At 46.4% G+C, this 71,888-nt stretch overlaps 3 protein-coding genes across 7 annotated transcripts; 1 reads left to right on the top strand and 2 right to left on the bottom strand.

The window, feature by feature from the left end:
* Nucleotides 1-15,491: 15,491 nt before the first annotated feature.
* LOC136489855 (uncharacterized) lies at nt 15,492-15,833 on the bottom strand. Its single transcript, XM_066486378.1, has one exon. The coding sequence runs from the start codon at nt 15,831-15,833 to the stop codon at nt 15,492-15,494; it is 342 nt and encodes a 113-aa protein (XP_066342475.1).
* A 1,216-nt stretch (nt 15,834-17,049) lies between these two features.
* On the top strand, nt 17,050-53,583 carry LOC136485898 (agamous-like MADS-box protein AGL65). Of its 2 annotated transcripts, none has more exons than XM_066482708.1 (11): nt 17,050-17,539; nt 17,909-17,968; nt 18,060-18,078; nt 18,182-18,246; nt 18,348-18,363; nt 18,463-18,524; nt 18,736-18,832; nt 19,088-19,138; nt 19,228-19,358; nt 50,885-51,323; nt 53,202-53,583. In XM_066482708.1, the coding sequence occupies exons 1-11, from the start codon at nt 17,355-17,357 to the stop codon at nt 53,292-53,294; spliced, it is 1,218 nt and encodes a 405-aa protein (XP_066338805.1). In that variant the 5' UTR covers nt 17,050-17,354; the 3' UTR covers nt 53,295-53,583. The 2 variants fall into 2 exon arrangements, with proteins under 2 accessions (XP_066338805.1, XP_066338806.1); XM_066482709.1 differs by having other exon boundaries at nt 17,051-17,539; nt 53,212-53,583.
* A 3,266-nt stretch (nt 53,584-56,849) lies between these two features.
* LOC136485897 (probable polygalacturonase) lies at nt 56,850-60,697 on the bottom strand. 4 transcript variants are annotated; one of them, XM_066482707.1, is made up of 6 exons: nt 60,343-60,697; nt 59,584-59,898; nt 58,640-58,760; nt 58,366-58,540; nt 58,201-58,271; nt 56,850-57,873 (listed from the first exon to the last, which is right to left on the bottom strand). In XM_066482707.1, exons 2-6 carry the CDS (start codon nt 59,830-59,832, stop codon nt 57,203-57,205), a joined length of 1,287 nt encoding a protein of 428 aa, XP_066338804.1. In that variant the 5' UTR covers nt 59,833-59,898; nt 60,343-60,697; the 3' UTR covers nt 56,850-57,202. The 4 variants fall into 4 exon arrangements, with proteins under 4 accessions (XP_066338804.1, XP_066338802.1, XP_066338803.1 ...); XM_066482705.1 differs by having other exon boundaries at nt 60,347-60,697; XM_066482706.1 differs by lacking the exon at nt 60,343-60,697 and adding an exon at nt 60,020-60,313.
* Nucleotides 60,698-71,888: the final 11,191 nt, after the last annotated feature.

Genomic DNA, 71,888 nt, shown 5'->3' with positions numbered 1-71,888 from the left:
TATCACCTGGTAAGAGTTTAGAGAGAATTTCATGTCCTACCACATACCCAAAGGATTGATAGAACTCAAGCAGAAGGAATTCAGAGCTCTAAAGCAGGGATCTATGTCCGTAGCTGAGTATCGTGACAAGTTTGCTTAGTTGTCACGTTACGCTCCGAATGAGGTGGCTGATGATGCTAATAAGCAACGCCGCTTTCTCAAGGGTCTGTATGATGGTCTGCAACTCCAACTTATGTCCAATATATACCCCAATTTTTAGACGTTGATGAATCACGCCATTGTTATTGACAATAAGCGCAAAGAGATGGAGGCCAAGAAGAGGAGGCTCCAGGGATATTCCTCTAGAAGTAATACCCGTCCACGCACCAATCCTCAGCAAGGTTTCCAACAGAGGTACCAGGGACCACCCAATCAGTGGAATCATGGTCAGTACCCTCAACGCAACCCAAACCAGTAGTAGAATGGCAATCAACGTCCCCAGTAGGAGAGTGGTCAACAGACACCACGACAGGGGACACCCAACAACACTCCCATGAAGACCAGCGCACCTAGCACCCCCAACGTATGCTATCGTTATGGAGAAGTTGGGCATTATGCTAACCATTGCCCTAGGAAGCAAACTCAGCAAACACCCTAGCGTCAGCATAGTAATCAGAAGGGAACGCCGCAGAAGCCAGCACCCAACACGGGAAAGGTGAACCATGTGTCTACAGAGACAGCGCTTGCGGAACCAGAAGTCATGCTCGGTATGTTCAATGTCAATTCCACTCCTGCCACTATTCTTTTTTATTCTGGAGCTTCGCATTCATTTATATCACAAGCATTTGTTAGAAACCATAGCATACCCTTATGTGCCATGCCAAACCCCATATTAGTAAACTCACCAGGAGGTAGTATGCAAGCTTCGTACCGTTGTCTTCCGACTAGTCTATCCTTAAGGGGGGTAGAGTTTAAAGTGAGTCCCATTGTGTTGAGAACATCTGACATTGATGTGATTTTAGGAATATGTACCAGCCAAGCCAGCTCTTTTTTTCTCCGTTCCCTTATCCTTAGCGCTAAAGTAAAAAGAAAATGCAAGAGAGTTTGTATTTGCAAATGAAAATGAATATGGATCTAAAAAAAATTATATAATCAATCAATAAATAATAATTTGAATAATATAAAAAATATCCTTCGCCCCTTATGGTATTCGTTTATAATCTTGTTGAGGCAGTCATTCAGTGTCAAGAGAAGGTAGTTGTTGTGACCGCACCTAATGGGGATAGAATCGGTGTTGATGTTGTAGTACAAGCACAGCCAATAGCCATAGTGAACCCGCTTGATGATCGCATCAACAAGGAGGACCTAGTAGTGGACGAGTTTCCATATGTGTTCCCCAATGACTTGTCAGGTATGCCACCTGACCGTGACATTGAGTTTATTATTGAATTATTACCTGGAACTGCACCTATAGCTAAGCGTCCATATAGAATGGGGGTTAAGGAACTAGAGGAACTTAAGAAACAAATAAAGGAGTTACAGGACAAAGGTTTCATTCGTCCTAGTTCATCACCTTGGGGAGCACCAGTCATATTTGTTGATAAGAAGGATGGTACCCAGAGAATGTGTGTTGATTATCGGTCACTAAATGAGGTTACTATCAAGAACAAGTACCCGCTACCAAGAATTGATGACTTGTTTGATGAATTGAGAGGTGCTTGTGTTTTCTCTAAGATTGATCTTCGTTCTGGCTATCATCAATTGAAGATTCGTGCAACTGACATACCCAAGACAGCTTTTACTATGAGATATGGTTTGTACGAGTACACCGTTATGTCCTTTGGTTTGACCAATGCACCTGCCTACTTTATGTACTTGATGAATAAGGTGTTCATGGAGTTTCTGGATAAGTTTGTGGTGGTATTTATCGATGATATATTGGTATTCTCCAAAATGGAAGAAGAGCACGCTGAACATCTAAGGTTGGTCTTGCAAAAGCTCAGAGAACACAAGTTGTATGCTAAGCGAAGCAAGTGTGAATTCTGGTTGAAGTTTCTTTCCTAGGCCATGTTGTCTCTAATGGTGGAATATCAGTAGATCCAAGCAAGGTGAGAGATGTGTTGAATTAGAAACCACCAACCGATGTGGGAGAGATTCATAGTTTCTTGAGATTGGCTGGATACTATAGAAGGTTCATAGAAGGTTTCTCTAAACTTGCTAAGCCTATGACAGCTTTGTTGGAGAAAAATGCTAAGTTTGTGTGGTCTGAGGAGTGCCAGGCTAACTTTGAAGAATTGAAGAAGAGATTGACTACAACCCCAGTATTGGTTTTGCCAGATTTGAGCAAGAGCTTTTCTATCTATTATGATGCATCTCGTCAAGGACTCGGATGTGTTCTTATGCAAGAAGGTAGAGTAGTGGCCTATGCATCTCGACAGTTGAGAAAGCATGAGATAAATTATCCAACTCATGATTTGGAGTTAGCAGTAGTGGTTCAAGCTCTGAAAATATGGAGGCACTATCTTATCGGACATAAGAGTGACATATATACTGATCACAAGAGTCTGAAGTACATTTTCACTCAAACGGATCTGGATATGAGACAGCATTGATGGTTAGAGTTGACTAAAGATTATGATCTAGAGGTACACTATCATCCTTGAAAGATGAATGTTGTTGTCGATGCTCTTAGCAGGAAGAGTTATGCCAATGAGGTGTAAGTGGCACCTATGTCAAGTGAGTTGTGTGTTGAATTTGAGAGACTAAACTTGGGCTTTGTCACTAATGCGGTGGAGTTGGTGTTGGAGCCTAAATTGGAACAAGAAATACATAAGGGCCAGTTACAAGATGCAAAGTTGAAATAAATAGCGGAAAACATAGTGATTGGTAAGGCACTAGGATTCCGTATGAATGATAATAGAACTCTATGGTTTGGGAAAAGGCTATGTGTGCCTGAGAATAAGGTTATACGAGATGCGATTCTTCATGAGGCACATGAGTCTGCTTACTCTATTCATCCTGGGAGTACCAAGATGTATTTGGATCTGAAAGAGAAGTATTGGTGGTACGGACAAAAGAGAGATGTGGCTAAGTATATTGCTTTATGTGATACATGTCAGAGAGTCAAAGCTGAACATCAAAGACCTACAGGATTATTAAAACCAATGAAGATACCTGAGTGGAAGTGGGAAGAAGTTGATATGGATTTTATTGTTGGGTTACCATGTACTCATAGAGGCTACGATTCAATATGGATGATAGTGGATCGGTTAACTAAAGTTGCTCATTTCTTACTAGTCAAGACTACCTATACTAGTCCCCAATTGGTTGCATTATATATGGAAAGAATAGTGTGTCTACATGAGTTCCTAAGAAAATTGTGTCTGATCGGGGTACTCAATTTATGTCTCATTTTTTGCAGCAAGTACATAGATCATTGGGAACAAAGTTGAATTTTAGTACAGCATATCATCCTTAGATAGATGGGTAAACTGAGAGGATTAATCAGATATTAGAGGGCATGTTCAGAGCTTGTGCATTGTAGTACGGTACAAGTTGGGACAAGAGTTTGCCTTATGCAGAGTTCTTGTATAACAATAGTTATCAGAAGAGTCTCAATATGGCACCTTTTGAAGCTTTATATGGACGAAAGTGTAGAACCCCATTGTTTTGGAATCAAACGGGAGAAACTCAAGTGTTCGGACCTGATGTTTTAAGAAACGCAGAAGAGCAGGTAAGGATGATTAGAGATAACTTGAGAGTGGCACAATCTCGACAGAAGAGTTACGCTAACACTCATAGAAGAGAATTGGTTTTGAAATAGGGGACTATGTTTACCTAAAGGTGTCACCTATGAGAAGTGTGAGAAGGTTTAATATGAAAGGGAAGTTAGCACCAAGATATATTGGGCCTTTCTAGATTTTAGAGAGACGTGGAGAAGTAGCTTATCAGTTTGAATTGCCTGAGAGTTTGTTAGGTGTACATGATGTGTTCCAGTTAAAGAAGTGTTTGCGTGTACCTGAGGAGAAGATACTGTCAGAAGAGCTTACAGTTAAGAAAGATCTCACTTATGAGGAGTTTCCGATAAGGATTTTTGAGACGGTAGAAAGAGTTACAAGGAGCCGAGTTATAAAGATGTGTAAGGTTCAGTGGAATCGGTATACAGAAGATGAGGCTACTTGGGAAAGAGAAGATGATCTGAGGAAAACATACCCGCAGCTTTTTGAGCAAGCATCGTTTGAATCTCGGGGATGAGATTCATTTTAAGGGGGTAGGATTGTAACACCCCAAAATTTGCAACATTTTGAAAATAAGTGAATTGGATTTATTTACGCAATAGTGTGTGCATGCAACATAGGAAAATAATAAATTTTATCAAATTAAAATCAAATATAAGGTTTACCTACATGTTTATGCATTCATGTTGCTGCATATTATTTTTGTACTGTGTGGTTTGAAATCAGATTTCAAATTGATTTGAATTTGCATTTAAAATTTATTTGGAAATTGGTTTAGAAAATAGAAAAGGATTTCCTTTCCCTCCCTTGCTTTTGGCCCAAGCAGCTAGCTTCCACCCGGCCTCGTTTTCTTTTCCGCTGGCCCAGCTCGGCTTCATTCCTTTCTCGTAGGCCTAGTCACCCCGCTTCCCTGGTTTCCTCTGCACGGCCTAGTTCTCTCTCTCGGCCCACTTCCACAATCGGCCCAGCTTCGCTCGGCCGTAGGAAGCCGCACCGTGCATCTCCTTCCTTCCTCTCTCGGTCGCTGACGAGAGGGCCCAACATGTCAGGCGCATCTCCTTCCTTGGTTCGTGTTCAAGTCGGACACCATCACCACCGTAGCTGCTGAATCCACCTCCGCTACACCATGTCTGACGTGAACCCCATGTAAGTTCCGCCCATAAATAGTAGCCGAGCCCACACCGTCTCCCAACCCCGTCCTAGAGCCAGTGCCGCCCTCATTTTTGCTTCAACCGCCGCGCAACCCTAAGCTCTGCTGCCATCGTCGGATCGTGCAGCCGCTGCGCGCCATCGTCGGTTCCCCGCTAGTGTTTTTGGTCTCGGTGAGTTCACCTTGATTTCCTCTCTCTCCCCATGCTCTTGTTTCTCTCAGTCGTGGACCATAGGTTATGAATCGCTAGCGCCGCCCGCTCCGGCCATGGCACCAACGCGTCGGTCCTGTTCCAGCCGGCTAGCTTTCTCTCTCCCCTGCTTCCATCTTATCTGCATCATTGATTTTAGATCCAACGGTCCAGATGCAATCATACCCCTTCGCTGTGAAATTTGCAAAAAGGCCCTTATAACTATTTAGATCTCAACCCGCCATCCCTGGTTTCTTTCAAAAGGACCCCTACCTTTTCATTTAATAATACCCACAGTCCTCGGCCGGATTTAAAAATTAGGTTTTATTTATTTTAATTCAAAAATCAAGTTCCACTTATTTATAGAACTGCCACTACCTTCTATAGGCCATAAAATCTCTGTTTTAACTCTGATTTGCTCCGTTCAACTTGCGTTAGGTTCGTAATTCCATAATCTACATGTTCATACTACTGTTAAGTAAGTTTTTAACTTTAAAAATTCGAGGTTAGATTTAATCTATAATTTTACTAAAGGAAATCTTTGATTAATCCATAACTTCTTCGTTTTAGCTCCAATTTTTGTGATTTTCGCGTCTGTGTGTTCGTAGTGAGACGTAGATTCATTTTACAAATGTTTTATCTTGATTTTATGTTGATTGGTGTACTGTTCTAATCTATAGCTTTTGTTTGCTATCCATGATTGCTTCTGGATGCTTCTATGTTGCTGTGATTATCGAGTATAGACGGTGAACAATTCGTGGGAGACCAAGAGTATTACTTTGATGAGCCAGATCAGTAGGAGCATTTTGTTCAAGGCAAGTATAGCATGGTATTATCCTTGTTATCTATCAACTGTAATACATTTAATTCATGTTGCATGTGTCACCTTGATTGGGATTCCCTAGAATTGAACTTATACCTTGTCTCCTATGGGATATGCAATGGGTAGCTTTGCTAGTGCTCAATTAAACCATGATCTTGTAACTTGACTAATGGTATATGCAATAAACTTTTAAATATGACTTTTTAGCAACTTGGAAACAGGGGGATGGAGTATTTAGCTACTTTCTAAATGCTTCATATTCCTCTCCCTAAGGACTTATCTGTAAGTGATCATTCGGGACTTATAGTATAGCTGTAAGGGCTACATGGCTTTGGCTTTAGCTCAGTATGAGGACCTTTTCTAGCTTGTTAGTGGTTACCTTTATTGGTGTAAGAATGGCTTGCCGAATCAGGTGTAGGACAGCCTCTACTCTTATGTGTATAGCCGCGATGGAATTGTGCCATTCGACAGGGGGTTCCTACATCTGTTTGCCGAGTGAATCTAATGGCCCTAGCTTGTTAGACGAACCTTTGAAAGGCTTCATAATGACCCCTGCCTGCTCACCTTGGAAGTGTTTTGAGAGTAATTAGCTCGGGCATATGGGTATCACGACTCATAGTGAAAGTGTACAACCTCTGTAGAGTGTAAAACTGGTATATCAGTCATGCTCACGGTCATGAGCGGCCTTGGAACATTTATGGAATAGACGATCACTAAGAATTATTCATTTATGCTATTCATTATTCATGTTTACATTGATCATGTGTTTTACTTTAGGATTGAAACAACTTGTTGCTACTCTTATGCTAAAATTGTGACAACTAAAAGCTGAATGTTGTTAAACCTGTGTCAAGCCTTTCGAGCCTTATGAACCCCATGTTACACTTATTGAGTACGACATGTACTTACGCTTGTTTATTTTCATTATTTGGATAAAAATCTTGGATGGGTAACAGATGGCTATGGTAATGATGACTTTTCTAAGGATTACTAGACTTGTGGTCAACCAGTTGACGTCCTTGTGAAATGGAGCTTCCACGAGAGATCTTTTCTTTATACTTTCGCTACATTTATGTGAAGACTCTGTCTTATTATTCTTGATGTAATAAACACTTGTGATGATATTATTTATAATTTATCGACTTATGTGTGTGACTGATCTCTGGGCGCACATAAGATTTTGCATCCCATTTTATCCTTAAAATCGGGTGTGACACAGAATGTAGAGATGACCCAATAGCTCCAAGTTTCTCATAGAGGTTGTGACACTTGGTGAATCACCATCGAACACACAGGCATTTCGATGCTTCCATAAGGTCCAAGCCCCCAAAATGACGAGAGAGTTTACTCCTTTCTTGTGTTGTTTACCAACTCTTTTAGTGATTTTCCTCCACCAAGTGGCAAAGTTGCATTGTGTTCCCTTCTATTAGGTACCCGCTGCTGTAAATTAAGTGGAGAGAGCACACTATGGCAAAATTATCTTGCAAACACACATGTTGTAAGAATATGCTGGATAGTTTGTTTTTCTTAGTCACAGAGTATGCATTTATCTGATGAGGAAGCCCTCTCTTTGTTAGCTGATCAACTATCCCACATTTATTTTTTATGGCAAACCAAAGGAACATCTTACATTTTGCTGGTGCCCAAGATTTCCAAAGACGGCACCATGGTTCAAACTGAATTGACCCATAAAAGAATGCCTTGTATGCCGTCTTGGATGAGAAAGAACTGCTTCCAGATATGCTGATCACCGTCACTTGCGAGGGTAAAATTCAGAAGTGCATCGCAAAGTTTGTGGAACTCTATCATACCATTAAGAGAAAGACCACCGCCTATGTCCTCTACCCAAACCCGGTTGTCCAACGCCTCCTCAACCATGCGAGTTTTTAGGATCCCTTGCTCAGACTCTCAAACTAAATGGATTGCATCCGCTCATACAGTCAGTCGAACAACACCTCAAACTTTTGGCATCCGCTCATGCAATCTTACCAAACATCAGCTTTTTTGAAATACCGTTCCACTCAACCTGTATCCACTCATCCGGATATACAATGCAAGCCTTGTCCAGCAACCAATCACACCCTTGTGAAATGAGGCCTATACATCGCTCACATAAACCATGCTCACACTACCGGAGGCGGCTTCTTTGCCGAGTGCCTGAGACACTCGGCAAAGGTTGATATACACTCGGCAAAGCCTTTGCCGAGTGTTACACTCGGTAAAGGGTGCTCGGTAAACAGTTTATCGACAAAGACCTCTTTGCCGAGTGCACTTTATCGAGCACTCGGCAAAGGCTTTGCCGAGTGCCAATCCGACACTCGGCAAAGAAAAGTGGCCGTGACGGCGAGCGCCACCATGACGGCGGCTTTGCCGAGTGTCAAGGTCAAGCACTCGTCAAAGGTACCCGATTTGCCGAGCGCCATTGACTTAGACACTCGGCAAAGGCGGCCACTTTACCAAGTGTCGCCGACAAGACACTCGGCAAAGTGGAGACCTTTGCCAAGTGCCTGGACCGTGGCACTCGGTAAATCTGTGATGTTTGCCGAGTGCAATGGCCATTGCACTCAACAAAGCATGTTCCCAGGTAGTTCCCAGATGGTCACTTTGCCGAGTGTCATGGCCATTGCACTCGGCAAAGTGACTGAAAACAACTTTTTTATTTGTTTTTTACATCCCATCCAAACAAACAGAAGATATATATAACAAACATCACCAACATCACATATATATCATCAACATCACATATATATCACAAACGTCACATATATATCACAAATGTCACATGTCTCACAATATATCACAAATAAGTTCACAAGCAATCCAAGTGCTCTATCATCGTCAACCACAATTGCAAATAGAAGTATCATTAACAACCACAAGTATCATCACTGATTTGGTGAAGGATTCGCTGAAGCATGAGGATCGTTCGATGCCGCCGATTGATTCTGCACAAAGGAGAAGAGATTGCATGTGTGAGACAAGATAAATATATACCATACACGAATAAAACTTTCATACTCCACTAGGTTTGACCGTAAGCATGAACATACAAACTAAAACATTTATACTCACAGGAGTAGAATAGTGAGGAGGTGGAGGTGGAGCGAATAGCGAAGGTGGCGGGGCTACACCCGTAGCGGCGCCAAGACTTTGCATGTACTGAAGAATCTCTGCCATCCTCTGTTGCTCGGTCTCCCTCTAAACCTCCACCCTCTCCATCTTCGTCTGCATCTGCTCCCGTATCCTCCTCTCTTGTTCCAGCTGGGACTACAATATATTCACCCCAATGTTACAATAATGCAAAGGAAAGGTATGAAAAAACCAATGAACGATGAAAAAACCAAGAATAACCTCGAGTGCCTCCACCCGGTGGTGTGAAGTGTCCTGCCGAGGTCGTATGGCCGAGCTCCTGCTGGTGCTGCTTGCTCAAATCTGGGAGAGACTAGGTGTAGCGGCCGAGTCGATTGCGTCGCCGCCAATCCAGTACCGCCCATGCTTCTTGCCTCCTCCCACCCTCATGATGACTTCTCCATCAAGGTCCTTGGTGCTTGGATCGTACTCTGACCCAAGGACCTCCCTTGCCATCGATGTGTACTCACTGAGGCGGTTATGGATGGTCGCATTGCTGTACACCTTGGGCCCATCCTCTGGGTTGTAGTCGATGTCTGACGTCGCCTTGCCCTTGTGGGCCATAGCAAATGCCTTGAAGATGGAGCAAGGCTGGCCACCATGTGACACCGACTATGAGAAAAAATGCAAGATGATTAGAAATCATGCAAAATTGAGCGCTAGAATAAATAAATGAATTTGCGTACCCATGTTTCTACGTATCCGCTAAGGCTGTGGCTGCCTTGATGGTGTGCTACACCTGGCATCATCAAACGCCGCTCCCAGCACAAGTTGTGCGTCTCCTCCCACTCGCGTGAGCACCACCTATCCACCATCTGTTCCCAGCACTGGGGATGCACGATGCACCAATAAGGAATCATCTACAGGCCATCAAGTACATGACATATCAGAAGATGAAATTAAGCCTACTTAATCTCAAAAGGAATCAGTATTAATGTTCTGTATTTACCTGCAGGTACTGGTCCCGGGTCAGCGTCATGGATCTTGCATCCCTTTTGGTAACCTTCGTTCCAAGGATGGTCCCGTGATAAGTTACGACGGCCTAGATACGCACCTCGTAATGCATGTCCACGATGAGTCTTTTGTAGCATTTGGTAGCCACCGCATCCGCCCTAGCCTCATGTCCGTCCTGGCATCTAAAGAAATCCTGCATACAAACACGATGTATCCATTCATTATTTCAAGAATGTATTGAGCAATGTAGTGCGAGGAAGACTTACCCAGAGCTCTTGCTTCACCTGCTCCGCCTTGTTGTTGAATACCCTATGGGCCCAATCTGCAGCATCGGGGGTGGCGGCGTAGTGGTCAAACGAGTAGGCCGGCCCCGTCACTCTGGCATACTCAACCAGGCTAGGGAAGTGCTCCTTGCACAGAAGACCGAGGATGCCATTGACTTGGCGTGTGTGACCACCTCCACTCACCACAATCGTCCAGTTCCTGCCCAAGTGATTAAGAAAATTATTAATTTCTATTTTGATTTTCAACATATCATATAAAGTAGTGATAACATCTAAAGTTACTTACTTTTCCCCCTTGGGTCGAATCAGCGGGCGTCTCTCACGAGGTATCGGACACTAAGGGAGGCTCACGGGACCTCGGACGTAGACGCTCGATGAACTAGAGGAAGCGAAACCCCCTGCTGTCGCCTCTTCCTCGTTGTCCTCCTATGCGTCCTCTTGCGTGTCCTCCTACACCTCCTCGTCGTCCTCCTGTGCATCCTCCTGTGCCTCCTCAGCGTCCTCCTAGGGCACCTGCTCCTCCTCCTCACGCGATGGGGCGACAGGCGACGACTCCCTCCTACGGCTGCTCCTCCTCCTACTCTCCCCCGGTGTAGTGGTCCTTGTCCTTCGGTACAAGGACGTTAGCTTCCTCATCCCACCGCCCACCATCTTTGTTCAATCGCCTGCAATTAAAAAGAGTAAACCAATAAGCACAGATAAACAAGAAGTACTTAGAAATAGATGCAAAATAAACAAAAACATAATTACAAAATAACATAGTATTACATGTATTAGAAATAATCTTCATGATCAGGATTAGCTGGATCATAAGTCTCATCATCACTATCAATCATGTCGAAATAATCAACACTATCCGAATGAGCAATGTTGTCATTGTCATTGTCTAAATGTAATCGCTCAAGCATTTGTAAGTCCTTCACATTTTGCACCTCATCTCCAGCGTCCTCTTCAATAACCGTTTCATTGTCTACTTCCATTCCGATCATTTCGGTTAAGTCTATCTCAAACCTCCCTTCTAGTCCCTCTTCTTGAAAGAACTCTCTGTCATATGTGTTTGGGTCTAAGTTGTAATCTTCATCGTTTGGGACAGGCACTTTACCGTGTGGTGATACCCTGTGCACAATATCCCAACCCTTAAGATGCCTTATGGTTTGACACGCATATGGGAGATAATAAACTTGTGTGGCCTGTTGGGCCATAATATAGACATCGTCTCCTGGTAAGACATAATCATGTCGAATTTCGACTAGCCCAAGATTAGAATATGTCCATCTCGTTACTTTAGGATCCAAGCAATGGCATTTGAATATGACGGGATTAAAAGGTTTGGAACCATGAAACTTGAGTTCGTATATTTCTTCAATTCTTCCATAATACTCAACCTCATCAACGCTGGGCATAAAAAATCCGGAACTTGTGGTTCTTCGATTGGACCGACTCTGCTCGTAGCTTGTTGTGCGAAAGCGATATCCATTCACATCATAACTAGAAAATGACCTGAGCCTATAGGCAAAGCCATCGGAAACCTATCTCAACTCAGCACGCATAGACGCATCCCTCTGGTCCTGCAAACTCAAGCAGGATACATCGTTATATTATTCGCACGTACGATTAACTTGGAATGTCAAACTAAGTATGAGCTAAATTGGACGGTACCTTCCATTTGAACCAAGAAATGAAATCAGGCATTCCATTTCCTGCACCCTATCTAAGAAGGGTATCTACCTGCTACGGGGTAGGATCCCTTGATTGACGTCAGAATTCATGAAGAAATTCCCTGTACCAACGAGGAACAAGGGGGTTGGATGCAGAATAGTGACGGCGTATTTAACAAGTTCGTTGAGAACTTACTGCATGTATGGCGCCACTTCATCAAGGTTGGTCAACACGTATAGCATGATATGGCGCCACTCTTCATGATTCAAGGTCTTGGGGGTCGATGCACTTGTGCTTCTGAGTTGCCCTCGGAAAAGGCTAAGGTTCGATTCATTTTCGCCAGCATTGTAACGAGGGGGTGGATTATGCACGCTAGGGAGGTTGTCACCATAGTATGTTGTTGTGAAGTTCGCCACCTCCTCTAGACTGTATGCCTCTGCAATGGAAGCCTCGATTTTGCATTTATTTCTACATTTCTTTCGAAGAACCTTTAGACATCTCTCGATTGGATAGGACCAACGGCCCTACACGGGCCCCCCATTTGTGCCTCATACGGGAGGTGTAAAATCAAATGCTGCATCGGATTGAAGAAGTCGGGTGGAAAGATCTTCTCCAACTTACAGAGCAACACAGGTGCCATTCTTTCCAAGTCAGCAATCACGGTCCGAGATAACTCCTTGGCACAAAGCTAGCGAAAGAAATAGCTCAACTCTGCCAGCACTAGCCAGACATGCTCAGGGACATAGCCTCGAACCATCACCAGAAGAAGCCGCTCAATCCATATGTGGTAGTCATGACTCTTCATCCCTAAGACTCGCATAGTAGAGAAGTTCATTCCCCTCCTCAGATTAGCTGCATGCCCATCAGGGAACATTAACATCTGCATCCATTCTAGTACTTCCCTCCTTTAGGGCTTGCTCAAGACAAAATCGGCCTTAGGCCTTCTCCATGTCTTGCCGCGACTAGGAGGCTTCATATGTTGGTTTGGTCTATCGCATAATGTTGCCAGATCCACTCTAGCCTTAACGTTGTCCTTTGACTTGTCAGGAATGTTCATGATTGTTGCCCAAAGTGCCTCGGCGACATTCTTTTCAGTGTGCATTACATCAATGTTGTGTGGAAGGAGAAGGTCATCAAAATAGGGGAGCCGAGTCAAGCCCGACTTATGAGTCCACATATGTTGTTCTCCATATCCCACAAAATCACCTTCTGGATTGACCACGAGACCATCTATCTGTTCACGAACCGTGGCACCAGTCATTATCGGTGGTGCAGGGTCTGTCACTACGACACCTTTCATAAAGTTCTTGATATCTCATCTGAATGCATGGTCAAGAGGGAGGAATTGCCAATGTTTGTCGAACGATGAATACTTACCACCCTTCTGCAACCAAATGAACCTCAGACCTTCCTTGCATACTGGACATTGAAACTTCCCGTGAACACACCAGGCGCAGAATATCCCATACGCCAGGAAGTCATGCAGGGAGTAGTGGTACCAAACATGCATTTTGAAGTTTTTCTTTGTAGCTCGGTCATATGTCCATACCCCTTCCTCCCAAGCAAGGACCAATTCATCAATCATAGGCTCCATGAACACACCCATATTATTCCCCGGGTGTCCAGGAATTATCAACGACAAGAATACATTCTGTCGTTGAAAGCACACACCGGGGGGAGGTTGAGGGGGATAACGAACACGGGCCAACATGTGTATGGGGAAGCCATCATTCCATAAGGATTGAACCCATCTATTGCCAGTGCAACACATACATTACGAGCCTCTTTAGCTTCCTCATGATGAATGCCATCAAAGTGGGTCCATGCTTCACCATCGGATGCATGTACCATCCTGTCAGGATTGTATCGTTTGCCATTTTTGTGCCATGTCATCTGTTTCGTAGATTCCTCGGTCATGTATAACCATTGGATCCTCGGTATGAATGGAAGGTGCCGTAGGATTATCACGGGAATGTCAAGCTACCTCTTCTGGCCATCACCAGAATCTACCTCCAGGAACCTAGAGGATTTACACTTTAGACAGTACTTTGCTTCCATGTATTCTTTCCTAAATAGGACGCACCATTTCGGGCAAGCATGTATCTGCTCATACAGCATCTTAAGTGCACGAAGGAGTTTCTGTGACTCGTGCATGCTCTTTGGCAGAAGGTGACCCTCCGAAAGCAGGCTACCAATAACTATCAACATACCATCAAAGGCGTCTCGACTCAGGCTATACTAGGACTTTAACGCCATTATGCGTCGAATGGCATCCAATTGAGAAACCTTTGTCTGGCCATGAAGGGGTTTCTGTGCTGCGGCAAACATGTCGTAGAACGCCTTTGCGGTTGCCTCTGGCTCCTCCTCCGTACATCCTTCAATGAACTGTGCCTCGTGATAGTCATTTAACATGTCTGCTACCCTGGCATCAGTATCATAATCCTCGACGCGTGGTCTCACCACCTCCTCTCTCATACGATTGGCTTCACCATGGTAGACCCACCGGGTATAGTCTACCGTAACTCCATTCTTCCAAAGATGTTCCCCCATGACCTTCTTCGTTTGTCTTTTCCTGTTTGCACATTTGCTGCAGGGACAGCAAATTTTACTCGCTCCTTTAGTAGCCACGCCAAATGCCCATTCCAAAAAAGCATTGGTCTTGTCGATCCATTCATTGGTGACCTGACCCTAACTTGCGTAGCCCGTGTACATCTACTCACGGTCCTCCATCCTCTAACATATATAGCAACAAGTAATACAAACATCAATTGCATCTACACGATGTTCCTACTATCTAATAGGTGAGGATAGGTCCTAATCCCACATGAGGATGCGTATGTGGGGTTAGTTTCCATGCTCTACTCCTATCCGAGACAGCATTTCGGCAGCACCTCCCCGCTGTTCTCCAAATACACGTCCTGCTAGAGAGAGTGTGTATCCGGAGAACAACAGGGAGATGATGCCGAAATTCTATCTCGGATCAGAGCAGACCATGGAAACTAACCCCACCTACGCATCCGCGGAATGTCCAAAAAATGTGGACAATTCAAAACAGATACAGTTTTAGATAAGCAAATATCTGCATATTTCCAACCGTATCTCTTTCGAACAGGAGACGCCTAACTGGGTTACGTGATCTACGACCATGATACGGAAAGAGGGGTTATACCTAGGGTGGTGGTGGAGTCCGGCTAGCGGGGCCGTGGCGGGTCGGTGCAGTGGCGAGGCGACGCGGTGCAGGCAGACCCGCAGCGGCGAGGAAGGCAATCGGGGTCGCCGAGGTACTCCGGCTCCGCTCCGACGGGCTCTTCTTATAAAAAAAGAAACATAAAATTGTCAATACAAAATTTCGGTAGCACCTCCCCTACACGGTGAGGGTTTTAAAACCTGCAAGAAAACCAACGGCACGATGGCCGACATGCACATATATATGAACGGCACGATGGCCGACATGCACAAGATTATATCCAACCACATATATATAATAATGTCACAACCACTCCTACGACTACCACAACTGCTACTCTACCACTACTACTACCGCAACTACTAGTAATACTACGACGACGACGACGGTAGGGCATACCTAGTGGGTGTCGTAGGGCGGCGATGGTGAAGGGGCCAGGGCGCCGGTGGACAAGGCGATGGCTGGGGAAGCGCCGGGGACAGCGCGGGCATGGGCGGGGGTGGCGGCGGCGCGGGCGTGGCCGACGCTGGCACGGGTGGGGGCGGCGGCGGGGCTGGCGCCTCCTTCTTCTTCCTCCTTCGTCCTTCCTCCTTCTTCCTCCTCCTCCTTCTCTTCCTCCTTCTTCCTCCTCTCTTTCTCCTCCGCCTCCGGCGGCGCGGCGCGGGGGGCGGCACGGGTGGGGGTAGGGCTGGCTTCGGTTTGCAAGCATCGTACGTGACAACTTGCACGAAACCTCCTCATTTTTTTATCAAAGCCTCCACATATGATATCTTGATATCTTGACATGTTTCATGATTTTCGGACTTCGTTTGCTTTTTATAGAATTTAAAAATAACTCGACCGCAAGTTCGTGGTCATGTTTCGTGAACAAGATGTTCGAAATTGGTGGTATGTTCCTGGATATGGCCTCACATTATACTAAATAACATGAATATCATTTTCCATTAATTTTTGTCATTATTCGAATGACTAGCAGTTATAATTTGAATTATCCAAGAAAATTCAATTAAATAAAATAAATTAAAGAAATATAGAAAAAGTTCGAGAAATGTGCCACATTGGAACATGGAGTACCAGGTATTGTCTTAGGACTGTAGAAAAAGTTTGGATGTCAAAAGTGAAAAAAATATGGTTTACCGAGTGTCAAAAAATGACACTCGGCAAAGGAGCCTCTTTGCCGAGTGTCAGGAGAAGACACTCGGCAAAGAATTAACGGCGGCTGCCGGCCGTTAACGGCGGCGGCCCTTTACCGAGTGTTATTGTTTGACACTCGGCAAACCACCTTTTTGCCGAGTGCCATTTGTTTGCCGAGTGCTTTCTCTCTGGCACTCGACAAACAGCCTCTTTACCGAGTGCCCGATAAAAAACACTCGGCAAAGTCTGGGACACTCGGCAAAGAAGCCGTCTCCGGTAGTGTCACCACTGTACATATAAATCCACTTGTCTTAACCTCTGTCGAAGAGGATGACATGTGGGGTCCGGTACCTTTTTTTCATTTTGTATGTACATGCACTACCGTTTACCATCATTTTGTACATGAACTACCGATTACATATGTTGAACATTTGCCAAGTCATATGTTGACCGGTCATAACCACTATCATGTGTCAGGTATAACCATAACAAATGGTAGTTTAGCACACGGTTTTGCAAGTTGAGTGACCCTAAATACTCGGTCTTTACAGTTCAACAAGGATTCGTCAACTGGAGCGATACTTGAGGGAGACAAAGATGACGTCTTCTTCCGAGTAGTAGTACTTCTGTACGGCTCTTGGACGCACGCCGTAAAAACGAGGAGACAAGCAGGTAGTAGGAGTAGGTAATTCCGCTTTGTGAGCGAGTGAGTTGCGTCAGTTGAGTGCGCGCGCGAGGGAAGCCGAACCACCTCCCGCGCGTTTCCCTCTCTGCCCTCCTCTCCCTCCATGCACAGCCGCTCCTTCCTCCTCCTCTCCCGCGCCGGCCCGGTCGACTGCCGATTTCGCCGGCTGGTTCTTGGCGCGATCCCTCCTCATCCTCCTCCTCCTCCGTCCCTCCCCTCCCCTCTGCATTCACAAGCCGCACATATGCTAGGCTCCCAGTTGCACGGATCAATTGTTCAGCTCGCGCAATCCAATTGCCTGCTGGCGTTGGATCCATTCAGGAAGAGCTCGGCGATCCGTTGGGATTGGGACAGAGAGACTGCGGCGGCGGCTGCTGGGATCGGTGTGGTCTTGAGGAGGGGCGGCGGCGGCGGCACCTCTCACCAGTCTCGTCGTCTCCGCGATGGGGAGGGTGAAGCTCAAGATCAAGAGGCTGGAGAACAACAGCGGGAGGCAGGTGACGTACTCCAAGCGGCGGTCGGGGATCCTCAAGAAGGCCAAGGAGCTCTCCATCCTGTGTGACATCGATCTCATCCTCCTCATGTTCTCGCCCACCGGCAAACCCACCATTTGCATCGGCGAAAGAAGGTACATGCATGCATCGATCATCCATTCCTGATTTTCCTGTTTGCTCGATCACATTGACTACACATTCATGTTCGTAGTACGATTTTCAATTTTCATGCACAAGTTTTGTGAACATGGATTGACTTTTTCTTACTGAATTTCGGAATTGGTGAATGTTGTGGTGAAATCGGGATCACCATTGCAAATTATTAATGTGTCTTTTTTGTCCTTTTTGAAATGCCATTCCATTTTACGATTTTTTTTCTTATTCTATTCAAGTAATCTTTTTACCTAAGTAGCTCGTCCAATGATTTGTCAAAACAATTGAGATGGTAATTTGAATTATTAATTTGCACTAAATCTTTCCTTTACACATTGTTGTCTTTGCAGCAACATTGAGGAAGTCATAGCAAAATATGCGCAGCTAACCCCTCAAGAGAGAGCTAAAAGGTAATTCTGGTCCTATATATTGATCTTGTAAGCATACATGTTTACAAAAAACATACTAATTAACTAGTGTTCTTTTCCTACCGCTGAACAGGAAACTGGAGAGCTTAGAAGTAAGTTATCTCAACCAACAGATTTACCGACACGGTTACTCTCTTACCTTACCACTTTTCAGAATGCATGACCTCAATGATCTCCCTTTGTTGTACTCAAAAGGCCCTAAAGAAGACTTTCAAGAAGCTAGACCACGATGTAAATATTCAAGACTTCTTAGGCTCTGGGTAATCCTGCCGATTTTTTTTAATTAGATTGCTCATAGCAAACAGAAATGCCTAATTACATAGAAATCACTGACATACTACTATTTCTGAATCCATTGCAGGGGTCAGACAGTCGAGGTAGAGTATGATGAATCGACAACTAGAACAAGCAAGTCGTGTGATTTCTTCTTTCCTTCTTCATGTTTCTAATGTTGTTTGGTTTCAATAATTTGACAGGAGTTATCAGGCCATCTTGGTTCATTGCAGTGTCAAATGGCGGAGGTTCAGAAGCGTCTCAGGTGAATAGCATCAATTCACTTGAGCATGCATATCTTTTGAAATCTTTCCATTCAGTGCTGCTGTGATTTTCCTTTCATGACACATGATCCTGTTAAAGGTGGCCCTGTTATGCATCTATGGCATTGATTATAAAATTCATAATATCCTATCACAAAAATAATGGGCAAAAAATTTGAGAGAAGTGTAACAGCTAGACGATTTGTTCTTCAGTTATTGGAGCGATCCTGAGAAAGTTGAGAATATCGACCATATAAGAGCAATGGAGCAATCTCTCAAAGAATCTCTAAACCGCATCCAAATCCATAAGGTACGCATCTGTAACCTTCTGGTTGACTTCAGATGATATATATTAACACTTTATCTCTCGTTTAAGCTTTCAAGAGAAGCTGGGCCAATGGACCTTTGGTCTAAAAATATATTAACACTTTATAATCGCAATATCTAGCAACAATTCACTATATCTGAATTTTGAATATCAAGTCAGATAGTGCCGTTTTAGGTAAAAAAGAAAATCAGTAGCTCAGATTAGTTCTGACTTCTGCATCGATTTGGATTTCTCCAGGAGAACTTTGCAAAGCAACATCTGATCGGCCTACAGTGTGCTGCTGCCCAGGTAACTAACTAACCTCAGCTTCAGGTGCATGTGAGACGTTTTTCAGGCTTGGATATCTGATCAAGATGTTGCCTCCTGCCATTTTTCAGTTCCAGACCGACATGCAGTTGCCTCTAGGACCGACCGGTGAGCCGGGCCCTTCGTCGTGGTTCCAAAACGGCGGTGCCGATGGGCAACAAGCCATGATGCTACCGGACGACTCCAGCCTGCTCCATCAGAGGTGAATTCAAGCTCCAAAATGCCCATTGCTCTGATGATGAACAAACTCATCCTCTGTAAACTTGTAAACTAATTTGCTGCTCTCCCTCTATACGCGCGGCGGGGGCAGGCGCCGAAAGGGCTCCCCTGCTGCTACACTGTAGTCACGGCAGAGGCAGGCGCCGAAAGGCTCCCCTGTTGCACTGTAGCCACAGCAGGGGCAGGCATCAAAATCAGTCATGCTATTACATCTAGTCACTGTAGCAGCATGGCAGCCTGGCATGTCTGTGTATTAGGATTAGATGGGTAGAGTTGTATATATAGCTTCGCACTGCAACTCAGTGAAGAGAGAGAGTTCAGTTTTGCCATCTTCTCTGCAGAACTCCGACCAACACTGGTGCAGGTGCTATGTGTGTGCGCTCTGTTATCCCTCCCTCTTCTACCTCCAGCCGTAGTGTGTGTGCAAGAACGCCGGTGAGCGGTCGGCTCGCTCGAGCGGGAGATCTTGGGCCCAACAAGTGGTATCGGAGCCGTACAAGCGCCGTCGCTGGACTAACCGCTGACGATGACGGACGGTTCGGAGATGGTCGACAGCAGCGGCGCTGCTGTGGCTGCCCAGCCACGACAGGAAGTCGTCGTGCGCACAGTGCAGGAGGTCAGTGGCACCAGTTGGCCGACGCTGACTCGCACCAACTTTTGCGATTGGGCGGTGACCATGAAGGTCAAGCTCAGTGCCCGACGGTTCTGGAATGTCATTGACAAGGGCACCGACAACGAAGAAGACGACATGTCAGCATCGGAGGCTATCCTCGCTGCTGTGTCAGCGGAGTACAGGGAGCCATTGGGGGCGAAGAACTATGCTAAGGAGGCGTGGGAGGCCATTGCAGCGATATGCGTTGGCTCCGACCGCGCAAAGAAGGCGATGGCACAGCTGCTGAAGCAAGAGTACGCCAACCTCAAGTTCAAGGATGGTGAGTCGGTGGAGGACTTCTCCCTCCGCCTGCAGTCGCTCATCAGCAAGCTAAGGAGCCACGACATCACCATCGACGAAGAAGAGACCTCCACTCCGTGCCGGTGAAGTACATCCAGATCGCTGTCTCTATAGAGATGATGCTGGACTTGTCCACCCTTACCATTGAGGATGTGATAGGCCGTCTGCGGACGTTGAACGAGCGCATGGAGCAGACCACAGCAACGACGGACAGTGGCAAGCTGCTGCTGACAGAGGAGGAGTGGGCTGCCCGGATGAAGGAGAAGAAGTTCGGAGAAGCCTCCTCCAGCCGCGGTGGCGATGGCAATCGCCGCGGCAAGGCTTCTTCAGAGAAGAAGAAGAAGAAGGTCGACCCCAACGCTTGCCGACGCTGTGGGAAGATGGGCCATTGGAGAAAGGAGTGCCCAAATCGTAAGCAAGAGAAGAAGGTTGAGGCTCATTTAGCGCAGACTGATGAGGATGGTGAGGCCATTCTCCTGATGGCGATGTTCTGTGCACTGCATGACGTTGAGGCCAAGGAGAAGGAAAAGGTGATGGCGGTGGTACGGCACGGCAAGGCTCTGAAGACTGTCAACCTCAATGAACCACGCGTCCAAGTTCACCTCGGATGTGTGGGCGGCGAGCAGAGCAGCGGTGGTACCTAGACTCCGGCGCCAGCAACCACATGACGGGCTCCAACGCAGCCTTCTCCGAGCTCGACGGCAACGTGAATGGCACGGTGAAGTTTGGTGACGGCTCAAGGGTGGCAATCCGAGGGCGCGGCACCATCATCTTTAGGTGCCAGAACAGCGAGCACCGCGCGCTGACAAATATATATTACATCCCGCAGCTGTGTCAGACACCAACCTTGGCATGCTCACCGCGCTGAATGCGTACAACCGTGGCGGGAGCGAGGAGCAGCACCAGCAGCCCTAGGGGGAGCAGCAGCACGACGGCGACGGTGGCGGCGGGGGCAACGACGACAAGGACGGCGACGATAGCGCCGAAGAGAACAACGGCAACAACAGCTCACAGTAAGCTGGCTGGTGATGACGATGAGCAGGGAATCCGCCTGCCACCGTGATCGCATCTTTCTGGTAGCAAAGCATCCGCATCATCGGATAGGTGTTTAGCGCTAAGAATTTTGGTGACTTGTTCGCGGGAGGATTGCCCTGAGCTGTCTGGATGATTGGACGGAGGAGGAAACCAACCGTGGGATCCAATCATGGAGGAAGAAAAAAAATGGTACGCTAGCTTTTGTGCAGCAAGCAAGTGAAGCAAGCCAAGCGAATGCAGGAGCAAAGCTTCTTGCTAGTTCATTAGTTTTTGTTTCTCTCTTTGATGAATTTGTTTCAGTTGAATTTTTTTTTGGATTGTTCTTTAAAAAAAATTAAACTAAACTCTCTCCCTTTACTGCGGTGTAGTGGGAAGCTATATATATAACTCTACTCATCTAATTCTATTACACAGATATGCCAGGCTGCCATGCTGCTACAGTTACTAGATGTGACAGTAGGGCTGACTATGACGCCTACCCCTGTTGTGGCTACAGTGCGGCAGGGAGCCTTTCGGCGCCTACCTCTGCCGTGGCTACAGTGCAGCAGCAGGGGAGCCCTTTCGGCGCCTGCCCCTGCCGCGCGTACAGAGGGAGAGCAGCAGATTACTTTACAATTCTTCCCCTAATCCTGCTGCGAACCCTAGAACCTCCACCATGTCGATTATTTTCATCAGCTCCGTGAACCGAAGACGGCCGAGCGGCTTGGTGAGGACGTCCGCGAGTTACCGACCAGTTTCGACAAACTCGATGACGATCTGCCCTCCATCAACACAGTCCCTAAGGAAGTGGAACTCGACATCGATGTGCTTGCTCCGGTCGTGGAGAACCGAATTCTTCGCGAGGGCGATGGCGGGCTGGTTGTCCACCATCAGTGCTGGTGGGTGAGCTACCACACCGGTTAGATCACCCAGCAGCCGGCGTAGCCACACAGCTTGGCACGCCACTGTGACCGCCACCACGTACTCTGCCTCGCATGTGGACAGCGCCACCACCTTCCGTTTCAGCGACCGCCATGAGATTGGAGCCGACCCAAGGAAGACGAGCACGCCAGAGGTGCTTCACCGTCCGTTCATGTCCCCCGCCATGTCTGCATCGCTGAATGCAGTGAGCTGCAGCCCACTTCCACGGCCCAGTGATCCTCTCGGGGATCCTCTATGAAGCGGCTGACGTAGCCCACAGCGAACGCAATATCCGTCCTTGTGTGGACTCGGTAGCATAGACCGTCGACGATGCTTCGATAGAGTGTTGCATCTACCTTCGCCGTGGTACTAGCCTTAGTCAGCTTCAGCCGCTCCTCCATCGGAGTCACGCATGGCTTGCACTCAGCCATGCCGCTCCGCTCCAACAGCTTCGAGGTGTACACGCTCGGACCGAGTGTGAGCGCCTCCTTCCCCTGTCTCACCTCGTTGCCGAGGTAGTAGGAGAGCGCGCCGAAATTTCTCACTCGAAAATGAGCAGCCATCTCACGCTTGAAGCTATCAATGTCCTCCGCACGCCCGCCGGTGATGATCAAGTCGTCCACATACACGCCGACGACGAGCTCCTCCTTCCCTGTCACCGCGTGTAGAGCGCGTGCTCGGTTGCGCTCCGCGTGAACCCAAGCTCATCCAGCGTGGCGTCAAGCTTGGAGTTCCACGCTAGCGGGGCCTGCCATAGCCCGTAGAGCGCCTTGCGTAGTCGGAGCACCCTGTGCTCCGCTCCCTTGATGGCGAAACCCGAAGGTTGCCTAACGAAGACAGTCTCCGCCAGCTCACCGTTGAGGAAGGCCGATTTTATGTCCAGGTGATGGATGCGCTAGTCCTTCGCTGCTGCCAAAGCCAGCAGCAGTCGGATAGACTCCATGCACGCTACCGGCGCAAAGACTTCCTTGAAGTCGATGCCCTCGCGTTGGACAAAGCCTCGGACAACGAGGCGTGCCTTGTGCTTGACAATGGCGCCGTGTTCGTCCCGCTTGACCTTGTACACCCACTTTAGGCTGATCGGACGGCATCCTAGAGGTGGATCGACGAGCTCCCAAGTCTCATTTTCCTCAACCGCCTTCATCTCCGCTAGCATCGCCCGTCGCCAATTTACATCACGCTCGGCCAGCACGAACATGGGTGGTTCCTCTGCACTAATGAGAAGCAGCTCTGGGTCATTGAGTAACTGACCCGCTAGGCCTAAGGACCCTGTGCCATCGACGATGTCGTCCAACCTGTGGAACCACACCTTCTCACCGTCGTGGAAGGCTTCCACGAACTCGGTGATGTCGCTTAGAGGCGAGGCGAACTCGATCGGCGTCAATGGAGTCCCTTGTTCTGTCGGAGTGGTCGGCACAGCACCTGGAGTGCTCGGCACCCCGACTGCAGTGCTTGGCACTACTCCTGGACCGCTCGTCACCACTCCTAGAGTGGTTGGCACCACTACAGGAGTGCTCGGCACCAGTCTTGGAGTGGTTTGCACCACTGTAAGACCCCTCGGCTCTGCTATGGGAGCGTTCAGCACCCATCCTGAAGTGGTCGGCACCACTATAGAACCGCTCGGCACCACTCCTGGAGTGCTCGGCATCCCTCCCGGAGTGCTCGACACTACCCCAGGAGTGCTCGGCTCTGTTGCTGGAGTGGTCAGCACATATGCCTTGCCCAGGCAGCACCATGAACTGGAGGCGGTAAGTGTGAGTAGCTAGCACTAATCTGACTATGTCCGTCCGAGTATTAACGCACAACTACGCACCCGGGGTATTGATTCTATAGGCAATAGGAATAGCCATAAGAGATATATTGTGCCTCTATGCAAACCACATGCTCATGAATGAATGTGATGCACCAGAATCAAACAACACATATGCTGGGTGGGAATCAATGGTAAACATACCAGCCATCACAGGTTCATTCTGCAAGATCTCCTTAGCCTCAGTGAAGTTGACTTGTCTAGAGCGGCTCATGGGCACCTTTTTCTTCATAATCGTCCTCTTGACCAGACAGGAGTTGGCTGAAGGCTGGGAAGACTGTGTAGGCTGGTTCTATGGACACTCCCAAGCATAGTGGCCCTCCTTGCCACACTTGAAACAAGCACCCGGCTTATTCCCCTAGCCCTGATGAGGCAGAACCTTCTGTCCCTAAGGCTGTGGTTGCACTGCTGAGTAGGTGCATGGTACTAAGTGGGAGGTGCATGGTAGGTCTGCTGAGGCTGATGGAATGACTGCCCACCCGAAGACTGATAGGGCACCTGCCTGATAGCCTATACCTTCTGAGCCTGGGGGTGACTAGAAGATCTAGTGATCACCCGCTTGCGCTTCCACTCAGCCTGAGAGTCATGCTGAAGTCCCCCCATGGCAATAGCAGCATTCATCATAGCACCAAAAGTCTGGTAGTTCACTATGTACAACTCCTTCTGCAGACTGTAAGAGAGGTCGCGATAGAAACGGTCCCTCTTCTTCTCATTAGTATCGACGTGGGTCCTAGCATACTATACCAGATGGTTGAACTTGTTCATATAATCCATCATAGACATGCTCCCTTGCTTCAGGTCCAGGACTCCGTCAACTTCCTGTTTAGCACACCAGCAGGAATGCAGTACTCTCTGAAAGCGGCGGTAAACTCCTGCCAAGTCACACGATGATCCACCGGCTGCATGGCATTGAATGTGTCCCACCATGCACCGGTAGAACCCAACAACTGCTGCGCTACAAAGCGCACCTTCTGTTCTTCAGTCACAGTGAGCAGCTGAAACTTCTGCTCTAGAATACGAAGCCATTGCTCCGCATCCAGAGGCTCAGCAGTCGGCGTGAACATGGGTGGGTGCATCTTCAAGAAACCCTAGTAAGAACAGGGCCCCTTGGGACCATGGGCACCACCCCCATTCACGTCATTGCCTCCATGGCCCCCATGGCCAAAGCCACCAATCGCCTAGGCTAGCATCTCCAAGGCACGGGCTGACCCGACCGAGCAGCCAGCATCTCCGCCATCATCTCCGCATGGGTCATCGAATGTGGTGGTGGTGGAGGAGGAGGCAAAAGTGGGGCCTCATGGCTCTCCCCGTTGGTGTTGCTAATGCCCTCACCGTGACCGTTATCGCCCAGGTCTGCCCTAGCATTGTACTCCCACGACCCGACCTCAGGTTCATCTATAAACAGATACGAACCAACCATTAGGGACAACACTCTAGATTAGGAACAAGAGACTTAGAGAAATGATAAGGTTTTTATTAAGGCATTCTTTTAAGTTATCCTATTGATTCACTAATCCATTTATATGTGTGGGGGAAGTTTAGTTTAAGCAAGATTTTCTTTTCATGATGCATGCATCGGCCTACCCGTTCACTCAAGCTAGAATATTGCGGCATTCGCAAAAAATTTTAGCACATCGCATACTCACTTTCCGTACACTAAATGATTCTTATGCAGCGTAAGTTAGTGTATCTATAGAAACTTGATTAGATAAAACCAGTGCCGCTATCCTAGATAGACCATATTGCTAGGGCTTATACTTATTTACATAATTTTATCGCATCCTACTTTTCGTAAAACTTTTGTTGGTCAAATTTTAGGTTTTGAAAAGAGTTATGAAACTCGTAAGTCATTATTGGCTCTGGTACCACCTGTGGCAGAACTGTCCAAAATAACACACCTTCGGAGGCACTTGTCTTCCACTAAACACTAAGCACCCCAAAAGCAAGCTACATCGGACGGTTCCGTCGAGCACACCCCAACAAAGAACTCAAATAATCCACGTTTTTCCTCTAGGATCCAATAATGAGAATGATTTTACAATACTTAGTCCATTTCATATATCAAGAGTTCTCAAAAATACATTATTACAATACCAAGTTCAGAGTGCGGAATTTAAATAGCGGAATTGAAATAAACTTCTAACGATAAGATACAAGGATCCATCTGTGCCTACTAGAAGAATCCTCCACTCAATAGCTACTCCTCAAGTTGCACCTGCAACAGGGGTAAATAAACCCTGAGTACACAATGTACTCGCAAGACTTACCCGACTAGTGGGAATAACTTCCCGGCTCCAAAGGATATGATAAGCTTTATGGTTTGCTGGGTTTCCTTTTTGCGAAAAGCCTTACTAGTAGTGAATCCTTATGGATGTTCTTATTAGCAGTCATGATTAGTTCATTTATCTAGCCATTCTATGTAAGCACATGTTCTACTTTCAAGCAAGAGTTGAGCAATCAGATCCATTTCACCATCTTTCATCTTCCAGTTCTTACTATGGTGCTAGATCGTAGACAAGTCGTACCGTATTACACGGCAATTCGTGAATCAATGTAGCCTAGCTGGGTACCCCAAAACATACACCCCGCTTGTACCCTAGGCACAAGCAGGACCAACCCACCACTCTCCTATCAAGGGGTCCAGGTCCCCGTCCAAACTTGGACTTCAAGCCCCCACTCCTGAGTCCCGGACTCAGTTTAGTGCTTACACCTCCACCATCCCCACCTCTAATCAGTCGGTCTAGAAAGAGCTAGAACCCACGACAAGAGAGCAACGAGCCTTCCCAGCTCCCATAAACAAGTATGTGCTTAGGATAATAAGTCTGTGACCTGACTAGAATCCAATGCAATAGCCGGTCCTTAACCGACACGGACAGGGAAAACAGTGTAACAAGCTATGCCCTATTGGCCGTAGGACACAACCTCTTACACCCACCAATACCCGTACCATATCCCTGCCCGGTCTTCATTTCCTTTCACCATTTTATCATGAGAGTGATAATAATAATCACATATAGTGAGTAACGGCAGGTTACTCACGCTACCGATAGCCTAAGCATAGCAACTACTCGACCTATGCTAGTAGGACTCCTGGGTAGGTATATCTATGCATGTAGTTTCAATATAAATTCGATAACGTAAATGCACATCATATATATATATATCCAGTGATCATTCAAAATAAGGGTTATGCACCGGGGCTTGCCTTGGGCAGGCACGGTGTTAGCTCAGTCAGTCAGTGGCGGCTCTGGGATCTCCTCCTACACGAGGATCTCCTCCTTGTACTCCTCGATCACCTCCTCGAACTCATGGTCTTCGATGGTCACAATCTCCGCCAACTCGTTCTCTACATGCATGCGACGATGATGCAGCACTTAGTATTTTAGCAACAGCAGCTCCTAAATTAAGAATACACAAGGTAAACTACTAAGCTAGCTCTAATGACTAAGATACTAAGCTAACTATCATCTTCATCAAGTAAAGTGTTGGGTTCAACTAACAAGCACCTAGCTTTACAAATGAAGGATATATCTTTATTTCTACGAATGATTTAATATATATTTGAACAAAGAGCATTTCACTATCCATATGTTAAGTCTATTCTAAAGCTACAAAAATTACAGTGAGCACATCATAATACCATGAAGCTACCGTGAAATTTTCAAAGCAACAGCCATCACCATATTGCCACAAAAATTCCTACCATATTTAACCTAATAATATTAAGCACTCTCAAATGATTTAATAGTTCCTGGTATCAACAAATATATATATGAACTAAATACACCAATAGATAGAGAACAATTTTTTGGAACTAACAAAATTAGTTTCACAATTTTTGGATACCAACATGATTTTATATGATTTACCAAAGTTCAGCTCAGAATTAAAACGAAAAGATATTTCTATTCTCCATGAAAAAGATAAACTCAATTCGGCCCAACGCGACCCACATGGCGCAATGCGCGGTGGCCCACAGGCGAGGTGCGGCCCACGCGCGGAGGCGGCCTGCGGCGAGGAAGCCCGCGCGTGTCGACACTCTTACAAAAGCGCCCTTGGACTATGAGCAAAACAACCCGCAGTCCACGTTACTATTTCTATAGACAGCGACTTTGCAACAGAACCCTCAGATCTTTCTCCTCTTTACAACGGCAAGGTCCTCGGCCTCTGCTGCGCATGCCAGCATGGTGAACGGTGGCACTAGCGCTTGCGCTAGCCACACGGGACCCACACTGACCTATCTACGAGGTCGATGCTCACCTAGGGTTCAACGCGAGATGATGGGCGGCAGTTGCATGAGCCGGGACGCAGTAGAGGGACCTCTCCATGACGGCGGGCACCCTGCGGCAATGGCGATGGCATTCAGGTGAGCTGCAAGAATAGCAAGGCGGTAGGGGTAGCGGGTGAGCAACAACCACTCACCAGTGACCTTACCGAGAAGCCAGCTCAGCCAGAGACGACCCGAGCGAGGCCAGCCATGTGCGCGCTGTGAGGTGAATGGCAGACCGCAAAGGCATGGCCGCGTCAGCAGTGAGGAGGCAGCACTAGAGCAGCGACTAGCATGCGCATGATGAAGAGGGAGCTAAGGCTAGCTAGTGGTGCAGAGGAATTGGCGCGGGATGAAGTGGTGGAGACTGGCCATGACGCGAGCGGCGACGGGCCTTAACGGCACGGCGGCAGACAAAGCTCCAAAATTGGAGCTCAGCGTGATGTGAGTCAAGGTGGGGTGGGGTCAGCTAGAGAGGGGGCATGAAGGCAGAGACGCGAGCATGAGGAATTGATTAGAGGTGCTCGCTCTCTGGCTTCACCGTGACACGATGCGACGGTGGTGGAAAGCAAAGAGAGAAAGAGGGAAAGAGAGACGGTGCGGCTGGTGGGCTCGGCTCGTCCATGCCTTGGTGGGACGCGAGCGGCGAGCACAGGAGGCCCATGTGCCGGTGCTACGGACAACACGTGCGCGCGTCCGACCGGCGTGGCCCGCGTGCTGCAGTGCCATTAATGGTGTGGCGACGGTGGCACGCACACGTGCGCACGGCAAAGGCGACACGCATAGGGCTAGCAAAAGCATAGAGGTGCAACAGATCAGCATGGACGCGACGATGATGAGACAGCAGTGGTAGCATCGTGACGTGAGTAGTGCCGGTAGTGCGGACGCAACCTACAGCGCAGCACGTCTGCGACGGCACCCAAATGGCAGTGCGAGGTAGAGCAGCAGGGCGCAGGGCCAGTGGCTCGCTGCGGCTAGCCTCAGCCAAGCCCAGGAGGTGCGACGGCAGCGGCAGCAGCGTGGCACGGTGGTAGGACAGCCAGGCACAGGTGAGCGACGGGTGCGGTGGCTCACGGTTGGCGGCTAGCTGCTTGCCCACCATGGCCAGGCTACGGCAGTAGCAGCCGACCAGCGTGGCCACATGCGCGCGTGCATGCGTGCCCAACGCACCGACACCATGATGTTGGGGTAGGACGGCCTGGTGACTGCGCCAAACATAAGAAGACGGCCCGAGTTCATATTATGCACGGATTTTAAAGCGTTCGAGATGTCTAAACCATTGATCCAATCCCCAAACCACTTTTGCTATACCTTAGAGGGTATATTAGGCTACTAAAACAAGCCATAATACTATCCTACTCCTTAACCCAATCTCTCTCAAAAAATTGCTAAACATAGCTGTAACACCCGGTTTTAAGAACAAAACTAGATACACACCATATGTGAGCCCAAAAAGTCAAATCTCATATATAGCTACAAATAAGGGTAATATCGAAAGACAATGCTCAATATATAGCATACTTAGTATAAAGAAAATAATCTTAGATAGCAAACAGCGGAAAAATAACTCCGATCTTCGAGTGAAGACTCCAATTCCACAGGGACAACTGACTGGTTGATCACAAATCTAATGCCTCCAAACTCTAGCAATCTGGTACCCATCCGGGATTTTTTCAAAGATTTAAAAAGTAAAGTAAGTGTAAGTACATGTCATACTCAATAAATATAACATGGGGTTTATGAGGCTCAAAAGGCTGATACTGGTTTAACTACGATTAGCTTTTAATGAGTCATCTTTTAGCAATTGGGTGGAAACAAGTTTGTTCACAAGCCCACATAAACACATGATCAGGTAAATATAAATAATGAATAGCATAAACAATAATCATTAGTGAGCATCTTTATCATTAGTATCATCAGTGTTCATCATCTATTCCGTAAATGTTCCAAGGCCGCTCGTGACGTGAGCACGACTGATATACCAGTTTTATAGTCTGTAGAGGTTGTACACTTTCACTATGAGTCGTGATTTACCCTTTCACCCGAGGTGATCAGCCTCTTGACCCACTACCTAGGAAGGTCGGCAGGGTTTACTATGAAGCCTTTCAAAGGTTCATCTAACAAGTTAGGGCCATTAGATTCACTCGACAAACAGAAGTAGAGCCCCCCTTCCTGATGGCACAATGACGCGCAGCCTATACACAAGGGGACAGAGGCCACACTATAACTAATTCGGTAATCCATTCTTATGCCAATAAAGGTAACCTCTAACAAGCTACAAAAGGACCTCATACTAAGCTAAAGTCAGAGCCATATAGCCCTCATAGTTGTACTGTAAGTCCCAAATGATCACTTATAGATAAGTCCTTAGGGAGAGGAATCTAGAGTACCATAAAAATAGCCCAATGCTCTAGCCTCCTTGTTCCATGTTGCTAAAAAGCATTTTTTAGTGATTATTGCATAATCCATTAGTCAAGTTACAAGATCATGGTCATAGTTTGAGCACTAGCATCATATTACCCAATGCAATACCCCATAGGTAATAAGGCACAAGGTAACAAAGCACTAGGAAATCCTTAATGCAGTCAAGGTAGACACATGCAGTATGAATTCAATGATTAAAGGTGTATAGGACAACAAGGAAGATCCCATGCCATACTTGCCTTAAACTTTGATCCTTCTTCTAGTCCAAAACTTCAAAGATCTGCTTGATGATTCACCACGTATAGCTCACCGACTAGACATGATCATAAAGCACCACACAAGCATCCATGCAATCACACATGAAGCAAATAGTATATCTAAATTAGAATAGTACACCAGTCATAAAATCAAGATGAAAAGTTTGTAAAACGAATCTACGTCTCACGAGGAACACACAGACGCAAAAAGCACTCTAATCGGAGCTATAACGAAAAAGTTATGAATTAAACAAGATTTTCTTTAATAAAATAATAGATTAAGTCTAACCTTGAATTTTAAAATTTGAAAGCATATCTAACAGTAGTATGAACATGTAGATTATGAAATTACGAACCTAACGCAAGTTGAATGGGTCAAATCGAAGTTAAAATGGAGAAGATATGGCCTACAGAAGGTAGTGGTAATGTTGTAAATATTTTGAAATCAATTTCATATTAAAAATAATTAAAAACTAAATTAAAATAGTTCGGTCGACCAGGCGTCATTTTTAGAAAAATCTAGGGTTAAACATAGAAGAATCAGGGGCATATTTCGAATTACTTTTGAAAAGGAAGAGGATGGTGGGTCGATTTTAATGGAACAGGGGGTATCTTTAGCAAAATAGCCGCGTAGTCAGCGACGGTGATGACATGGCGTCCACATGTGCACATGTGGTGGGACAGGGTTGGTTCAAGCTGGTGGACCAGTGGTGGACCGGCTTACGTGGCCAGCTGACGCATCCGGTGGGTGGGGTCTACGACTATGTCGTGCACCGCAACAAAACAGTACGCCAAGATGTAATCCCGAGCATTGCTTGGAGATCCAACGGTTGAAAGCAAATGGAAGAAATGAGGTCGTGGAGCGGCTCTGGTAGACGGCGGCGCCATGGAAACCAGCGAGCTTCGCACTGGTGCAGCTTGGTTAGACACTCCCGGCCACCATAGATCACGGGAATGACATGTGGATGGAGCGGAGAGTACGGCGAACGCGACTAGGGCATCGGTAAGGGCTTCCAAGCATCGGAGACGGCGTTACTTGAGCAACAGTGGCTCGGTAATGACGGTGAGATCGTACATGCAGTAGAGAGCGGGAGAGCGAGGGGAAGACGGCTTCATAGGGTTCCTTACCACCATGCGCAGCTTGGTAGAGGCTCAGAGCGGCGGTGAAGCTGTGGAGGCATCCTAGAGGCGTTGAGCTCCACACTGCGAGATCCAAATGTGGTGCGGCTGGCGCTAGGCAAAGCTAGGGTTATGTGAGGTGATGTGGGCAGCACAGCACTCCTATTTAAGTTGGTCGGGGTGCTTGGGAGGCACGACAACGCAGAGGCATAGGCGGAGGCAGAGACGGACACGGCGACGGAAGTAGTCCGGCTTGGTGACGAGAGGAGGAAGAAGGTGGGACTGACGTGGGGGCCTGGCTCATCGGCGAGAGAAGAGGCGGGGTCAGGTTGTTAGTCGGACAAAGAGGGAAAGGGAGTGGGCTTGCTATCACGGTGAGAGAAGAGAAGGGAGTGGGCCGGCCAGCTTTGCGGAGGGAGGGAAGCGGGCCACGTGGGGATAAGGAAGAGCTAGGTCGGTGCCAGCACAGAAGCCCACGTGGAAAAGGCAGTGAGGGAGAGAGGGCAGGCCAGGGTAGCTGGCTTTGGGTCGAATAGGAGGGGAGAGGGAAAGCGAGTTTTTCCTTTTCTATTTTCTTTTTTTCAATTCAAATTGAAATATGACCCAAATCAAATTCAAATATTGTTTCAAATATACTTTCAATTCAAAATAGGTTAAGAACTTTTGGGTAGGTTTTCAAAAATAAACTTTGCAACTTTTAAAACTCTTTTATTTTCCAATTCTCTTTTATCTTTCTTTTCTTTTACTTCAAAACCATTTTCAAATTTATTTCCAAAAGGAATTCAAACCATTTTGAATCTTGATTCAAACCACTCAACCAAATAAATCAAATGCACCAGCATGTATGCATAACCATGTTGCTACTCCTTATGATGAATTTTAATATAACAAAAAGTTTTATTTCCTACATTTTCATGAGCACAAAAATTCATAATTAAATCATTTTAATCCTATTTTCAGAAGTTCAAATTTTAGGGTGTTACAATTCTACCCCCCTTAAGATGAATCTCGTCCCTGAGATTCGAAAGACGTTATCTAGAAGATAGGGATACTACGTCTTTGAATTCTTCTTTACTTTCTCATGTAGTTCTATCTTCTTGATAAGGATCCCACTTTACTTTGCATACCTATTAATCTTACTACAAGTAACTTGTCAAACTAATTCCAAGATTCTACAAGGTACTCCAAACAATACTCTGGTAATTCTAATCACTAGGCCACCTTTCCATTTTAGTCCATAATATCAATTCTTCTTAAAATATTCACCTTCTAACAAAGCCTAACGAATCTCTTGGTCAGAAGGAAATTCTACTACCAATCTTCAAAACATTAATGATTCCGGTCAAGTTGCTCGAACTTGGAATACAATTCTTAGTCCTTGGTGTCACCCGAACTTTCTTAGCATAACTCTCCTTTGCTAAGGTATCGGCCATGACTTTGCTCCTCGAGGTCATAGCACTTTTCCGAGTCATAATCAATTTCATTCCAACAATGATGTCATATGCTCAAAACCAACTTTGTGAAGATGTCCTGTAGATTCTTATGATCCTCCTATATGTCACTTTTACTTCCAAAAGTCAGTACTTCCAGATAACATGTTAGGTAGTTCAACTCACGCTTCCTTAGTTGACTTAATGAACAAGCCACTACTTTTATTCTTGCATAAGGACACATCCCACATCTTGATAGGGTGCATCACAGTGGATATAAAGCTCTTGTCTGGATCTGACAAAGCTAATACTTAGGTTTTACTTCAACCTCTCTTTGAACTCCTTCAAACACTTAGCTGAGGTCTCTTGATCCAAACTAACTTAAAAGCTTCTCCAGTAGCTCTATCAATATCTTGGTTAAACTTCCCTTGAACCTCAGTTTGCATAAGCATGGTTTTCTATCTTATTGATCTCCTGCAAAGGTTTCGATCCTGAAACTTGTGGGTTATGAGCCCACCACGCTTCCGCTGCTCAACTAAAACGTATGATACTTCCTCTTGCAAATTCTTCAACTTGGCTACCCCCCTTAAGAAAAATTAAACTAGGGGACACAAAAAAATAACTTGCACCTTCTTCTTGGTATGTTGACTAGTATCAAGACGTTCTGTCATCCCAATGATACTCTTGTATATGGGCAAGACAAGAAATCTGAAATTCCTCATGAGCAGAAAAACAGCAGTGTAGTAATACAGCTGTAACTCTCATTCTGTTAATCCAATGAAGTCGTAGCTTATTCCGTTGGAAAGCTTATCCAATTCTCCACAACTTCCTTTTAGAACACTTTTCCCAATTCTGCAGTTTAGGTAGTAAAAAATAGGGCACAATAGAAACTACTCCGGATTTCAGACAGCGTGATTACATCATCTTGTGATGTTCATAGATCCATAACCAAAATAGCTATCAAGGTGATTATTGTCGTCACAGAAAAATAATGAAGTCTACTATTGTCTAGAATTTTCTCATGATTTTTTATTGTCCAAAATCAGAGATATAAGCCAAAGAGTGCAGGCTGCTCTGAAAAGACAGGATAGAGAGAACAGAAAAAAACCATAACCCAACTATTTATTTTATTAATCCTTATACCTTAGGCCTATAAACTAAATGAAATTGTGGGAACACCCAACAAGATCATTGCAGTCATTACAAACATGCAAAACTATCATAATCATAATGATAATTCAACAAAGCACTAAAGGTGCACAACTCAATTATTGACTCAACTTACGATACTATCGTTTTTATTACATAAAGGGCACAAACTCCTATTCATTAACTAAGGATCTTGGGTAGTCTAGCATGACTTCTTCATTCATCACTCTCACCGAATGCTTCTTTTGGGTTGGGTATCACTAACACTTTCTGGTAGCAACTTTGTAGTGGTCCGACTCTGGCCACTTCCATGGTACAATTGTTGATTCTTCTGTGGGCAAAGTTTAACATAATGTCCTTCCTGCTGGCAATGATTACACTTTCTCTTAGCTGGATCTTTTGTGATGTCATACTCCACAAAATTGTTGCTTAGAGTATTGTCAGCTTGCGCCCTCTGAAGGTTCATCTTTGTTTGACTGGACCGCTTTCTAGCTCGCTTGATCTTTCGGGGTTGAAACTCTTTATAGGTGATCGTCCACCCATCTATGCATTCCTCATGTGGAAAGAGTGGAGTAATCTTAGCTTGAGAAACTTCTGACTCTTTAGAGTCTGAGTTCATCTGACCAGGGATTGGACTTGGATGTAATAATGTAGTAGAACTCAAATGTTGATTGCTTCCAAATTCTGGCTCTGGTGAGACCGCCTTCCTCTTCTTATCCACATTAGCTTCACAAGTCGGGTTCACTTTGACTTCCCTCTTATTAGACTTGTTTTGAAGATAGGGAAAACCATAATGCTTGCAACATTGACATTGGTCCTGACTACCAAGCGTCTTACTCGAAACATCTTCATTGGACTTCATTTTTTTCCAAGCTTCTACCACTTGTCCCTTTGGTATGTTGGTTTGATCTTGTGGCAAGCACTATTGAGAACTCCCATGTTGAGTCATTCCTTCTAATACTTGTTGTTGCATAGCTACAAGCTTCTCCTTGTCAAATGCAATCAAGGACAACGTAGCCTGGTCCTCCTGACCTTTGATGCTGGTGGTCTCCTCATTACGACACATCTATTTTGACAAAAAGAGAGGATTTAGAATGGAGACAAGGTTTTCATAACAGAACAGGGGCCGAAGTGAGCATAACTTTTAGCAAATAGCAAGGTTGGAGAGAAAGCAAGAACTAAGCAAAGATGAAAGCATGCTAAAACATCTAGTTCTATCCAGGCTTGCGTCCTACAGTTAGCATTGCTCTGATACCACTTTGTAGCACCCGGTTTTAAGAACAAAACTAGATACACACCATATGTGAGCCCAGAAGTCAAATATCGAAAGACAATGCTCAATATATAGCATACTTAGTATAAAGAAAATAACCTTAGATAGCAAATAGCGGAAAGACAACTCCGATCTTCGAGTGAAGACTCTAATTCCACAGGGACAACTGACTAGTTGATCATAAGCCTAATTCCTCCAAACTCTAGCAATCTGGTACCCATCAGGGATTTTTCCAAAGATTTAAAAAGTAAAGCAAACGTAAGTACATGTCGTACTCAACAAATATAACATGGGGTTCATGAGGCTCAAAAGGCTGACACTGGTTTAACTACGATTAGCTTTTCATGGGTCATCTTTTAGCAATTGGGTGGCAACAAGTTTATTCACAAGCCCACATAAACACATGATCAGATAAACATGAATAATGAATAGCATAAACAATAATCATTAGTGAGCATCTTTATCATCAGTATCATCAGTGTTCATCATCTATTCCATAAGTGTTCCAAGGCCGCTCGTGATCATGAGCACGGCTGATATACTAGTTTTACACTCTGTAGAGGTTGTACACTTCACTGTCAGTCATGATTTACCCTTTCGCCCGAGGTGATCAGCCTCTTGACCCACTACCTAGGAAGGTCGGTAGGGTTCACTATGAAGCCTTTCAATGGTTCATCTAACAAGTTAGGGCCATTAGATTCACTCAGCAAACAGATGTAGAGCCCCCCTTCCCGATGGCACAATGATGTGCAGCATATACACAAGGGGACAAAGGCCGCACTATACCCGATTTGGCAAGCCATTCTTATGCCAATAAAGGTAACATCTAACAAGATAGAAAAGAACCTCATACTGAGCTAAAGCCAAGGCCATATAGCCCTCACAGCTGTACTATAAGTCCCAGATGATCACTTATAGATAAGTCCTTAGGGAGAGGAATCTAGAGTACCATAAAAATAGCCCAATGCTCTAGCCTCCTTGTTCCATGTTGCTAAAAAGCATTTTTTAGTGATTATTGCATAATCCATTAGTCAAGTTACAAGATCATGGTCATAGTTTCAGCACTAGCATCATACTACCCAATGCAATACCCCATAGGTAATAAGGCACAAGGTAACAAAGCACTAGGAAATCCTTAATGCAGTCAAGGTAGACACATGCAGTATGAATTCAATGATTAAAGGTGTATAGGACAACAAGGAAGATCCCATGCTATACTTGCCTTAAACTTTGATCCTTCTTCTAGTCCAAAACTTCAAAGATCTGCTTCATGATTCACCACGTATAGCTCACCGACTAGACATGATCATAAAGCACCACACAAGCATCCATGCAATCACACATGAAGCAAATAGTGGATCTAAATTTAAAAAGTACACCAGGCATAAAATCAAGATGAAAAGATTGTAAAACGAATCTATGTCTTGCTAGGAACACACAGACGCAAAAAGCACTCTAATCAGAGCTATAACGAAAAAGTTATGAATTAAACAAGATTTCCTTTAATAAAATAATAGATTAAATCTAACCTCGAATTTTAAAAGTTGAAAACATATCTAATAGTTGTATGAACATGTAGATTATGAAATTATGAACCTAACGCAAATTGAACGGGTCAAATTAGAGTTAAAATGGAGAAGATATGGCCTACAGAAGGTAGTGGCAATTTTATAAATATTTTGATATCAATTTCATATTAAAAATAATTAAAAACTGAATTAAAACAGTTCTGTGGACCGGGCGTCATTTTTAGAAAAATCTAGGGTTAAAAATAGAAGAATCAGGGGCATATTTCGAATTACTTTTGAAAAGGAAGAGGATGGCGGGTCGATTTCAATGGAACAGGGGGTCTCTTTAGCAAAATAGCCGCGCAGTCAGCGACGTTGACGACGTGGCGTCCATGTGTGCACATGTGGCGGGATAGGGTTGGTTCAAGCTAGTGGACTAGCTTACGTGGCCAATTGACGCGTCCGATGGGCGGGGTCTACGACTGTGTCGTGCACCGCAACGAAACAGTACGCCGAGATATAATCCTGAGCGTTGCTTGGAGATCCAATGGCTGAAAAGCAAAGGGGAATAAACGGGGTCGTCGGAGCGGCTCTGGCAGACGGAGGCGCCATAGAAACTGGCAAGCTTCACACTAGTGCAGCTCGGTTAGACACTCCCGACCACCATAGATCACGGGGAGGATATGAGGATGGAGCGGAGAGTACGGTGAACGCGACTAGGGCATCGGTATGGGCTTCCAAGCACCGAAGATGGCGTTACTCGAGCGACAGTGGCTCGGTAATGACGGCGAGGTCATACACGTAGTAGAGAGTAGGAGAGCAAGGGGAAGACGACTTCAGAGGGTTCCTGACCACCATGCGTAGCTTGGTAGAGGCTCAGAGCGGTGTTGAAGCTGTGGAGATGTCCCGGCGGCGTCGTGCTCCACACAGCGAGATACAAATGCAGCGGCGGCTGGCGCTAGGCAAAGCTAGGGTTATGCGGGGCGATGTGGGTGGCACAGCGCTCCTATTTATGGGGGCCGGGGTGTTTGGGAGGCACGACAACGTAGAGGCGTAGGTGGAGGCAGAGACGGACACGGCGGCGGAAGCAGTCCGGCTTCGTGATGAGAGGAGGAAGAAGGTGGGACTGACATGGGGGCCCGGCTCATCGGCGAGAGAAGAGGCGGGGTCAGGCTATCAGCCGGACAAAGAGGGAAAGGGAGCGGGCTTGCCAGCGCGGAGAGAGAAGAGAAGGGAGTGGGCCGGCCTGCTTTGCGGAGGGAGGGAAGCGGGCCGCGCGGGGTTAAGGAAGAGCTGGGCCGGTGCCAGGGCAGAAGCCCACGCACAGAAAGACAGTGAGGGAGAGAGGGCAGGCCAGGGGAGCTAGCTTTGGGCCGAATAGGAGGGGAGAGGGAAAGAGAGTTTTTCCTTTTCTATTTTCTTTTTTTCAATCCAAATTCAAATATGACCCAAATCAAATTCAAATATTGTTTCAAATATACTTTCAATTCAAAATAGGTTAAGAACTTTTGGGTAGGTTTTCAAAAATAAACTTTGCAACTTTTAAAACTCTTTTATTTTCCCATTCTCTTTTATCTTTCTTTTCTTTTACTTCAAAACCATTTTCAAATTTATTTCCAAAAGCAATTCAAACCATTTTGAATCTTGATTCAAACCACTCAATCAAATAAATCAAATGCACCAGCATGTATGCACAACCATGTTGCTACTCCTTATGATGAATTTTAATATAACAAAAAGTTTTTTCCTACATTTTCATGAGCACAAAAAATCATAATCAAATCATTAAAATCCTATTTTCAGAAGTGCAAATATTAGGGTGTTACAATAGCAATGTCAAGCAGTCGGCAGACTTGAAAATTTGTAAGTTTTAGAGCTAAATTTGATTTCCATTTGCGATTTCTAAGCTTGTGGAAATATTAGCTAGTAATATCATTTTTCGACCGTAAGTATTTCACTGTCATCTACAAAGTTTGTACTTCAAACTTTATTTAAGTATCACACACACGTTCTATCGCATTTTTGCTTAATAAAAATTGGTTTAAAACCCTAAGTGATATAACATGACTATCGAATCAACTTTCGCTCCGCATTTTAGTTGATCGTTTTGAGTTACAGAAATTGATCAACACACATTTTAGCACTTGTATTAACACATAAGCATGATGCTCATGACATGTTTTAGTAAATGATTTATGGTGTAACACCGAGGGTTTTACAAATCTACCCCCCTTAAACAAAATCTCATCCCGAGATTTCATGTGCCTAGTGTGGGAAAAGAGATAAGAAATAAATCCTGATTTAAACAATTACCTCGGTGAACTAGAAAGAAGGTGGAAATAATGCTTCAAGATATAGCTTTCTTGCTCCCACATTGCTTCGTCCTCCGAGTAATTTTGCCACTGAACTTTATAAAACTTCACCACATTGTTTCTAGTCACTCTTTCTTTTTCATCTAAGATCTTAACAGGATGCTCAATATAAGACAAGTCGGGCTAGAGAGGAAGTCCTTCAATTTCCACCGCTTCATCGAGGACCTGCAAACATTTCTTTAACTAGAAAACATGGAAGATATTATGCACTGTTGACAAAATATCCGGGAGCTAGATACGGTAGGCAGCAGAACCACACCGGGCCAAAATCTTGTAAGGTCCAACATAGCGAGGGGCTAGCTTCCCACGGACACCAAATCGATGCACCCCTCTCATGGGTGACACTTGGAGATACACATGATCACCAACTTCAAATTACAAGGGCCTTCTTCGCTTGTCTGCATATGTTCTCTGATGACTTTGAGCTGCCTTCAAATGGCTCTGAATAATGCTAACATGCTCTCGAGCTTCTTTGATAAAATCAGGCCCGAAATAACCACGGTCACCCACTTCAACCTAGTTAAGTGGTGTTCTACATTTCTTGCCATACAGGGACTCAAATGGTGCCATTCGAATGCTTTCTTGATAACTATTGTTATAAGAAAACTCAACTAGAGTCAAGCATTCGGCCCACTTTTCAGGAAAAGAAATGGCACAAGCTCTCAACATATCCTCAAGTACCTGGTTTACCCTTTCTGTTTGGCTGTCAGTTTGTGGATGATAAACTGAACTTCTGAGGAGACTAGTACCAAGACATTCCTGGAGTTGCTCCTAAAAATGAGAGACAAAGACGAACCCTCTATCAGAGATGATAGTAAGAGGAACTCCATGCAGGGTCACAATTCAGTCAAAATACAACTTGGCATACTTCTTGGTTGAATACCTTGTATCCACCGGAAGGAAATGAGCAGACTTGGTAAGATGATCCACACTTGAAACAAGCACTCGGCTTGTTCCCCTGCCCTTGATGAGGCAGAACCTGCTGTCCCTAAGGTTGTGGTTGCACCTGCTGAGTAGGTGCATGGTACTAAGTGGGAGGTGCATGGTAGGTCTACTGAGGCTGATGGAACGACTACCCACCCAAAGACTGATACGGCACCCACCTGACAACATGTACCTTCTGAGCCAGAGGGTGATTAGAAGATCCAGTGATCACCCACTTGTGCTTCCACTCAGCCTGAGAGTCACACTGAAGTCCCTCCATGGCAATAGCAGCATTCATCATAGCACCAAAAGTCTGGTAGTTCACTGTGTACAGCTCCTTCTGCAAACTGCAAGAGAGGCCACGATAGAAATGGTCCCTCTTCTTCTCATTAGTATTGATGTGGGTCCCAGCATACTATGATAGATGGTTGAACTTGTTCATATAATTCATCATAGACATGCTCCCTTGCTTCAGGTCTAGGACTCCGTCAACTTCCTATTTAGCACACCAGCAGGAATGTAGTACTCTCTGAAAGCGGCGGTAAACTCCTGCCAAGTCACACGGTGACCACCGGCTACATGGCATTGAACGTGTCCCACCATGCACTGGTAGAACCCAACAGCTGCTGCACTGCAAAGCTCACCTTCTGTTCTTCAGTCACAGTGAGCAACTAAAACTTCTGCTCCAGAATACGAAGCCAATGCTCCGCATCCAGAGGCTCAGCAGTCGACATGAACATGGGTGGGTGCATCTTCAAGAAATCCTAGTAAGAACAGGGCCCCTCAGGACAGCGAGCACCACCCCCATTCCCGTCATTGCCTCCATGGCCCCCATGGGCAAAGCCACCAATCACCTGGGCTAGCATCTCCAAGGCACGGGCTGACCCACACCGAGCAGCGAGCATCCCCGCCATCATCTCCGCATGGGTCACCGGACGTCGTGGTGGTGGAGGAGGAGCCAGAAGTGGGGCCTCATGGCTCTCCCTGTTGGTGTTGCCAATGCCCTCACCATGACCGTTATCACCCAGGTCTGCCCCAGCGCTGTACTCCCACGACTTGACCTCAGGTTCATCTATAAACAGATACGAAACAACCATTAGGGACAACCCTCCAGATTAGGAACAAGAGACTTAGAGAAATGATAAGGTTTTTATTAAGGCATTCTTTTAAGTTATCCTATTGATTCACTAATCCATTTATACGTGTGGGGGAAGTTTAGTTTAAGCAAGATTTTCTTTTTATGATGCATGCATCGGCCTACCTGTTCACTCAAGCCAGAATATTGTGGCATTCACAAAAATTTTTGGCACGTCGCACACTCACTTTCTGTACGCTAAATGATTCTTATGCAGCGTAAGTTAGTGTACCTAAAGAAACTTGATTAGATAAAACTAGTGCCGCTATCATAGATAGACCATATTGCTAGGGCTTATACATATTTACATAATTTTATTGCATCCTACTTTTTGTAAAACTTTTGTTGGTCAAATTTTAGGTTTTGAAAAGAGTTATGAAACTCATAAGTCATTATTGGCTCTGGTACCACCTGTGGCAGAACCGCCCAAAATAACACACCTTCGGAGGCACTTGTCATCCACTAGACAGTAAGCACCCCGAAAGCAAGCTACATCGAACGGTTCCGTCGAGCACACCCCAAGGGAGAACTCAAATATTCCACGTTTTTCCTCCTGGATCCAATAATGAGAACGAGTTTACAATACTTAGTCCATTTCATACATCAAGAGTTCTCACAAATACATTATTACAATATCAAGTTCAGAGTGCGGAATTTAAACAGCGGAATTGAAATAAACTTCTAACGATAAGATACAAGGATCCGTCTATGCCCACCAGAAGAATCCTCCACTCAACAGCTACTCCTCAAGCTGCACCTGCAATAGGGGTAAATAAACACTGAGTACACAATGTACTCGCAAGACTTACCTGACTAGCGGGAATAACTTTCCGACTCCAAAGGATATGATAAGCTTTATGGTTTGCTGGGTTTCCTTTTTGCAAAAAGCCTTATTAGTAGTGAATCCTTATGGATGTTCTTATTAGCAGTCATGATTAGTTCATTTATCTAGCCATTCTATGTAAGCACCTGTTCTACTTTCAAGCAAGAGTTGAGCAATCAGATCCATTTCACCGTCTTTCATCTTCCTGTTCTTACTACGGTGCTAGATCGTAGATAAGTCGTACCGTATTACACGGCAATTCATGAATCAACATAGCCCAGCTAGGTACCCTAAAACACACACCCCGGTTATACCCCAGGCACAAGTAGGACCAACCCACCACTCTCCTGTCAAGGGGTCCAGGTCCCCGTCCAAACTTGGACTCCAAGCCCCCACTCCTGAGTCCCGGACTTAGTGTGGTGCTTAGACCTCCACCACCCCCACCTCCAATCAGTCGGTCCAGAAAGAGCTAGAACCCATGACAAGAGAGCAACAAGCCTTCCCTGCTCCCATAAACAAGTATATGCTTAGGATAATAAGTCTGTGACGTGACTAGAATCCAATGCAATGGCCAGTCCTTAATCGACACGGACAAGGAAAACAGTGTAACCAAGCTATGCCCCGTTGGCCACAGGACACAACCTCTTACACCCACCAATACCCGTACCATATTCCTGCCCGGTCTCCATTTCCTTTCACCATTTTATCATGAGAGTGATAATAATAATCACCTATTGTGAGTAACAGCAGGTTACTCACGCTACCGATAGCCTAAGCATAGCAGCTACTCGACCTAAGCTAGTAGGACTCATGTAATGTAAATGCACATCATATATATATATATATCCAGTGATCATTCAAAATAAGGGTTATGCACCGGGCTTGCCTTGGGCAGGCGCGGTGTTAGCTCAGTCAGTCAGTGGCGGCTCTAGGACCTCCTCATACTCCTCGATCACCTTCTCAAACTCCATGTCTTCAATGGTCACGATCTCCACCAACTCGTTCTTTACATGCAAGCGATAATGATGCAACACTTACTACTTTAGCAACAGCAGCTCCTAAATTAAGAATACACATAGTAAGCTACTAAGCTAGCTCTAATGACTAAGATACTAAGCTAACTATCATCTTCATCAAGTAAAGTGTTGGGTTCAACTAACAAACACCTAGCTTTACAAATGAAGGATATATCTTTATTTCTACTAATGATTTAATGTATATTTGAACAAAGAGCATTTAACTACCCTTATGTTAAGTCTATTCTAAAGCTACAAAATTACAGTGAGCACATAATAATACCATGAAGCTACTATGAAATTTTCAAAGCTACAGCTATCACCATATTACCACAAAAATTCCTACAATATTTAACCTAATAATATTAAGCACTCTCAAATGATTTAATAGTTCCTGGTATCAACAAATATATATATATATATATATATGAACTAACTACACCAACAGATAGAGCACAATTTTAGGAACTACCAAAATTAGTTTCACAATTTTTGGATACCTACATGATTTTATATGATTTACCAAAGTTCAGCTCAGAATTAAAATGAAAAGTTATTTCTATTCTCCACGAAAAAGATAAACTCAATTCGGCCCAACGAAGCCCACGTGGTGCAACGCGCGCGTGCGAGCGCGCGGCAGCCCACAGGTGAGGCGAGGCCCATGTGCGGAGGCGGCCCACGTGCGGAGGCGGCCCACGGCGAGGAAGCCCGTGCGCGCCGACACTCTTGCAAAAGCGCCCCTAGACTATGAGCAAAACAACCCACAGTCCATGTTACTATTTCTATAGACAGCGACTTTGCAACGGAACCCTCGGATCGTTCTCCTCTTTACAACGGCAAGGTACTTGGCCTCCCCCACGCGCTTCGGCGCGGCGAGCGGTGCCACTGGTGTCTGTGTCGGCCACACAGGACCCACGCTGACCTATCTATGAGGCCGACGCTCACCTAGGGTACAACGCAAGACGATGGGCAGCGGTTGCATGAGTCGGGGCACCGTAGAGGGACCTCTCCACGACGGTGGGCACCCTGCGGCAATGGCGATGGTGTTTAGGCGAGCTGCGGCAACAACAAGCGGTAGGGCTAGCGGGTGAGCAACGACCACTCACCAGTGACCTTATCCAGAAGTCGGCTTGGCCAGAGACGACCCGAGCGAGGCTGGCCACGTGCACGTTGCGAGGTGAATGGTGGACCGTAAAGGCATGGGCGCGTCAGTGGTGAGGAGGTGGCACTAGAGTTGTGACTAGCATGCGCACAACGAAGAGGGAGCCAAGGCTAGCTAGTGGTGCAGAGGAATTGGCGTGGGATGATGTGGTGGAGACTGGCCACGACACGGGTGGCGACGGGCCTTAACGGCACGGTGGCGGACAAAGCTCCAAAATTGGAGCTCAGCGTGACGTGAGTCAAGGCGGGTGGGGTCAGCTGGAGGGGGGACGTGAAAGCGAAGACACGAGCATGAGGGATTCACCGTGACATGATGCGACGGCGGCAGAAAACAGAGGGAGAAAGAGGGAAAGAGAGAGACGGCATGGCAGGTGGGCTCGGCTCGTCCACGCCTTGGCAGGACGCGAGCGGCGAGCATGGGAGGCCCACGCTTCGGTGCTACGGACAACGTGTGCGCGCGTTCGACCGGCGTGGTCCGCACGCCATGCCATAAATGGCATGGCGACGGTGACTCGCACATGTGTGCATGGCAGAGGCAACATGCACAGGGCTAGCAAAAGCACAGAGGGGCAGCAGATCAGCGCGGACATGATGACAATGCGACGACAGTGGCAGCGTCGCGGCGTGAGTAGTGCCGGCAGTGCGGACACGACAGCAGCGCAGCGCGACCGTGGTGGCACCCAAACAGTAGTGCGAGGTAGACCAGCAGGGCACAGGGCCAGCGGCTCGCTACGGCCAGCCTTGGCCAAGCCTAGGCAGCGCGACAGCAGTGACAGCAGCGCGGCACGGCGGCAGGATGGCCAGGCGCAGGTGAGCGGCGGGCGTGGCGGCTCACGGTTGGCAGCTAGCTGCGTGCCCACCGCAGCTAGGCTACCGCAGCAGCAGCTAGCCAGCGTGGCCATGTGCGCCTGTGTACATGTGCTCGATGCACTTACGCCGGGATGTCGAGGCAGGACGACCTGGTGACTGTGCCCAACATAAGAAGACGGCCCGAGTTCATGTTATGCATGGATTTTAAAGCGTTCGAGACATCTAAACCATTGATCCAATCCCCAAACCACTTTTGCTATACCTTAGAGGGTATATTAGGCTACTAAAACAAGCCATAATATTACCCTACTCCTTAACCCAATCTCTCACAAAAAATTGCTAAACATAGCAATGTCTAGCAGTCGACAGACTTGAAAATTTGTAAGTTTTAGAGCAGAATTTGATTTCCATTTGCGATTTCTAAGCTTGTAGAAATATTAGCTAGTAATATCATTTTTTGACCGCAAGTATTTCACTATCATCTACAAAGTTTATACTTTAAACTTTATTTAAGTATCACACACATGTTCTATCGCATTTTTGCTTAATAAAAATTGGTTTTAAACCCTAAGTGATATAACATGATTATCGAATCAACTTTTGCTCCGCATTTTAGTTGATCGTTTTGAGTTATAGAAATTGATCTACACACTTTATCACTTGCATTAACACATAAACATGATGCTCATGACATGTTTTAGTAAATGATTTATGGTGTAACACCGAGGGTGTTAGACGGCTCAAGGGCGGCAATCCGATGATGCGGCACCATCATCTTTAGGTGCCCGAACGGCGAGCTCCGCACGCTGACGGATGTATATTACATCCCGTAGCTGTGTTTAAGCATCATCAGCATTGGCCAGCTAGATTAGCACAGCAGCGAGGTACTGATCAAAGACGGCGTCCTCAGGATCATGGACCGGGAGCAGCGGCTTCTTGCCAAGGTGAAGAGGTCCCAAAACCGGCTGTACCTACTCGACTTGAAGGTGGAGTAGCTGGTGTGCCTGGCAACATGACACACCGAGGAGTCATGGCTGTGGCATGCCCGGTTCAGCCATCTCAGCTTCGACACGCTCGGTCGGCTGGAGAAGATGGTCCAAGGGTGCCCCACATCAAGCACATAGGCGAGCTGTGTGGCAGCTACCTGGCTAGGAAGTAGAGGAGGTTGTCGTTCCCAAAGACGGCCAAGTATCGTGCAGTGAACGCATTGAGGCCAAGGAGAAGGGAGAGGTGACGGCGGTGGAAGGGCACGACAAGGCTCTGAAGGCTGCCAACCTCGACAAACCACGCGCCCAACTCCACCTCAGACGTGTGGGCGATGAGCAGGAGCAGCGGTGGTACCTAGACTTCGATGCCAGCAACCACATGACGGGCTCCAACGCAGCCTTCTCCGAGCTCAACGGCAATGTGACCGGCACGGTGAAGTTTGGTGATGGCTCAAGGGTGACGGATGTATATTACATCCCACAGCTGCGTTCAAGGATCATCAGCATTGGCCAGTTGGATGAGCGCAGTAGCAAGGTACTGATCAAGAACGGCATCCTTAGGTCAGGTACCGGGAGCATCGGCTTCTTACCAAGGTGAAGAGGTCCCGAAACCAGCTGTACCTGCTCGACTTGAAGGTGGAGCAGCCGGTGTGCCTGGCAGCACGGCACACTGAGGAGCCGTGGCTATGGCATGCCTGGTTCAGCTTCGACGCGCTCGGTCAGCTGGAGAAGATGGTCTAAGGGCTGTCCCACATCTATCACACAGGCGAGCTATGTGACAGCTGCCCGACCGACTAGCAGAGGAGGCTACCGTTCCTAAAGGCAGCCAAGTATCGCGCGATAGATGCTCTTGAGCTCATCCATGGCAATCTCTGTGGGCCAATCACGCCAGCCACAAACAGTGGTCAACGGTACTTCCTCCTACTCGTGGATGATTGCAGTCGCTATATGTGGATGCAACTCCTAACAAGCAAGGACGAGGCTGCGGAAGCGGTTAAGAAGTTCAAGGCACGCGCGGAGGCGGAGAGCGACAAGAAGCTGCGTGTGCTGTGGACTAATCACGGTGGTGAATTCACTTCGGTGGAGTTCGCTGCGTACTGCATGGATCGGGGTGTGGTGTGACACCACACCGCACCGTACTTGCCACAGCAGAATGGCATGGTGGAGCAGCAGAACCAGATGGTGGTCGGCATGGCTTGATCCATGATGAAGGCCAAGAGCATGACGGCAAGGTTCTTGGGTGAGGCGGTGACCACGACGGTGTTCATCCTCAACCGCGCGCCCACAAAGGCCCTGAAGGGCATGATGCCGTTCGAAGCTTGGTATGGGCGCAAGCCGAGCGTGTCCTTCCTACAGACATTCGACTGCATCGGTCACGTTAGGAAGACAAAGCTAGTCCTCACCAAGCTGGAGGATAGGAGCACACCGAAGGTGCTCCCAGGCTATGACCCACGCGGAGGCAAGTTGGTTGTCTCGTGTGACGTCGTGTTCGATAAGAAGGCGGCCTGGGACTGGGATAGTCTGGGCACGGGGGAAGCTGACGATTTCACCAGCACCTTCGTCGTCGAGCACATGGTCATCCATGGTGATGGAGAGCTAGAGAGGAGGTGCCGACCACTCTAGCAACAGAGCCAAGCACTCCTAGGGCGGTGCCGAGCACTCCGGGGGGGTGTTGAGCACTCCGGGAGGGGTGTCGAGCACTCCAGGAATGGTGCCGAGTGGTCCTATAGTGGTGTCGACCACTCTAGGATGGATGCCGAACGCTCCCGTAGCGGAGCCGAGAGGTCTTGCAGTGGTGCCGACCACTCCAAGACTGGTGCCGACCACTCCTATAGTGGTGCCAACCACTCCAGGAGTGGTGACGAGCGGTCCAGGAGTAGTGCCAAGCACTGTAGCTGGGGTGCCGAGCACTCCAAGTGCTGTGCTGACCACTTCGGCGGAACAGGGGACTCCATCGACGCCGATCGAGTTCGCCTCACCTCCAAGCGACATCACCGAGTTCGTGGAAGCCTTCCACGACGGTGAGGAGGTGTGGTTTCGCAGGATGGACGACATCGTCGGTGGCACAGGGTCCTCAGGCCTGGAGGGTCGGCTGCTCAATGACCTAGAGCTGTTTCTCGTCAGTGCAGAGGAACCACCCATGTTCGCGCTGGCCGAGCGTGATGCAAATTGGCGATGGGCGATGCTGGAGGAGATGAAGGCGATCGAGGAAACGAGACTTGGGAGCTCGTCGATCCACCTCCAGGATGCCGTCCAATCGGCCTGAAGTGGGTGTACAAGGTCAAACAGGACGAGCGCGGCGCCATTGTCAAGCACAAGGAGCGCCTCATCGCTCGAGGCTTTGTCCAGCGCGAGGGCATCGACTTCGAGGAAGTCTTTATGCCGGTAGCACGCATGGAGTCTATTCGACTGCTGGTGGCTTTGGCAGCAGTAAAGGACTGGCGCGTCCATCACCTGGACATAAAATTGGTCTTCCTCAATAGAGAGCTAGCGGAGACGGTCTTCGTCAGGCAACCTTTGGGTTTCGCCGTCAAGGGAGCGGAGCACAGGGTGCTCCGACTGCGCAAATCGCTCTATGAGCTGCGGTAGGCCCCACGAGCGTGGAGCGCCAAGCTTGACTCCACGCTGGGCATGCTTGGGTTCACGCGGTGCGCAACCGAGCACGTGCTCTACACGTGGCGATGGGGGAAGGAGGAGCTCGTCGTCAGTGTGTATGTGGACGATTTGATCGTCACCGGCGCACGTGCGGAGGACATCGACAGCTTCAAGCGCGAGATGGTGGCTCATTTTCAAATGAGTGATCTCGGCGTGCTCTCCTACTACCTCGGCATCGAGGTGAGACAGGGGAAGGAGGCGCTCACGCTCGGTCAGAGCGCGTATGCCTCAAAGCTATTGGAGCGGAGCGGCATGGCTGAGTGCAAGCCGTACGTGACTCCGATGGAGGAGCGGCTGAAGCTGACGAAGGCCAGTACCGCGGCGAAGGTAGATGCAACCCTCTACCAGAGCATCGTCGGCGATCTGCGATACCTAGTCCACACGAGGTCAGACATTGCGTTCGCCATGGGCAACGTCAGCCGCTTCATGGAGGATCCCCGAGAGGATCACTGGGCCACGGTGAAGCAGCTGCTGCGCTACGTCAAGGGGACGGTGGATCAGATGATTGTCTTCCCCAAGACCGGCGAAAGTGGGCTACAGCTCACTGTGTTCAGCGATGCAGACATGACGGGGGGACATCGACGGACGGCGGAGCACCTTTGGCATGCTCGTCTTCCTTAGGTCGGCTCCAATCTCATGGCTGTCGCTGAAACAAAAGGTGGTGACGCTGTCCACGTGTGAGGCAGAGTATGTGGCGGTGGCCACAGCGGCGTGCCAAGCTGGGTGGCTGCGCCGGCTGCTAGACGAGCTAACCGGTGTGGAAGCTCACACACCAGCACTGATGATAGACAACCAGCCCACCATTGCCCTCGCGAAGAATCCGGTTATCCACGACCGGAGCAAACACATCGACGTCAAGTTCCACTTCCTTAGGGACTGTGTCGATGGGGGGCAGATCGTCATCGAATTCGTCGAAACTGGTCGGCAACTCACGGACGTCTTCACCAAGCCACTCGGCCATCTTCGATTCACGGAGCTGAAGAAGATGGTCGATATGGTGGAGGTTATAGGGTTAGCAGTAGGATTAGGGGGAGAATTGTAAAGTAATCTGCTGCTCTCCCTCTGTACGTGCGGCAAGGGCAGGTGTCGAAAGGGCTCCCATGCTACTGCATTGTAGCCATGGTAGGGGCGGGCGCCAAAAGGCTCCCCTGCCACACTGTAGCCACAGCAGGGGCAGGCGTCAAAGTCAGTCCTGCTGTCACATATAGTCACTATAGTAGCATGACAGCCTGCCATGTCTATGTACTGGGATTAGATGGGTAGAGTTATATATATAGCTTCGCACTGCAACTCAGTGAAGAGAGAGAGTTCAGTTTTGTCATCTCCTCTGCAAAGCTCCGGTCAACGCTAGTGCTTGTGCTGTGTGTGTACGTTCTGTTATCCCTTTCTCTTCTACCTCTAGCCGTAGTGTGTATGAGAACGCCGGTGAGCGGTTGGCTCAGCCGAGTGGAAGATCTCGGGCCCAACAAAACTGACCAACGAACTGATATGATCTTGGTGCAGAGACACTGCTGGTTGCTCGACGAGCACGTCACTGCAGGGCTACCCAGGCTACTTCAGCATGACCAAGCAGGAGACGGACACCGGCGGTGGCAGCGAGCACGGGCAGGCGGCAGTGCATCAGCCGCCACCGCCGCCGCCTGACTTCAGCCAGGCCGAGTGCCTGACGTCGCTGCACCTGGGCGCGCAGTTCCCGTACGCACCCTGCTTCGACCACCCCAGCCTTTTCAACGACCGGATGTTCAGGCCGGACGCAGTTGAGCTGCACGATGGTGGCACCGGCATGGACTTTGTTGGCGGCGGCCACTTCGACCTGCCCAGGCCTGGCGACGAGGCCAGCTTCCAAAACTGGGCGTCGGCGGCGGCATGTGGCGCAGCCATGTTTGACCACCACCATCAGCAGCAGCAGCATCACCAGCAACCACAGTCTTCATCTGCACAAGTGAGTGCATAAGTACAAACCATTCTTTTATAGTGATGATTACTTTCATAACTGTCCGTTTTGCCATATGTGAACTTGTTTAAACGACTTTATAAAAACTCAAAAATTCTCACCTGCGGAACATTTTTAGCTTCAATAAAAATTGCCATGGGTGACACTAAAGTACAACGAAGATACATGTGTTTAAAATTAAAACTAAACCATTTTCATTATGTTGATTAAGATTTAATTCACTCCGTAGTCCATATCAAACTGATTTAAGTTCTGACCAATCCTATGGGCTATGGGAGCTTTTCAATCTTTGTTTAAATTCAATTATTAGTATTTATAATATGGTAATCATGCAAGAATTAGTATATGGCTAAGTGCATTGAAAACTTAAATCAATTTGAAATTTTAGTTTAAATTTTTTTTTCAAGAAAATATGCTTTACTGTAAGTGAATAAAATATTTTGAGAAAAAGTCTACTTAACCCCTCACCTTTCATACATGGTCTACTTCATCCCCAACTATGAAACCGTCTATTTTACCCCATGAATTTTCCAAAACCGTCTATTTTACCCCCGGGCGGTTTTTTGACAGTGGGTTGCTACAGTAACAACAGCTGTGATACAGTAACAGTGGATTGCTACAGTAATGGTCTGTTTGCTACAGTAATTGTCTGTTTGCTACATTAATGGTGCGCTAGAATTTTCTTTTTGTTTTCGGTGAATCTTTGAAAAATCACAGTAAATCATAGAAAAATCATAAAATAAAAAATCTAATTTTGTTGGACTCCACATGAGTAGATCTACATAGTGAATATATAATACGGTATGCTTTAGTACAAAATTTTTACTGTAGCCTTAGATTAATTGGAAAATCTAATTTTATCTGTAATTAATTGGAATAATTCATAGCTGCAGCTTCTATGGTCCAATTATGGTGAAATTTTTATGGTACGCTAATTATTGTATGCTTGAACTATAGTAAAAATTTCGTACTCATTGGACTATGTATAACTTAGTTATACATAAATTCTAATTAATTACCGACAAAATTGGATTTTCCAATTAATCTAAAGCTATAAAAAAATTTGTACTAAAGCATACCGTATTATATATTCACTGTGCAGATCTACTCATGTGGAGTCCAATAAAATTAGATTTTTCATTTTATGATTTTTCTATGATTTACTATGATTTTTCAAAAATTCACCGAAAATAAATAAATAAATAATTCAAAACCACTGGCACTGTAGCAAACCCACCGTTGCTGTAGCAGACCCGCTGTTACTGTAGCAAAACCGCCGCTGAAAACCGTCCAGGAGTTAAAATAGACGGTTTTAGAAAGTTCAAAGGGTAAAACAGACGGTTTCATAGTTGGGGGTAAAGTAGACCATGTATGAAAGGTGGGGGTTAAGTAGACTTTTTTCAAATATTTTGGATATAGAATCTATATGTGTACAAGTGCAGACAAAATCATAAATTATATATGTTCCCTAATTTTCTAAAATGCAAAACTATTTCGTTGCTCATGTCTCCACATCACTAGAAAAACAAATTTGAGCCAAACGTGAACGATTTTGATAGCGTAGGGTGTCAAAGGAATCGTTTCATAGTTGAGGTTTGAAAAGTAAACTTCTTTTCTTTTCCTCTTCTTAATACATTTAACAGCATGGTGCATATATAGATCAACATGGCTTTGCTCAAGCCTCATAGTTTGAGTTGTTCTGATAGATGTATACTCCATTGTTAAATAAGTTTAATCCAGGGAATGTCATCTCCTCATGGTTGAGATTATAAAAAATGGGCAGTTATGAATTTTTTTTCTTTGGCATTATGTGTTTAACTGATTTCGGTCTCTCGTGTGGACCATGACTGAATCTCTGACCATCAGCTTCCTGCAGCAACAACTCTAGCAACTGCCTCATTCGATCACGCCGTTGTTTATCACGGTCCATCTCAGCACCAGCAAGTCATGATCGGATGATCCTCCTATGGTAAAAATCGGAGACAATATTGCTCCCAAAAGGCGCTACCATATCCGTATCACTAAACTAATCAGCAATGCAAAATGTGTAGGAAATATTGGTGTACGTATAGGCAAACTGCCAATGTAAAATATACATTATTGATTGTAGCCAATTCTTTCGTGTAACTGTAAATTCGTCTCCTGTAAACTATGGTATAGCTTTCATAAAAGGATTGGGCACTTCACTAGTAGTTTATAGGCATTCACCTTTGCACGAGTGAAAATTTAACAGGGTTCAAAATGACTGTGATTTTCTAGCCCATGTGTATTCATTTGTCATGAGACATTGCACCATAAAAAAATTCTATTGTGCTTCAGTCAAACCCTAAACATCATTACTTCTTGTTTATCAGAACAGGCAATTGCATTTTGGAAAAAACAAGGCTTTATGAAGCTCTGCACCGTAGACCAACTAGAACCTATTGCTACTAGTGTAGTATACTATGAAGTTCTACAGCATGACCAACTCGAATCAAATATCACCAAGAGCGTGCAGTCAAGGACTTCTAACTTTCACAGCTCAGTTAAGAAAAAAGAATTGGAAAGATCATACATATGAAGTTTGTTCAGATATGTTCCTTAATGAAATGGGAGGCGGAAAATCCCTATTCAACTTTTTGCTCACAGACTTCTATTTCATAGTGAAAGAATCATAGGTTTGTTAAGTTAAGCAATGTTTTTTTCTCACGGATGATGCTTGATATGTGATGGAGGTCATGTAATTTTAACCAAATTTTATATAATTTAGTTCAAGTGAACACGGTTAAAAGTGTCTATGCTCATTGATTCAAACAAGCAATTTTTAGCTCGAGCATTTAGAGAATTTCTTTTTCATCACTCGTGGTGGATTTTTTGGGGACTTTTTAGGTGTTTTATCCCACCACAAGTGACGCTCCAAACACCTAGATCAACCGCTTCTACATACATAGCAATTCATTCTAGTACTCAAATAGGGGAAATTAGTGCCATCACGGTGCAGAGGCCAGAGGGCCATGGGTAATCATCATCCTAACCACTCTAAATAGTGTTCACTCAATGGTGGTTAAACCAAAGGTCTAAATTTAGCCAACTGGCTCTGATCCTACTTGAAAGAACCATGACGCCTAAGAAGGGTGATTTAGGCTTCTAAAACTTATACTCTAAACTTGGCTTTTAATTCCACTTATCAAAACCCATGTAAGAAAGTAATCTATCTACACGCGCATCTAAGGTTTTGCTAAGTGTGTTGCTATCTATCTAGAATAGTAAGTATACAACCTAGGTACACGATAGAAAATGCGAAAATTTAAATGAGATAAAGATGCAATGTCACGGCAGCCACCACGAGGGTTCTGCCCTGGACCACTTGGGTAGCACCTCGGGTTGTCCTCTCGACAGACACAGTGCTAACCCCTAAGTCCTTTAGAGGTCCCCAGAGTCGCTACTCGCAACTTTCACTCATGTGAGTTGTATCTGCAGGGTCAAGCTATAGAATTTTACTCCTTGTACCAACCATCAAGATTCACATAGATCAAGATCGTACATCAAAATTAATTAATAAATTTAATAAATATTTTTTAGGATTTAATTTCAGTATATGTAGATTTAGACTTTGTGGGATGCAATTTTAGACTTTTAATTATGTATGTGGACTTAAGGAGTGTTGCCTTACTGTATTCAGGGTAGAGCCAAGTAGAGGCAAAATTAGGCTCCTATCTCCTTGCTCCGCGTGGCTTTACTGACCTCGACAGCTGTGTTTGATGATGCGGCTGCTGTTGGACAAGATAAATAGGGCGTCGAAGTCGGTGCAAACATGTGGTCTAATCACAAGCAGCTAGAGGATAATAAAGTGAATCTGCATGGCAAGTGTAGCAACTCAATTTTTTTCGTAAGGGAAGGTGACTTATATTAAATTTTGGCATAGTATATCTCTAAATTACACATGAAAAAATCTGAAATAAAAAATACATAATATTATATCCAGATTCTTCTGTCTTCTTCTCCAATGACTTCCCTCGAACGCCGGAGTCAAAGTGCAATTCTTATACCGAATCCAATGACCAACCCCAAAACATTGAGCATGTCGCAAGATCCAACGCTTCAGAACCAGTTCGAAGCGCATCTAAATCGCTGAAATAATATTGGCAGTTGCATCGTTGGGTACGACATAGGCTGCAGATTCATCACTTGGGGACTTTGAAATCCTCTCTGTGACTATCAACGATGAGATCGATGACCCAGAGTCGCTTCCTCATAGGGGCTCCCAAAAGCACCTCTCTCCTTGCAGATAAAGGCCACAAATTGGCCGCCTGTCGATGAAATCAACGCCTGCAACAGTGATCTCGTCGTGGCAATCACCGAAGTCATCGCAGGAAACATGATACCGACAAAAAATCATCAGATTTTACCGAAAGATTTATTTAACTAAACTCTAAGCAACTAGATAGAAAAATTACGAAAAAAAAAGAATGGATCCCCTCCCTTCTTATCCTGGCAAATGCGCCGGAGAGGAAGGAGAGGGGCCCTACAAGCGGCGGTGGCGCCTGTCTCTCGTGGCGGTGGCTTCGGTAAAGACCGTGTTTTGGCCGGTTAGCAACTCAAATTGTGCCCCCTTGATTTTCTGGCATGCTGCACCATTGACTGTATTGTCTTTTTTTTATATGAATTATGTGTTTCGTGAATAAACTCAGCGTTGCATCGCGGTGGAAAACAAAGATGGCGGCTTGGCTGCTGTGGCGGTGTTTAGGAGTTAGGTTGTGTCGTCAGAGGAAGCAATTGAAGTAGAGGGGATAGGGATTAAAAAAAATAAAAACATATAATCTGAAATGGTAGCATGAAGATCCGGACACAAAAAGTGCCTTGGATTAGAGAACAGCAATATATATAAGTTCACCTGTGTGGAGACGGAATCAATAAGAAAAAACAACAGCAAAACAGCCTGACAAACACACCAAATCACCAAAAAAAATGAAAAAAAAAAATTAACTCCAGACCCTACCCGGGTAAGCAACTAAACCTACTGAATGAAAATCTAATAAGTACAAACCTATTGTATAAGTTTAGTTCATATTTCATATATATAATATAATAGTTCCTGCAGCCCTACAGGAACATAACAAAACTTCAACAACCTTTACGATACCAAGAGATTCCTCTAAAGGGTACAAGAAGAAGGCCATGATGAACAGCTCAAACATGGTCACCGGCTCTCAAGTCTCTACAACTTTCTATCAGTTGTTCGGCAGCAGGTGGCAGTTGAAGAGGCTTGCACAATTGGCAAACCTAACATACATGCCCTCATTGGAGCAAACCATGCCAATTGTGCCAAGCTAATAATGTCCCCCAGAGAGGACAAAAGCAGCAATGAACATCAGTCTAACAACCCAATTGACAGCAAGTTGTTCATTTATATATACCAAAGCACCCTGGCTCTACATTCACAGCCAGCCTGTCAAACTTACAAGATAACATGCCATGCCTTTCAATCAATCAGACTGAATGAACGCTCAAAGGGGGGGATGGAATATACACATATAATTTAATCATGATGTTTGATAATTTATAACCAGATGACAATAGTATGAAGCAACTGTTCTGCACTCAACACCTACCAAAAAAAATCCTTCTTACAGATTGAATAAAGAAATTTAGCTGTACAAGCAAGCACCTAGCTGTCCACACAACCCCACTTGATTCTTCCCCTTCAAGGTCATCATGCAGCTTATAATCCGAGCCTCAGGGCCATGAGAGGGGGCAGTGATATTGTTCTTTTTTCCTGAGTTGTTTATTGGGAAAGAATTGAGAAAAAGATGGTGATGGAGGCTCGATTGGATCGTGCAAGGACTGCAGCAAGAAATGGGGAGAATAAGAAATGGAAGGATGAACATTTATGCTGTTGCAATGGCACTGTAGCTACCAAGGGAGAAGCAGATGGAAGGACTGGAGGATGGATCACGGAGCTCTGTGCAAGGTTCAGGAAAGACCGCCTCAGAGTAGCCAGAAACATTGGAACAAGACCAAGAACTCGAACCAGAATCAGCAGCCATTGAGAAATTGAGATCGGAAAGGCAGATAGCTGTGAATGGGGCACTATCGATTCCTGACAAAACTCCAGCAACCGAGATGTTTGTGCCGACCATGTTCTTCATGGTGACTTGATCGATCTTCGGGAGGTCAGACAGGTCGAAACTGTCATCTGGGTGGGTTGAACAGTTACCAGTGAACTCAATGCCAACATGTACATTTTCCATTTGTACCTCCGAGATGACCACTTCCTCTATGTAACCCCCACGGCCTGGTGATGTCTTGAAAGAAATACCTTTGTAGGAATCATGTATCCGAAGGTGGTTAACATGAATATCTGAAATCCCACCAGACATCTCACTCCCAAATGCAAGAGCAGCTCCAGAAGATGATAGCAGATCCACTCTGCTGATACGAATGTCAAACGTAGGCCTCCCAAAGGAAATGCCATACTTGTCCCATCCGCTTTTCAGTGAAATTGCTTCATGACTGACACTTATGGTGCTGTCTTCAATACATAAGTTTGAACATGAATCTGGAGCAAGAATGAACAATTAGTGAAATAAGTAAAAACTTCTTGTCATCGCTGTCAAGTGTATTTAAGTGTTACAAAGTACGAGTAGTTCAGATTCTTTGTTAAGGCTATGGAGGAACCGTTGGGGCATATTATACAGGCTTGGATGTTAAAAAAAACAAGAAAAGGGAAAAAGAGAACCAGAGAGTTTCTTCAGGAATCAGGATGTTTTTGCTGCATTCAGCACTAAGGCATTAAATGCTACCAGCAAGAATGAATTAAAATATCTATGCTATATGAAAATAAAACATAAAAAAAATGTATTCAGACTAGAGGAAAAGAACATACCTGGAACTATGCCATCGGTCAGTGGAGCGTCCAGTGAGGTCTCAATCGTCACATTGTGGACCTTTACATTACTAGAGAATACAAAGACAATATGCATTAGTACCAATGCAACTAATATTCACCAAACCACACCTTACACACAAAGCTAAGTTAATGGCATTGCACCTGCAGTACACCGGATGTATGCTCCAGGCTGGTGAATTTAAGAATGTCAAGTTTGAGATCACGATATCTTCAGAATACAGAAACTCCAAAATATGAGGTCGACTATAGTTCAGCTCATGGGAGCGCAGCCACTGCCACCATACCAAGCCCTGGCCATCAATAACCCCATTGTTCCCTGGAATAAATGGACAAGACATGCAAGGGCCATTGAATTTTGACTAAAGAACACAACAAAGCTGAAAAATCTATATACAAGACAGAACAAAGCAGTTACCGGTTATGACAACATCGGTTAAGTTGTATCCGTTTATCAAGCTTCGATGTCTAGGACCAGGAAGGTCTGTCCCTTGGCCATAAGATGGCAAAGGTTCAGCGATCGGCCATTGTGATGAGTCCTACAATGAGCAACAAAACAAAGAAAAGATACTTATGTCAGTACCTTTTTAATAATTAAAAATACAGAAATATTTTTTTTGACCGCAAAATTACAGAAATATTCATATATGAAGAACATGGCATTGCCTTTTTACATCCCAAATCCCAAAATATATATGTGGCATACAATGTGATATGCCAGACATGTTTCTAAAGAGTCGTTCATGTCTCGAAATAGAAAAAAGGTTGAATAACAACAGAGAAGTGATCACAATCTGCATGGCAGGACCTAAGAAACACGCCTAGCCTTTTTCGACACAAGATTAATGAGGTAAGCTTGACTTCAAAACTATGCAAAAGGAAATTGCCTATTCTTGGCTACCTGCCTCGCAGCAATAGCTATGTTTCACCTCCCAAAAACTCACTCCATACAGTAAAAGCAAACAGAAACACCTACAGTCCTCTCATCCAGAACAAAACTTGAATACTACTTATCGTGATACCTGCAAAGGATTTTCCCCATGATATGAAGCAATAAGAAAGAACATAAGAGCAAGAAAGATGGCGTCCAAATCCATGGCATGTGACTTTCACCTCACAGATGTCAAAATCACTCCTTCCTGAGGTACATCCAACAACCATATCTAAACAGACTAAGATGACCAGATGAGCTAATACCAATCCTACCAGCTCACATCCAGCCAATGCAGGTTGAAAAGGATAGGCACACACTCTGAATGCCAACGCGAGAAGAATCTCTGTAACTACTACTGCCTTAACAACCCGTGACAAGAAACGGAATCGAAAGCAAGGCAATGCCCCCCACCCCACTGCCGGCATTACCTTTACGCCGACGATGACGGCACCTTGCTCCAGGTAGAGGGTGAGGTGGCTGGTGAGGTTGAAGCTGCCGGTGAGCCAGCGGCCCCTGGGCACGTACAACTGCGCGCCGCCCTTGTCGGCGAAGGAGCGGACGTAGAAGACGGCGTTCTGGAACGGGACCGTGTTGAGCGTCCTGCCGTCCCCGACGGCGCCGAACTCGGTGATGGTGACGCTGTGCGGGCGCGACCCCGGCGGCGCCTGGTCCCGCATCTCGCCGCGGGCGCAGGCCGAGCCGCGCGCGGCGGCGGCCAGCACCACCACCGATGCCAGGACGACCTGCAGAGCAGAGCGGCAGAGCGGCATTGCCGTCGTCATGGCCGCAGCAAGAGTTAGCAAATCAATCTGTCCACCCCAACCAAACACGGCGCATTGAATTGGAAGCTAAAATCATTCGAACCAAAACCATCTTCGTTGCCACAAGATCTCCGCGGGGGACGAACGATCAGGGGGGGGCAACGAGAGGGCCCGCCATTCATTCCCTGACCAAGATCCCGAAATCCAGTACGGATCGCACGGGGTGCCAGGCGCTCGACAGCCACAGTGAAATCACCAAGCTATGCGCCCCCATGCGCATAAAGCCGAAAACGAGAATCCAAGAGCCGCCCGCCCATTCGGGAGCGAGCATGGAAAGCGCCATCTTTACTGGCGCGACAAAAATCCCAGAAGAAGGCGGAAAATCATCAGGCAAGCCATCAATCTAATGACGAGAGGAGAACGTACTTACTACTAGGCCCTTCATGAGTCCGTCTCTCTGCCTCCCCTCTTGGCCGCCGCGGGAGTTGACGAAGAGGAGGAGGGAGATGGAGAGGGAGGAGGTGAAGCAGCGGCGATCCCAGGCGGCGCCGCCGCCGCAAGACGCCCCCACAGCGGAACACGCGGACACCGAAAACGAGGCTCCTTTTTCTCCCGGGAGAATCGGTTGAGATAGATACCCCGCCACCCCGGGAGAAGCTGAGGAGGGGAGAAGCTGCAGCGCCTGCTGCGGCGGCAGGGGAGGGGAGGGGAAGTGTTTACAATGCTCTGTACTTGATACTACTAGTAGTAGGAGAGGAGGCTACCAGCAGTAACAATACTCTGCTTCGCCTCCTCTTGCCTCACAAGTCTCCGTCTCCTCTCCTGATTATATATTTTCCAAATGTGAGTGAGAGATTATAAAAGGAGAAAGGTTTGAAATTGGGGACTAAAACCGGAAGGAGGTGAATGGGGGACTAAATTCGGCAAAAAAAAAAAAGAAGGGTGTATTGGAATGAGTTGGCATGCTCTGATTATCCTTGTTATTATTTCATTTATTTATTTGTTTTGGTTTTGAGAAAATTGGGTTGGGATTTTCAAGGCGGCTCTGGTTGATGATTGGCCAATAGGATGGGGATTCAAAGGAAAGGTGAAATTCAAATTGGATTTAGAGATGGAAAGAGTTCATCTTTTTTTTTTTGGTGTAGTAGTTGTTCTCTGTGTGTGTGTGTGGTGAGTTGTCACACGGTGAGGATATCCTCATGTGTGCATGAGCTGTTGTTGGTCACCGGGCATTGGAGAAAGACAAAAATAATTAATGAAATGGAGCATGGAGTTTTTTTATAAAAAAAAGGAAAAAGAAAAATTGTGTTGCAATTTTGCAAGGTGTTTATTTACACCTTGAGCATGTCAGTTTAGCGAAAGATTGACATTTTTTAACGAAAAGATTGACATTTTTCGTTTTGTGATGAGAATGTGATACTGCTTCTACTGTTTCGTGGAAAATGAAAATGAAAAAAAAAACAAACGGAGATCAACTTTGGCCCCTTGACATTTTTTAACGAAAAGATTGTAGTCAAGAGACAAATCCAAAAGCAATTCTTATATTTCATAATTTGCCAAGTGTTTGTTATACTTATTAAATATACGTTCACGGGTGTATAGTTTAATTTAAAGTTTACAAAATACATTGTTTGTGATTTCATCTAACAAAATAGGCTTAAACTTGGTCACTACTCCAGGTACTACATATTTTATTATTTATATGTAGTGGCCCTCAAATTTTAAGAAATGTATAGATGTATAGATTTTCGCAAACAAAATAACAGCTCCGCTGCTCCTGATGGAAATCGGAAACCTCAATCAAGGCAGTCCCAGTGCAGCCGTGCATGACTGTTCTCTAGGCTTGGAACGGACCCACAAGGCAGCTGGGGCAATCATGATGACAGGTGGGGCTGGGGTCTTTTATGTGGGTCCATGTGCTGCATCTGAGTGGGTCCATGTGCTGACACGTGGGGCCCGTCCAATTCCTTCCTTGGATACTTTGGAGTCTGGAGTGGCACTTAAGTACACTATTTAGCCAACAATTTTCTTTATTTGATTGACATCATGTTGACAAGGTAGTACCACAGCACTAACAGAATGTCAAGCTTATAAGGAGGAGGAAACATGAACCTTATTAACCCCTTTTTCCCCTTCAATCTGTGATGAGTGCCCAGAGAGACATAATCATGATGCTCTTCAAATTAACCAAAATGATGGCTGAAAAAACAAGTAGGAGCATGGGTGAGAATATTGATAAGGTTAAACTTTACTGTGGCCCTCTAATTAATTCCGATTAATGTCATGTTGGCAGGCAACAAATCCTGCATTTATTGATTTGGAGGAGGGGAGCAGGAAAGGCTATGTGTGTGCACATATCCAGCTAGGCGTGCATGACAACTGCAACAGATCACACGGTGGGAGGTGAGCAGAGTAGGTGGGTTATAATGGTTGCCAAGAATGTTCTCCTTGATTAGGGCAGGACATGCTGTAGGTACACCCAGATAACAGCCTTGCAAACAAGACTCGCCATTTTTGTTTTTGTTTTTTCTGTAGTAGACAATAGATGCAAGAGCAATATATTGCCAGTACTCATCATGAGCACATTGTGTGTTATAGAAACTATTTTCGTGAAATTTAAATGAATTTTTAACTGAGGTGAGCAGGGTGGATTAATTACGGTCCCACGAATGGTAGAACCGTAGAATAATTTTACTTAGCGTGGCATATATATATGGCTAAAAAAAAGGAAATAGCGTTGGCATATTTCTTATTTCAAAAACTTGTGGCGATGTGTTTTAAAATTAAAACCGGTGAATTGCAGTAGCGCCGTAGCCAGGATAATGAGCGAACCAAGCGGTTTGGATGTTGAGCAAACTTTTTCTCGAATCTTGTGCGGGCGAGGTACGTTAGCTCTTACTAGCTCAAGCGAGCCAAATCGGCTCGCACGACCTGACAAGCTCCTCGTACCTAGCTCTGGCGAGACGAGCTCGCCTGGAAACAAGCATGTCCCAAGTCATTTGTAATGTCAGCATTTGTATTTCGTTCATTATTTATGATTTTGAGCTCACCTAAAACCAAGCACATCCTAAGTCATTTGCAATGGCAACATTTCTATTTCGTTCATTACTTATGATTTTTTGCTCACCTGGAACCAATGCAACCACACCCCAAGTCACTTGCAATGGCAACATTTGAGGACACCTATTGTCTTGCACAACCACTATCCGTACGTTCGTCCTCAGCATTTGGATTGGCAGCTTGCAAACCCATGCTTATTTGTCCTCAGCATGCATGGCCATTTTGTGAAAGAAAAAAAAATAATACTCTGGCTACAAGGATTTTAAATCAGGGTGTGGGAATAATAAACTAGCTGTGGAAGTTCATGAGCGCTGCATGGTTGCCTAGTTTGTGGAAGTTACGTACTTTTGGATTGGAGGCTATTTAATGTCCTATATATGTTCATAATATCATTCATGATATAATGGCAGCCCCAACTTGAAAGTTTTTATGCATGCCATCTCATCAACATTATATCTCGTAGGTAGTTGTTGCCCAGGTGACTTTGCTCACCGCTGCCGCCGCAGTCTAGGGCCCTCTCTATTTTCCTCTGCAGTGAATATGCCACCGACAAGAAGGAGAAAGAGGACACATCTCTTTTATATCAGTTTTTTTAATCTAGTTTGTTTAGGGTTTAGATGATTTTTGGTAGGGATATTGTTTTTTGCGATGACTTTGATTCGTTATAGACGTTGATTTCATCGGCAAATGATCAATTATGGGCATTATCCGAGGGGTGCTCCTAGGCACGCTCCATGAGGGGGTTAGTAACTCTGCTGAGAGGAAAGCAAGGATACATGACGAATCAAAGATTTGTGTGATAAATCTGCCACCTATGTTGTACTGGTGATGCAATTATCGCTGTTCTTTCATCATTTTCAGATGTATTTTAGGGTTACCTGAGAACGTTGGATCTTTACGGTATGTCCAACATTTTGAGGTTAAAGGTTAGATTCAGTATAACGACTGTACTTTAATTTCGACGTTCAACGAGGCCATATGGTGTGCATCGAGGATAAGATCCGTCCCCTATGAAGAATATTTGGTCAAAGCAGGGATATCCCCTTTCTTCGTCTGTCCGTCACGCTGCAGCAGTAGGCAGTAGCAGCTGCAGCAACGTGTTTTGGAGCCGAACATCTCCAAATTAAAGAAGTGGAAGAGGACGGAAAAAGAAAGGGGAAAAAGAAAAGGAAAAGGAAAAAGAGTATTATATATGGTCATGTTTTCATCGACTATAAGAAAATGTTTTAGCAAACGTTAGTAGAACAGCTTTTGCTTCGTCACTAAAATTATTTATAGTGCCCAAAGATGAAACAAGTTACTTCGCCGGCGGCGGTGAAGTAGAGCTAGCTGTGGCCCTTAATGGGAACTGATAACCACGGAGCTGTGTCGAGAATTTGAGAGGCGGAGAAGACAGCGGTGTGCTGTGCGTGCGAGCAATTCCAGGCTATTACTACTCCGTAGTAAGTAGCTAGCAGCAAGCCAGCAACGGCCAACGGGGCATGATTGACCGGCCCAGGGGGACCGGCCGGACGACCCGCGTGCCCGGACCTGGACCCGACACGCCTGTCGACGCAGTGCTCTGCTCCCACCGTGGCCGTCGCGTCACCGAAGCCCTGGGCCGTGGGGGACGATAGCTGTGCGTTCCAGGCTCGTGCCGACGCGTGTCCGCCGGCTCCGACGTGGCCGGGCTCCGGTTCACAACCTCGGACGGGCCCGGTGGCCGGCTCGGCTCGGCTTTGCCGGCCACTAGCTAGGCAGAGGCAGTGCGCGTACGAGTCTTCCGCCGTATTCTATTCGTGTGAGCGATCTCAACGGGTTTCAAATAAAGCATGCAGCCAATGCAAGCTGGCCCAGTGTTCGGCTGGCTGGACAGCTCGGCTGGGGCTGGGGCGCGCACTCATACGGGCACTGTTTACATGAACAGTGTTTTTAGCCGGGAACTCCGTTCACTGGTACGAAACTTGGCTGAAACTGCCTGAAAAATACTGTTCCGGCTGAATTGTTGTGAGAGAAAAATATTGTTCCTGTTAAAAAAGAAGCCGAACAAGCCATTTTTAAGACAAGTGAACGAGGCATTTTTCAGTCCTGCCAAACACTCCCCGGAGGAATGGAGGTTTCGTTCCGACCTCCGGCTGCCGCGCTCGCCGCCGGTGCCGACGACAACGACGGCGGCCGCGGCCGCATGCATGCATGGTCTGAATCGTCTGATGGATCCACCCGGTGCGGCTTGGGTTTTTTTTTTTTTTTTTTTGAGGGGAGACCCGGTGCGCTAGGTGTAGCTGCTGGTGCCGGAGGCAGCGAGAGACGAATCTGCGTGCATGTGCCTGCTGCCAACGCATGCATGGCGCAAACAAACGTCTCTGCATGAACGTCTCCCGATGCGACGACAGTCCATCCTAGCTACGGCGTACGTTCGCGCTCGCAGCTAGCATCACCAGCCTAGCTATACCTATCTAGAAACACAAAGGATCGGAGTACACACTACACGCGCACATGGATGCAGTTTGAAAACCAGAGGGGGGCCGGGGAAGCGATCGTCTTTTTCAGAGGGGGTCCGGGGAAGCGATCGTCGTTTTCAGCTCGTTTTGTCAGCTGAACAGTGTTTTCCTCTCGTACCAAATTATTTAGAACAGTATTTCAACTTATTTTTTAAGCGAAATGAACGGGCCTACGCGCCCACCATGTTGCATGCATTGCCGGCCTCGTGTTAATATGTTATTATATAGCATTAAGTTCACTTTTGACCCTTCAACTATTGTCTTAGTCTAATTTTAACCCTCAACTATAAAAACGGCTAGTACCGGTACCCTAACTGTCAAAACCGTTCACTTTTAGCACCTGGACAGGGACAAGGCTGTTTTGACCGACGTTGAGCGGTTTTGACCACGCCACGCAGGCATTGACCGCCACGTAGGACGCTGGCCTACATCTCAGTGACATGTGTGGCCCGCACGTCACCCACTCATTCCCTCCCCTCCTTCCTCTATCTCCAGCAGCATTCAGCGGCAGCGTCATCTCCATCCCCGGCGTCGGCCGCTCGCCCGAGGCCACATCGTCGACCGCCCCTCCACAGGCCTCGACCACGGATAGCTGACCCGCCCACCCGATTCCGCCCCACTGCTTGGCGTCCGTCCCAACACGAGGAGCCAGCACGGGCAACCTCTTGCACCACGACCCTACGCGACCTCCACGCCCCACCGGTGGTCTCCACGCCCGCGGTTGCGGCTCCGCACCTCGCGGTCGGGCGACCCCTGTGAAGACCTCCACGCCTGTGGCTAGCTGCCCCCGGCGGAGGCGCCCGCGGCCTGTGTCCCTGTGCAGCTTCGTGCCCGTAGCCTGTTCCCGTGGTCTATTGCAGAACCGGCTTGGCGGAACCGGCGAGCTCGACTGCGGCGCAGGGAGGCGACATATGCATGCTGCCGTGCTGCTCGGAGGCCGATGACGAGGACAAGTCAGCCATGGCGTTCTCCTCCAGCTACTCGTCATTCCACTCGGATGACTTCGTGTCCCTATCGCCCAAGGCGCCACCTCCACCGAAGCAGCGCAGCAAGAAGTGTCGCACGGCGGTCTCCCGGCTGCGCACAGCGCTTGCCACGGCCATCGCCGCTAGGTGCGACTTTTCCCGCGCGCAAGCCTGTCGGATCAGCCACCGCCACACCTTGATCTGCCCTCGCCAGAGGTGGACGGGGCAGATTCGCCCTCACCGTCGTGCCTCCTGATCCGCCACCGTCGCGCCTCAATCCGCCGCGCCACGCCTCGATCCGCCCCTTGCCAGAGGTGGATGGGGCGGGTCTACCCTCGCCACATGCCGCGCCTTGATCCGCCCTCACCGGAGGTGGACAGGGCAGATCCGTGCTCACCGTTGTGCCTCGATCCGCCATGGTCGTGCCCCGATCCACCGCCGCCACGCCTCGATCCGCCGCGTGGGGGCCATCGGAGAGGGCCTTGCGCAAGAGGAGAGAGAGAGCCACTACACCATGACACACTTTTCCCCACTATTATCTGTTGGTAAAGGGTTAGTATCGTAGACACTTTATCTGTTGGCAAAAGAACGGTCTGTTGGTGTCATCTCATCTATCGGCAATCATATAGTAAGACTACAAATTATTTGTTGGCGTTTCTCTAATGACTGATAAACTGTCGGCCAAACTCAGTAGACAGACTACCTATCGGCGTAGCCATAGCCTAGCTACTGGTCATCTGTCGGCCAAGGGTATGAGTACGAGTCCAGCCTGCACCCAGAGCACATGGCGCCATGACACGGAGCAGAAAAAATGCTTCTCGCTGAAACAAGGAGACGCAGGAAGGAAAATATTGGCCTAGCGCGCGCGGTCTTTGCAAAGGGCATCGATGAAAATTTGACTCCGTGCCACACCTTCCCAAGTTCCACCTAAATAAATAAATACAAATAAAAAGAAAAGAAAAAGAATCACTAATCAGACGCTCAACGTCGCCGCCTGTTCGTCGTAGCAGCCATCCCGCGGCCACGCATGCGTTCCCCAGACTCGCTCGCACATCCCCGATGTCGAGCCCCAGCCGCCACCCATGCAAGCTCAGCGTCGAGCCCCGCTGCATCGCCACCCACCGAGCTCCGCACGCCTCGCGCCACTGGCTTCCAATCGCGTGCTCCTGCCCTCCGCCTTTGCCGTCCTGCCCCGGTCGCTGCCAGTGCACTCCGTCGACGCCCGACACGGATCCCCCATCACCTGCAGTTCTGCGTCGATGCAAGATGTGGCACATCGGTTGCAGCTCCGGATCTGCGCGCAGGATTTGTTAGGGTTTGGAGTTCCAGCGGCTGGCACCAAATCCTCCCGCCACTGCTCGTGCGCTGGGCTCCACTCCGAGTGCTCTCCTTTGTTCCAGGTAAGAGGCCCCCTGCTCCTAAAGGCTGCACTCTCCTCGATTCAGCCCCTTTCACCCGATTCTAGGATTTACAATATCACTGGATCTGAACAGATCCCTCTTTGTAAGGAGGAATATATGTCATAGAGGATCCTGCTACTGCCTGTGCTCTCGAGAAAGCTGATAATGCACATGGAAAAAACAGAAAATTTAACAAATGGCTTCACTGTAAGTGCCCTTAGCCTTTGTTTTTCTTGCCCAATGATTTTGGATTTGACTTCTATCCATCAGCATAACCTAAAATTCTAATCAAACTAGAGATTTTATAAAATATAGTTTCCAAATTTCTATCAGCATGGAAGGGGGCTCTTTTCAGCATTGTTTCTGAAAATACTTTGCAGACATTGTCTAAGTAGCATACCATTGTTTCCCTTGTACTGCAGTGGGTCAGAGAAACTGGTAGACATGAAAAGCTATGTGAAAAGCTTCTTAAGCAAAAGAAAGGACATAAACTTCCAACATTTATACCACCAAAGGTATTCAATTTTCGTCTCTGTTTTCAGTTCAAGTGGAATGTCTAGGTTCACTAAGAAATTACTGCCTTTATTCCTGTTTGTCTCAGCAGTATGATTTGAACTCTATGAAAGAGATGATAAGGAAAAAAACCATGGTTGCTGCTAGGTACTATAAGCCATAGTCTTCATGTCTGCAACAAAACAGGTAATGGCCATAGTCATGTCCGCAATAAAACAACTAATGCTTATCCATGTCTATTTATTTTTTTATAGATGCTGATCTCAAATAATTTCAGCCATACGTGGAGTAGATAAACTTTGTGTAATAATATGTTAAGGCCATTAAGGCTAATGGTCGCTGCTACACTTTTCATGTGTGAAGCATGTTCTGAAATGTACTATCTTAATTTATCTTATATCTTTCCATTTTAAGTTAATGCTAGATGGAAATCAGGTGTGGGTGGTCATTGCTATGGCTGTCAATGAGTAAAGATCTCAGGGAAAAAACATCTGAGCAGCTTCAGAAATTTACCACTAGGATTTTTTATATATGTTAGCTTCCTTTAGAAAACAATCTTTAGCCATTATTTTTTAAATCATTGGTTTGGCTGTGGCTGTTTGACATGATTCTGTCTACTGTTCCATGAACTCGAGTCTCAGTAGTTTTGCCAGTGAAAGCTACTTGTATTATCTCTATACAGGTTCTTGTTTTATCTCTGGACAGGTTCTGAAATGTAGTATCTTAATTTATCCTCCTGGTGAAAGTTACATTCTTGAGCCTGCTGATGTGTATTGTGATGTTTTCGACTAATCCTGATAGCAGTTTTAGTGTGCATTCCATCATGGAAGTGATATTGTCATCAATGACTCCACTGCTATTTTCTAGTCCTAATTAGTTCATAGATCACATTGTAGCAAAAGACAAATAGTAGGAAAAAATTGTAGGTTTGAGAAGCTCATATTATATATGCCATATCTAGAGATGTGTTACATTGTGGTATGCTGTTCACAATAAAATTGTCTTTGCCTATGACTTTTAGTTATTTATTCTTTCTTTTCTTCCAGAAGTGCGGCTATGGCTTAGCTCCTCAGAGTGTTTAGTTGATGGTTATGTGGTGCCACTAAGAAAGTTAGCTCATGCTAAAATGGTACCACTCTGCCTTTCGCTAATGGCTGCAAAATATTGGAGTTACTAATGGGTGGGAATTAGCCAATGAGATGTTTGGATGACCCTTTGCACTGTCAGATTTGATGTGTGCCACTCAGTCACTGTAGATCATTGTCTATGCATGCATTCTCAGGTTTGGGTGTTAGGATGATTCATATCTGCAACCAGCTATTCAGTGCAATTGAAAGTTCTTTTGTTTTTCCAATTAACCATTGGCAACCAGGCTTTACAAATCGAAAGATGCAAATTGATTCATTGTGAAGTTGTTAGATATTGTTGGCTCATAGTAGCCCTTTTTTGGTACACTTGGAACAGATTCTCATGGGTTTGGAATTTTTAATTTTAGGAACAATTGAAGGAGAAACACATGATGTTGTTGATCTATATAAAATTTCAGTAAAGAGACCAAATGTTCTATAAAATTTTTTCAGTGTTTCAAGATCAACAATGAGTTAAGAACTTTGATTTTATCATTACTTGGATCTATCTTATGTTTCCACTGAGCAATCTAATAAGTGCTAACTGAGTGCGAAAATGACATATTCCTGCTCTTTCTTATTACCTATGTGGCCTTTGTGAAAATTTGTAGCAGAAACTATATGGCCCTTGTTAATTTATGTACAAATTTTAATGATAAACTGGGACATATATGTACGAAACATACTATCACCGTTATCTTTTTTCTGCCTTCTAGATTTCCGGTTATGTTATTTAACTTTAGAGTTTTGGTTAATGCTGTAAGACAGTACGTGTTGTATACCATACCATCTTGCCTCTGAGATCGGCAGGATTCTGATTATTTCAAATGCCCGAATATGACCACGAAGTTGATAGGTTAGCTATAAATAAATGCAACACTAATGACAATTGTTTTAAGTATCCAAAATCATGTATGTTATGTAGTGTTTAAGATTACTAATGGTGTTCATTTATGTCATTATGAGATATGCAACCTGATTTGATTTGTCCCAGTTAATAATACTGTCGGTGTTTCGGAACCGGGGGTCCCTCAACCAACGAGTGAATTTGTGCTGCGTGCCCCTAATCCCGGATGGTGATGCAAAGAGACACAAGGTTTATACTGGTTCGGGCAATCGAGGCCCTACGTCCAGTCTGAGAGATCGATCTTGTATTCCTTGCACCGGAGTGCTCGTGTAGGGGGTTACAAGCTAGGTGAGAGAGGGGGTTAGCCCCAGGTCTCGGCGAGGGTGGTGCGGGCTGTTTGAGACGTTGTTCTCAAACAGCGTAGAAGTGTGTAGTTCTATCGGTGTGTTCGTCTTTTCGGCCCGTTCCTCCTCTTTTTACAAATGGCACCGGCTACCTCCTTTTATAGCCACAAGGAGGAAGCCAGAAGTACATGGCAAGTTTACTATTTGCTGACGTGTTCTGCTCCCCGGAGCAGCGCGGCGTCGTGGGAGTTCCCGTCGGTGTCTAGTCGGTATGGCCTCCAGGCTGGCGACCTGCTGCGCTCCTGTACATTTGTTGACTTGGTGAAGTGCCGAGGCCTGGGGACTCCTGTGGTCGGTTGTGCCGAGGCCGAGACCCGCTGTGCCGAGGCCGAGACCCGCTGTGCCGAGGCCTAGACCCGCTGTGCCGAGGCCTCCTGTGCTGAGGCCGAGACCCGCTGTGCCGAGGCCTGCTGTGCCGAGGCCTTTGCAGACGGCAATGTGGGGTCTTGGCGGCCATCGTCGTAGTTGATTTAGGCGGAACAGCGCGGAACGTGCGTCTACAGGATACGGTACCCTGTATTGTCAGCAAGGGATGGTAAAAAGGTGATTTGACCGTTGTCCCGTCGCTCCTGTCGCGGTACACTGCTGATCGTGGCTTACGTAGTGGGTGCAGCTGGGCGCATTGATTGGATGCGACAGCCTGCTAGAGCGACTTTTGAGGTGGAGGCGACGAGGTTGCGGGACGAGCCCAGCCTCGGACGAGGCGGAGCATGGCCAGCTCACCTGAGGCCCTACCGGGAGTCTCGGGCGAGGCGGAACTCGGTCAGTTCGCTGGTCCCGAGGTCACAGGAACCCAGTTCTGACTCCCCACGTCGCGTTCGTCCTTGGTGCAGGAGTTTAGGCAGCACAGTAGCCGGTAACCCCTGCACAGTCCCATCGTGGATGGCAGGGTGCTGACGTGCTGGTCTGTTACTTCGCCGTACTGTGCCGTCGTGGGGCTTCAGTATGGCGTGATGCAGGACATGGCGGGCGACGTGCTGGTCACCGTGTAATGACGTCGTAGGGAACAGCGGCTCTGCAGATGCCGAGGCCGAGTCATCGCGGGGGGCTCGATGGTCATGAACCCTCAGGCTGCCGAGCCCGTGAGGCAAATTGTCGAGGCCTTGGGGGAGTTATTGGCCCTGGGTGCTGATTTCGAGGCCACCGTAGCCTAGACGCGGCTCCCCATACCGCGTT

The sequence above is a fragment of the Miscanthus floridulus genome, chromosome 10 (genome assembly GCF_019320115.1).
Source record: "Miscanthus floridulus cultivar M001 chromosome 10, ASM1932011v1, whole genome shotgun sequence".
Lineage (NCBI taxonomy): Eukaryota > Viridiplantae > Streptophyta > Magnoliopsida > Poales > Poaceae > Miscanthus > Miscanthus floridulus.
The sequence above is the reverse complement of the archived record's forward strand: the minus strand, read 5'-3'. Positions and strand labels throughout refer to the sequence as shown.

Bases quoted from the DNA above. Each gene is read 5' to 3' on its own strand.
- LOC136485897 (XM_066482704.1), bottom strand. From the start codon at position 59,937: ATGACGACGGCAATGCCGCTCTGCCGCTCTGCTCTGCAGGTCGTCCTG. The intron at 58,761-59,583 runs GTAATGCCGGCA...TGCTCATTGTAG, and splicing joins CCGTCATCGTCGGCGTAAAG to GACTCATCACAATGGCCGAT. The intron at 57,874-58,200 runs GTATGTTCTTTT...TTCTTGCTCCAG, and splicing joins GACCGATGGCATAGTTCCAG to ATTCATGTTCAAACTTATGT.
- LOC136489855 (XM_066486378.1), bottom strand. From the start codon at position 15,833: ATGAGGAGGTTTCGTGCAAGTTGTCACGTACGATGCTTGCAAACCGAA.
- LOC136485898 (XM_066482708.1), top strand. From the start codon at position 17,355: ATGGGGAGGGTGAAGCTCAAGATCAAGAGGCTGGAGAACAACAGCGGG. The intron at 17,540-17,908 runs GTACATGCATGC...TTGTCTTTGCAG, and splicing joins ATTTGCATCGGCGAAAGAAG to CAACATTGAGGAAGTCATAG. The intron at 51,324-53,201 runs GTGAGTGCATAA...TCTGACCATCAG, and splicing joins CACAGTCTTCATCTGCACAA to CTTCCTGCAGCAACAACTCT.